This window comes from Amphiura filiformis, chromosome 20 (assembly GCF_039555335.1).
Source record: "Amphiura filiformis chromosome 20, Afil_fr2py, whole genome shotgun sequence".
Lineage (NCBI taxonomy): Eukaryota > Metazoa > Echinodermata > Ophiuroidea > Amphilepidida > Amphiuridae > Amphiura > Amphiura filiformis.
In genome coordinates this window covers 30,162,739-30,234,827 of record NC_092647.1, presented here as the reverse complement: position 1 = coordinate 30,234,827, position 72,089 = coordinate 30,162,739, and the positions used below count along the sequence as shown (strand labels likewise).

Here is a 72,089-nt window from a genome sequence, read left to right as displayed (position 1 = left end):
CTGTGTCACCAAAAGTGGGTCAATAGTCCACAAGGTCATTAGTCTGAGCACTCAATAACTTATAGCTATAACCCTAAAACTAAACCACATCCTAACTTTAATCTATAACCATAGCCCTAATCTATGAACGTAACCATAAATAGAACCCCAACCATAATCCAAAACATGATCATATAAGCCCAATAATAATAATAATGATTCGTTTCGAGTCCGCCTTTCTCTTCACTCTCTGGGATAATTACATGAAAAAATCATATTGAATTTAAATTTTTCCACAAAAACGCTTGAAAGTGATTCCTAATAACTAATAACTTCAGAATTGTCATTTCACTTAAGTGTTAAAGGATAGCAACGTTTGCACAGTATTTTTGTGGGACATGAGAGCACATCAGACACATCAAATTGCATTCTGAATACGAGGAATGTTCTTCTGATATTAAATGATTTTTTTTTTAATTCGCGATATAATACAAATTTTATGTCATATTATTAAAAAATTATTGACATTTTTGACATTTAATAGTCCTCGGAGTAAACTTTATCTAATGATATGTACTTATAATGTATGCAGCTGGGAGGAAAAACACCCCCCACAAAACATCTAGAAATTTTAGGTCTTTGAGGGAAAATATCTTCAATATACGTAGGCCTATGGTCAACATTTTCAAATGATTGACGGCTTTTCCTTCCAACTACATACATTTTAAGTACATATCATTAGCTTTATAGGGGACTGTTAAATATCAAAAATATAAAAAAAATAACAATTTTTTAAAAACTATCGCGAATTTAAATTAAAAAATCAAAATTATTTGTAATCATCAGGACATTCCTCGTATTCTGAATGAAATTTGGTATGTCTGGTGTGCTCTAATATTATTAGTAGAGTTGTCTAATCTGTCTCAGATGTTTCTTTAATTAAGTTTTCAAATGTGTTTAATATCATTTTACCATGCCTGCGTATGTATAAGCATTCTTACAGAATACGTGACTATAATAATGATAAAAACACGCATTGCTAATATTATTAGTATACCGTAGTGTTGTCTCATCTGCCTCGGTGGTGCCTTTAAAACCCTCAACCTACTGAGCAAAATGAACATCCTGGATTTTACTGTAGAAAATTATAGTGGGCTTTAGCAAACTCTCCCCTCTGTGACCCATTTTTGATAGTCGGGTAAGGTGCTAGGGTAACAATATGAATCTAGCGCATAAAATGAATCTACGATACACGTTTTGACGCAAACAAGTAGGAGGTAAGATGGTTTATTTAACACTTCTATTTAGGTGAGAAATATTATGTGGGGGTGGGGTGGGTGGGGTGTTAGGGGGGTTAGGGTGTACGTCTGTATTACGCACACCCGTATGTGTGGGTGTTACTCAGTTACGATGTGATAAAAAATAAAGAAATGCATAACAATATAATTATTAAAACATTTTCGAAGGTTAATCTCCATGTTTAAGTCAATTTAACTGTTTTGATGTTGTTGTCTTGATTGTTTGTTTTTGTCTTGTCTTGTTTTGTTTTGTTTTTGTTTTGTTTTTCCTCTCAAATCCAGTTGGTTGATACAAAAATAATTGAGTTGTGTTTTTATAACAATTAATAATTTAATAATAATTAATTTAAAACTCAAAATTAATTTCACTTTAAAACATCCCGGTACAAACGTGTAATAAAGCAGTTTCGATAGGTAGCGCAATAATTAGATAAAATAAAGTGACTGGGCCCGTATTAAATATGACTAGTGATGATCTATTGCCCTTGTGTAATTCAGACACCCGATACCCATTCAAACATCTGTGATGTACGCATATTATAATAATTATGCAGCACACGGGTAACAGCTCATCATTAGATATTAATTCGCTATCGCAAAGCGTGCATAAATTTCATCTGCCATTAATTATGTATGCTCAAATACGAGCACGGGCCCTTGTGTAAGTGACTAGTGTTAGATGAGGACAAAGCGCTGAGCTGAGCACAGGGCGAGCTACATTAAATCATCCCGTAGTCTTTGTGTCTCAGGGCATTTTACGCATCTCGTCATCCATTTTTGTGTCAGTAATTCTCATCTTTTATGGCTAGCAAGCCCAGAACTTGAATTCGGAACAGCATATTTATTTACAGAAACTCGTTTTCTATTATAATGCTATAACTTCGATGAAAAATAAGCACTAAAATATGGTAAAAATAATAATTTTAGAATCATGAAATGTTTACCTGAACAGTTTTTATTTGATAACTAATCTGAATTTGTATAATAAAATATATTGTTTTATTGAGAGTATTATGAATATAATTTACAAGCATAAAATAAAAACAAGTATGTTTCTGAAGCATAATTGACTATTTAAAAAATAAATAAACAAAAAAGATGATTCTTTACGACTGACTGCAAAATTAGTTTTGATTAAGCAATGCAACAAAGGCGTGGTACGCTCATTTGCATGAGATATAATTTATGCGAGACATTATGAGACAGAGATATGCTAGTCTTTTACCGCAGCCGCATCAATTCACACAAAAGGAAATATTAATAGTAATCTTGTGGTCATAGTATTCATGAATTAAGTGCTAATGTCTATTTTACTTAAAAAATATCATAAAATAAAAAGAAATCCGAGTTCATTATTTTGGACTATACGGTATTTAAATAATATTTTTGGGCTATTTTTAGGGCAAAATTTGGCCTCAAACTGGTTAAAATATGCAAGTTTCCAACATGTTCTACCATTTTATGATGTGTAAATGGTAGTTATATTTGAAAAAAAAAGTATTTTTGTTGATAGAGAAGTGATAAATTATCAAAACTGTTAAAAAAATAAGACCTTATTTGTTTGAATATTTTTTACATGCATATCAAGCCATTCCGTGCCATATGGGGGGGGATAATAGAGTAGGGTTAACATGCTTCCTGTTATTGAAGCTCTCATTCTTGGCTCTGAAGTTGTTTCCAAATTGTACTTTTTAGCATTGTGCACTAATCCATGTTATGCACATTTCATGTTTTTAAAATGTTTACTTGTTTGTCTTTACTTTGGAACATATTTATTTGAGCCTCACGTATGTTTATTTTTTGCTGCAGAAATCAATATTTACACTTTTATCATATTTTTGAAATCGATTTTTAAACATGTTTAACTTCGTAACATATTTAGAAATAAATTCGATTACTTCTGTTTATGATTTTAATACCTGTCTTGAAATAAAGAACAACACATACTACACACTGCGGAAACAATTGTAACACCTTTTCGACATTTTATTAATACATAATTCCGTTGAAATTATAACATAATACACGTTTGTGAACATATTAAAGTGTTAAAATAATCAAACGTAAATGTACACAGTTTAACGGAAATGTTAAAATTATAGCAGGTGAACACAATACAAATAGTATGAAAACTGTATAACACGAGTGTTAACACTATATCATTTTTATATATTAAAATTATAGTGGTATAAAGTGTTAAGGTGGCACTACACCCCCTGACAAAATTTGTGACCATATTTTTGCATTGCTCTCAAAACTAACTACACACCGGTAACAAAAGTTATGTATATCATAGGGGCGAGGAATCCAATTACTTCACTGAAATTTCAGTGATTCAAGATGAGTGGTTCATTATATATGTTAAGAAAATGAGGTACATTCTAGCGGTACCTCATTTCTTATCATAAATAACGTACCGCGTGTCTTGAGTCACTGAAATTCCAGTGTAGTAACTGGATTTCTTGCCCCTATAATATACATAACTTTTGTTACCAGTGTGTTATTATATTTTGAGAAAAATGCAAAAAATAGTTACAGATTTAGGGGTGTAGTGCCACCTTAATAAAAGTGTTAATTGTAATTAAAAGTACATGTATTAAGCTTTACAAAAGAGTTGCTCAAATAGGGATTGGACGAACTATCTGATATCGGTATAGCGATATAATTACATATTCGTTAATAACAGAAAGAAGAAATACATACGTATTTAAGATCCCTATAAAAACATCATACAGCATCATCATTGTACAAATACTTTGGTATCCCTATTCTTGAAAATATTAAAACATTAAGAACAATATTAGGCACGATGATTTTGAAGATGTTAAAAACGGTTTTTAATTGCTTTGTTATATACAACTATTATAAACCTCTGCAAATATACAAATTCATCTTATACTATAACATGTTTTATGTATTAAAATAATAAATCAATGTTATGTTTTTGATACAAAATTAGAGATGTATACAAAAATAAATTAGACTTGCACGAGAAATTGTTAAATTAAATTTTACCTCTATGAGATAACTATTTCGATTTGTTTCACACACAAACAAAATTATGTAAGCAGTCAAATAAAACTTATATGGTATATGCAATGACGATGTATGAAATATATAGTTAGTAAATAACGGGGGTATAAAATACAATAAGCGTGTGTCTCAAATAATGTTATAAAATCTAAAGAAAAAAATATATCAGAGCTGTCTTTGTTGACTTGACTCATAATATGTCTGTAGAAAGTAGAATAATTAATTAACACAATGCCTTTATATTTTAGTATATGTACTGTAAGAATACTGGTAAACTGTTATGGAGGAAAATCTGGTTGGGTAAACTTTGCCCAAATTTGGGTAAATATCCGCGGGTTGGGTAAAAGTGACGTTACCCAGTGGTTAGGTAAACATTTGTCTCTCGGTTTACCTATTAGTTGGGTAAACAGTGTAACACCACCTAATGTACATGTATATACATATATCGAAACGACGCCACATGGAAGTATTGAATGTTGAATAAAGGGCAAAGGCAATATATTACATAACAAAAGGCTAAAATTTACTCTATAATGTAGTAAGATAATTACCCAATACCAGCAGGAAATTCCCCAATATCTTTTGGTAAAGGCAATATATTACCCATCAAATAGACCAAATCTGCCCAATGATGTGATAAAATAATTACCCAACACCATTACAAAAATTACAAAATACCTTTTGGTAAAGGCAATATATTACCATCAAATGGACGAAAAGTACACAATAATGTAGTAAAATAATACCATTTGGTAAAATTATATAACCCAACAAATTGAATTAAGTTCTTTTTACAATAATTCTGGGTAACCTTTACCCAAACTAGGCTGGGTAACACGCTTACCCAGAAAAAGGGTTGTTATAATAGCACCCAGCGGTTGGTTAAAACTTTACCCAACCGTTCCAACAGTGTGGTGCCTAAACTAGGGAAAATCTTTGTTGGTCCACTTTTTGGTGTGTTTTTTTAAATACACTCTCCAGTAATTAAGCAATAGCGGTATAAACTGACATGCTGCCCAATATTTCCCTTCAGTGTACGATTATCAGACCCATTCCTACATTGAAACATTTTTGATTCATAATAATATATTTAATCACAAGCTGATATATTTTACTGCTAATAATATATCTATTGAAGATTGAGGTATATTTCCCTTATAATATATGACGTTGATGGTGGTGGCTAAATGTCAATATTTTCAAACATTCAAACTTGGGATATGTGTGTGGGGAGGGGGTCTTGGGGTTGTGCGATCCGTATCCATGACAACGGACTTATTTCGGTTATCACTTTTGAGGTCGATAGAAACCTCACAGAGTTTAATGTTGCTTACATTATGTGTAGTTTCCTCACTCTTCCTCTAACATCGTCTCTAGATCGTGCATCATATTAAGTAAACTGCTAACTGAAAATAAAAAATAGAAAATGTTGATAGTACATAATCAGCAATAATAAATGCTTGTTATACAATTCTGAATGTACATTCAGTAATCCCAGATATTACAGCGTCATGTGAAATGTTATTTCGGTTGAACCACTTAGAGTGAACTATGTTAACACTAAAAGTCAGTGCAAAGAACTGAATTTTGATGATTTTTACGAATTTTCCCTAATAAGCAAATCGCTGAATAGGCCTTTCCCAGCAAACACAAAAACGTTTTAAAAACATTTTAAATAAGTTATATTTTGGCTTTTGGTTTAGGTAAAAACGTTTTAATAACATTAAAATGTCGGGTTATATAAAGGTCATGATAACGTTTTAAAACGTTTTGTATGAAAACACACGACCACAATATTTTTAAATGTTTTCAAGAAATGTTATTGTAAACTATTTTTGCAAACATTTTTTGCCAAATATTGTGTCAATACTTAAATAACATTATGTTAAAATATTTGAACCCAGCAAACACAGAAATGTTCTGAAAATGTTTTTTTTAAAACCTTTTAATAACATTTAAATGTCGGGTTATATAAAGGTCATGAAAACGTTTTTAAAACGTTATTGAAAATATTTTGGGCAAACATTTTTCGCAAAATATTTATTCAACCCGAAAATAACATTCTGTTTAGAATGTTTTGTATCAAGTTTTCAAGAATGTTTTTGGAATGTTATTAAAACGTTTTTATACCCTTTATATAACCCGACATTTAAACGTTTTCTGTAAAACATTTTTGTTTACTGAGCAGTAGATTATCAAAAAATGTTTTTTAAGGGTATGAAAACGTTTTATACTCTCAATATACCCTTTATATAACCGGACATTTAAACGTTTTCTGACAACCTTTTATAACCTTTTGCGAATGATGTCGAAAACGTTTTGTGTTTGCTGGGTTAAGGTTGATCTGAACCCTGGAATTATGGAAACTTTCGGGCCTCATAACTGCTAAATTGTTGGTCTAAAGTATATATTAGAATAGTATATTTAGAATGGAAAAGACTTGATAAGTTCATCTGTGAGGTCAAATTTGGGCCAAAATGCTCATTTTTGGCCCAAAATCCCAAAAAACTGTTAAAGTTTATTTTTTTATTAATTTTTAAAGATAAAAATATCTAGGAGCTGTTTTTTTTTTTTTTTTGATTTTTAATTTTGACCAAAAATATTTGAAATTTGGGCGAAAATCGGGCTCTTTTATGATTTTTTTTTTAAAATTCAGCTTTTTTGACCATTTTGGTGCAAATTTCGAAACAGTTTTTTTTGTTTGGTATTTTGTGCCAAAAATAAGCATTTTTGCCCAAATTTGACCTCACAGATGAATTTATCAAGTCTTTGCCATTCTAACTATGTATACTTTTATATACTTTAGACCAACAATTTAGCAGTTATGAGGCCCGAAAGTTTCCAAATTTCCAGGGTTCAGACCAACCTTAATGGATTAATTAACACACATCGTGTATTTTTAACCGGGTATAATCATGAAAGAATTTTATTTTAAATAGTTATAATACAAATTTGATAAGATTCTTAGTAAAATAAGATCTCACTAGATTTGTCATCAAATTTGAGCAGAAAATCTTGTCAAATTTTCCCCGAGTTGTGTACACATTTATCACGGATTTAGTCTAATTTGGTTTGACACGATTTCAAATTTGACTAGAAATCTAGTAAGGTCTTCTTTTAGAATCGAGTCAAATTAAATTAGACTTTTTCAATAGTTTACCAGTAAATAATTTCACATAATTTTAATTTACTTAAGCCACGAGCATATATTAGGTGTAGGTACATATTTAACAAAATTAGAAGTGAAAGTATTTTGACGTGTATACACAATGTCTTAGTTTCCACCATACAAACATTAACGAAGGAAGACAAATATAATCACACTCTGTTATATGTTAATAACCCAAAACTAAGTAAACACAACTTTAATGCAAAACTATTAATACACACATAAGGAATGTTATATCTTTCACTTTCATCGTACTATTTGATATTCGAAACAAAGTTTGTAGCACATGTAGACTACGTGCCAAAGGTAACTGAATATCGTCAAATATCATTTTTACACAGGCATAACTAATTAGGCATGTGCAAATTGTACATTGTTCCTTTTATGGGAACACCCAAACTCGTAAGTAAACTCATAATTGTTTGCGTCAAGGTGGTTAAACAGGTTTTTTTTAATTGTCTTTGTTAATGCTAAAATATGTTATTACAAAAACATTATAAATTCACATTAGGAGAACCTGGGAAAGTTGGTTTGCACAATGTAAAGGTCATGACGGTGGATATAAACCATTTTAGTCTTTAAGAGGGTTTTGCTAAAATGGGTAATGCGCAAATATGCAATTCTAGAAAGAATTTTGATTAAAAAAATATGATCCTGTTTGTTAAATGAAACATACCTAAATCTCAATCCTTTATTTAGTTCTAAATGTCAAATTTGAATATTTGGCCAATTTGAAGAAAAATGTGCCAAAACATGCGATGCTGTAGTCACAAAATTGTCACACTTTGCACAAATCTAAGCATCCAAAATCTTGTGTATAGCCTAGAAAATTGGCTCACAATTTAAATAAGTTATAATATTTTTGATAATTGGTTATAAAAAAGATTAGAAAATGTGTCTTTCAAAAATTAGAATGCATAACTTGAAATTAGTTCTTGTACACGTCTTTTGGCTTGATTGTCACGGCATATAAAAAAAATGACCAAATAGTAACATTTAAACTTTTGTTGCCAGTTAGAACTAACTAAAGGGTTAGGATTTAGCTATGCTTTATTTGGCAGAACAAGACAATGTTAATTTTTAATTCCAAAAAATAGTGCTGTATTCTTCTGGAACGGGGAGTAGTCAAGGTCATACAATAAGCCCCAAAAGTTGAAACTTTTTGAACTTGTGTTTTTGTTTTTTCAAACTTGGTTTCATTTTCGAAAATCGCACATAGGCAAAAATAGGGGATTTGCATCGTTAAGGGATCTAAAATGAGCGTTTATTGCGTTTCGACAGTATTTTTTGTGGGACATGAGAGCACCTCAGACCTATCGAATTGCATTCTGAATACGAAGCATGTCTTTCTGATATCAAATAATTTTCATTTTGGAAAATCACAATATAATACAAATTTTATGACAAATTATAAAATTTGATATTTTTCAAATTTTGATATATAACAGTCCTCAAAGTAATTATGTAAATCTAATGATATATTCTCAAAGTGTATGTAGCAGGGAGGAAAAGCCGACGGTCAATTGAAAATTTTGACTTTTCATATTGAAGATATGGATTTTTTCCCAAAAGACCAATTTTTTGTTGGTGTTTTTGGAAAAAATCCATATCTTCAATACGAAAGGTCAAAATTTTCAATTGATCGTCGGCTTTTCATCCCACCTACATACACTTTAAGTATAAATCATCAGATTTATAAAGTTTACTTCAAGTACTGTTAAATATCAAAAATATCAATTTTAATGATTTGCCATAAAATGTGTATTAAATTGCGAATTTCAAAAATCAAAATTATTTGATATCAGAATGACATTCTTCGTATTCAGAATGCAATTCGATATGTCTGATGTGCTCTAATGTCCCAAAATAAATACTGTCCAAACGTTCATACCCACCCCTTAATGGAGCTCTTGAATAAATTACAAAGAGTCCTTTATATTGCCCCGTTTCACGAACTTTGTGCTCAAATGTCTTAAGTTGGTCTGAACCCTGGAATTATGGAAACTTTCGGGCCTCATAACTTCTAATTTGTTGGTCTAAAGTATATAAAAGTATACATATTTAGAATGGCAAAGACTTGATAAGTTCATCTGAGAGGTCAAATTTGGGCCAAAATGGCACTTTTGGCCCAAAATCCCCAAAATAATGGTTTTTGGCCCACTTCTTTTTTGTGCACCGTAACAAAAAAATTCTTGGGCCAAAATTTTTTTGAAACTAATTTTTAAAAACTAGATCAAAATATCTGGGACCCGTTTTTTCATTTTTTTGAATTTCGACTAACTTTGAGAAATTTGCGCCAAAAAATGGTCAAAAAATGCTGTTTTTTCAAAAAAATCATAAAAAAGCCCGATTTTGGCACAAATTTCAAATATTTTTGGTGAAATTGGTCAAAATTCAAAAAATGAAAAACGGGTCCTAGATATTTTGATCTAGTTTTTAAAAATTAGTTTCAAAAAACTTTTGGCCCAAGAATTTTTTTGTTACGGTGCACAAAAAAGAAGTGGGCCAAAAACCGTTATTTTTGGGATTTTGGGCCAAAAGTGCCATTTTGGCCCAAATTTGACCTCACAGATGAACTTATCAAGTCTTTGCCATTCTAAATATGTATACTTTTATATACTTTAGACCAACAATTTAGAAGTTATGAGGCCCGAAAGTTTCCATAATTCCAGGGTTCAGATCAACTTATAGGTACTACACCCCTGATAAATGTTAGACTCATTTTGCATTTTTCTCAACAAAAATAAATACACACTGGTACCAAAAGTTATGTATATTATAGGGGCAAGGAATCCAATTAATCACTGAAATGTCAGTGATTCAAGACAAGTGGTTCATTATGTATGTTACGAAATGAGGTGCATTCTAGCGTACCTCTTTTCTTATCATAAATAACGTACCGGTTGTCTTGAGTCACCATGGTCACTGAAATTCCAGTATAGTAACTGAATTCCTTGCCCCTATATTATATAACTTTTGTTACCAGTGTGTTATTATTTTTTGAATAAAAATACAAAAATAGTCACATATTTATCAAGGGGTGTAGTACAACCTTAAACGTATCTGGTTTATTTCAAATATCTTCAAATGACTAAACTAATACCGTACCTTGAAATTGGCAGAAATTGCCTGCCCATCCAGGATTACAACGGCAGAAGGCTCCCATAGCATCTATACTACAATACCCATTATTTCCAGTACACTGGTTAGATTGCATGTATAGCTGGGAACATCTAACATCCACAACGGCATTGTCGTTTTCTACTATTGGTTTTGCTACTGGTGTATCTACATCATTGGCGCCATCGTCAACTGAAGGTCTTTCGTCAGTTTCTGCAGGAATGCTAGGCTTGTCATTTCCATTCTGTGGCCGAGAAACTACTGGAAAAATATGAAACAAACATCAATATCATCTGATTGCAGACGTTATTTTACATAGATCAAGTCTCCATCAACTAAAACATGATGTTTGCATACCTAAAATTTATTAACAATTAGGCTACTCATTATGAAAGGTGAGATTTTCTTCATGCTGATTTTATTTCATTAATATGTATTCTTATTCTGTTAATCGGTGGAGTGAACTTTCCATCATAGTGTACACAAGGGTATTTCAATAAGTAGTGTTTGCCCCGGTGTTCAAATAACGCCTTCGACCAACTTATTTCTTTCTAAAACAATCTGGTACACAGTCGTGACCAGATAAAAACACTTGGTTTGGCGTATTGATGTATGTCATCACGTGACATATACAAATTTTGACTACAAAAACAATTCTCTTATAAATGCATCTACGTACAGTTTCCACCTCGATACACCCGAATACACAGATATTTCCAAGCACAGCGAGTCTAGCCTTTACACAGACTGTGTTTATACTACACGGTTGAGTGCATAGCATCATAAGAGCTGTGTGAGATCTAAACCTCAAGTGTTCCCTTCATATAATCGGATTTTTTTATATAGAACAAAAGCTAGCACTTCCCCCTAAAAACACTTTTTTCATTACGTCTACAGATAACGCAATTCAATGTTTATAGCAAAGCGATTGTGGTAAATCTATTGAAAACGAGCTATCCAAGCACAATTTGTGACCCAAATATAGGTTTTAAAAGTCAAAACCTCAAGTGTTCCTTACAATATTTTTCAAATTTTATGTCATTAAATTAAAGAGCACACTTATATTAGGCATATCACCTCAAAAATAATCGCAGCAGAAACACGTTATTTAATGTTCCTACATTATTGAGCTTTATTAAAGCATCAAAAATCAAAAAACAGAATTGAAATCGGTCAATACATTGTGATGTAGTGTCAATTTAAAGATGCTCGTAGATGGAATGAAATCCTGCCACAAATGGCTGTAATGACAAAATTGGCACATTTCGAGATTTTGAAGGTATATTTGGACGCTTGCTTGAAAAAGCAGCGTTAATTTAAATATCACATGTTAAATGCCTATCTTTCCTGACTTCGTTACAGAAAACAAAATTAAAAAATCTATCATTGAATAATCATAATAAATTAACCAAATATACTATTTTAGCAATTTCGGCCAATCTGCAGACAAATTAAATCTCAAAAATGACTAAGTTCAGCTAATTAATATGCAAAATTGATGCCAATAGAAAACCGTACATGATATAAAGGTGCGGGTTTTTTTGCACATATATGTATACAACGTTCTTTCAATTGATAACAAAACATACACAAAAAGTAATTAATTATGCAAATTAGGTAATTACAGCTAATTATGTATTTATGATATTATTATGCAAATTAGGCATGAGTAATTTTAGTTTTTTTTTCAATATTTAATGAACGTCTGTTCATTCATCATAATTGTTTTAAGTATGATCCTGTTATGAGGTTGAATAAATGAACTGCAGTTAATTATTTAAAACAATACAAAAAAATAAAAAGTTTGACATTTTGACGGTGTCTAGAATATAATTTTCATTTTTACTGTAAACATGGTATGTGTCACCATTACTCAAAGCCAAGTCCGAGTCCAAGTAAAAATTAAAATTCAGTTGCAATGAGACTTTAAATTAACATTTTGTCATCTGGATTAACATGGGAGGACAATCGGTAAAGTGAACAGCAATTTTACTGTACCGCGTATACAAAAATAGTATGGCCTTGGACACACACAATGGCTTAGAGCTATTGTGGTTTGGAAAATTACTCCCTAAAAAACATTGATTAATGTTTTGCTTCAACTGGTTTTAGGAAGTGTTTCATTTGTTGTCGACGGAATTAATTTACATGCTAAGAAAGATTAGTATTTCAGCTAAATGGTGGTAGTTCCTTTACTTCAATAGGCCTATATTTACTGAGTTAAGAGCGATCTTCTAAAATCCTTAAAAACAGGCTGTAGCTCTTAAACAAAACAATTTTAATTTTTGAGGACCCGATGTTAGCCTCGGAAAGGCTTCACACATCATATATTATAAATTTAAACAATTTGGATAAATGAAGCATATGAAGAAATTCATTTATCGACATGGATGTTTTCTAAAATTGGCCAAATTTGAAGCGCGCCCTTTTCAATTCACTGTTATGCTTGCATGCACAGTGTAGCAGAATTATTGTGCAGCCACTGTGACATACCTACTTATATTGTTGTCCATATACTAACTTCATTTCAATGAGCAATGGCCAATTCTCTTTAAATTGCAAATCTTGTGCAAAAAGTTACTATTTTCGCCTGTTTTGTCATACGGTTGTAGATTCAATGAACTATGACTTTGCTAAAGAGCGCTTACAAATTGATATGACAGCACCACTTACCTGTATTTTGACAGAATCCTCCTGCCCATCCGTCGAAGCATTTACAGAAAGCGCCCATATTATCCACGCGGCAATATCCATTACCGTTGCACCTTTTAGACTGCATGTAAAGCTGTGCACATAAGACATCGCGATCAAAATCAGTTAATGTACCATCATTTTCCACAGGTTTGTCTGTGGTGAAGTCGTTATCATCGTTTGTATTGTCATTGCCATTGTTAAGTACTGGTGAAATCCAAACAAAGTATGAAAGCTCATTATGGCAAATACAGTAAAGAGACAACATTAGTAGACTTGTTAAGAGGTTGAACGCTGCATTTTTTAGTACAAAGGTCCCACTTGGCATGGATGTTCCTTGAGGCAAGAGAAAAAGATTCATCCAAAGAGACACTCTGTCTCTATGCATAAAACCCCCTAATTAGCATAAATTATGCTAATTAGCACCCAAAATATGGTATTTTCTAATTTTTAGCCCATTTCACTTAAAAGCAGGTGAAAACAGTTGAATTTGGATTAATTTAGGATAAGGAATTAATTTTGGGGGTTGTTTTGGAATATGTGTCCATTCTGACCCCCAAATCCAAGATGGCCGCTGGCCGCCATCTTTAAAATATACGTTTTTACAACTTTTGAATCATACTGGCTACCAACTTGTGTGATATATCAATTTATACTAATTTGGGGCTGTAGAGCTCATTTCCGGCATTAATTTGATTAAAGGAGTTAATTTTAAGGTGTAATTATTTGCTATACAGGGTGAGTCAGAAAAAAAATCTGCTCTCAATCATTCCTGATTTTGTACCTTCAAAACATGCGTGGTAAATGACACACTGGTTTATGGTATTACATTAAACAGATTGAACTAGTATCATATCAGTATGACTTTGTGGTCATGGTAGGAGCATCCGAACCAATAGTTTACGCGGCCCTGGATAACCAACCAATCCTGCCGCCACCAAGGGCAACTTATCATCTAGAAGCTTTCCATCATGCCCAGAATCGCCAAAGGAAATCCAAGCAGACCTTTTCTAAGGCCTGCTTTGACAGTTAAATCACTGAATGTCGAAGGATTCTCTACCTCCAAGCAAAATATCATCAGCGGATTGTGCAACAATCTCCACTGTGATGTCCTGTGCCTACAGGAAACCCATAGAGGAGTGACTAACCACCGCACAACCATACCAGGTATGGTCCTTGCCATTGAGAGACCACATCGTCAATACGGGAGTGCGATATTTGTGAATGAAGTTATTGTGATTGAAGCCACTATGATGTCTGATGACAACAACATTGAAGTCCTCACTGTTGAGCTCAGTAATGTAACAATAACATCAGTCTACAAGCCACCAGCAGAAGACTTCAAGCTCCCTCTCTTCACTTCTAACACTGACACCAAGCCATGTATCTTCATCGGCGATTTCAACAGCCACAGCACTCAATGGGGTTACAAAGAAACCAACAAAGATGGAGCTGCAGTTGAGGAATGGATAGACAAACACCAGCTGAGCCTTATTCATGATTCCAAACTTCCTCCTTCGTTCCATAGTACCCGTTGGAAGAGAAGATACAACCCTGATCTAGCTATTGTCACTAACAACATCTCTGACATGTGTAAGAAGATTGTATTGGATCCAGTTCCCCAAACACAACACCGGCCAATTGATAATCTCACCAAACATAGTGCCTTTTCAGCGACGCTTCAATTACAAGAAAGCAGACTGGAACGGATTCACAAAAGAGCTAGACCAGAAGGTGAAGAGAATTACTCCAACTCTAGACAACTATGACACCTTTGCCCAACTAGTTTCCAAGACTGCTCGTAGACATATACCAAGAGGCTGCAGGGTGGAATACATACCAGGCCTTTCAAGGAATGTGCAGAAGAATACCAAGAGTATGTAACCATGTTTGAAGCTGACCCTTTCGCCGAGGAAACAACAGCAAAGGGTGCGACAGTTTTGGAATCCATCTCCAAAGAGCGTAATAAGACCTGGCATACCCTCATAGAGTCAGCAGACATGAACCGCAACAGCAAGAAGGCATGGTCCACCATCCGAAAAATTCAAGGTGACCCTACAACAGCCCCACTGCAGCCCAAAGGCACACCCAACCAGGTTGCCCACCAACTGCTCCTGAATGGAAGAAGTGGCAAGAAACATAAGACCAAATTAGACCGCAAGAAATACAGCGGAGACCCCGGCTTCACCAAGCCCTTTACTATGCAGGAGCTGGAAGCAGGAATCGCCAAACTCTAACCAGGGAAAGCAATTGGCCTTGACAACATCGCAACTGAGCAGCTGAAGAACTTTGGTCCAGAGGCAAAGAAATGGCTCTTACAGCTCTACAGCACCTGTCGTCGCAGCCACAGACTCCCTAAGATCTGGAAGAAGTCTCACATCATCGGTCTGCTGAAGCCAGGGAAAGATCCATCCATCCCAAAGAGTTATCGACCAATATCGCTTCTCAGCCATACCTACAAGCTATTCGAACGCCTCCTGCTCAACAGACTGGCACCCGTGGTAGACGAGCAACTCATCCCAGAACAAATCAACAACAAGCCAAGTTCTCAACCTTACCCAGCACATTGAGGATGGATTTGAGGATGGATTGGTAACCGGAGTTGTTTTCGTCGACCTCTCAGCAGCTTACGATACCGTCAATCATAAATATCTCCTCAGCAAAAGCCTGGATCTAACCAAAGATATCCACCTGACGGAGCTCATCGAATGCATGCTTGACAACAGGATGTTCTTTGTTCAGCTTGGAGACAAGAAGAGCCGGTGGCGAAGACCCAGGAACGGACTACCCCAAGGCAGTGTTCTCGCACCTCTCCTGTTCTATATATACACCAATGATCAACCGAGAAGTGAAGACACCCAACGCTTCATATATGCAGACGATCTTGGCATCAGTGCACAACACACCGACTTCACTGTTGTGGAACAGAGACTCTCCAAAGCCCTGGATGAGCTCACGCCACACTATGAGGAAAACTACTTCCGTGCCAACCCATCCAAGACACAGGTGTGTGCTTTCCACCTCCGCAACCGTGAAGCTAAACGTCAACTGAAGGTGACCTGGTCTAGAACCACACTAGAGCACTGTGAAACACCCGTATATCTGGGAGTCACTCTCGACCGTACACTCTCATACAAGAGCCACATTGAGAAGACAAGGAGCAAAGTTTGTTCACGAAACAAAATTTTGAACAAGCTCACTGGATCCAGATGAGGAGCCCGGTCAGACACTCTCAGATCAGCAGCCTTGGCTTTATGCTACTCTAGTGCTGAATATGCCTGCCCAGTGTGGGGAAGATCAACTCATGCCAAGAAGGTGGACCCAGCACTCAACCCATGCTGTCGACTTATCACTGGATACCTCCGATCAACACCAACGGAGAGTCTCTACACCTTAGCTGCTATAGCCCCTCCAGATGTACGCAGACAAGTGACCAGCATGCAAGAGCGTGAGCGTCAGACCACTGATATGAACACCCCATGTTCAACCAGACTGCTGCACCCAAACGCCTTAGATCCAGAGGAAGCTTCCTAAGCAAAGTTCATCCTCTTGGGACAGTCTCCAAGGAAGCGGAAAGACTCACCCTATGGAAAGAGAGATCTCCCAATTCACCAGCTATGGGACTACAACCCAGTGAGCAGCTACCACCTGGAGCTGATTCCACATGGCCTGAGTGGCGGTGTCTCAACAGACTAAGATCAGGGGTCGGAAGGTGCAAGGTCGCTTTGCAGAAATGGGGATACCTACCAGAAGGACAAAACACTACCTGTGAGTGTGGAACGGTTCCACAGACTATGGAACAGCTGTTGGTCTGTCCACAGATGGGGAAACATTGCACACATGAGGACCTAGCTGAATTCAACGATTCTGCTCGTCACTGCGTCAGCTATTGGCTTGGGCGCATTTGACCCTGCGCTTGGACACGCTAAGAAGAAGTATGACTGCACAGTCCAATAAAAAGTAACTATTTCAGGTTCAAAGGTCCACTTTTAGGAACTGAACATGACTGCGTGTGTGCAGATTAACCGGCCATTTTGGATTGTCAAAATGGCCGCCATATTGGTATTTAAAAAATGGTAAACATTGGTTTTCATTACAAGTGAATCCTAGACTTCAAAAAAGCAAAATATAGAAAATCCCCACAATTGCCAACGACCAAAATGTTGGTGACGCACTGAACCAAACTATATATTCAAATATAAGTTTGATGTTCAACCATCTACAATATTGTCAAAGACTTGTACATTCGAATTTACATTTAAAAAACCACTGTGCCCTTTTCAAATGACTTCTTATCTTATAAACAGTGCCAGAAATGAGTTTCCCACCCCCATGTTAGTATTAATTGATATGCCACACAAGTCTGTAGCTCGATTGGTTCAAAAGTTGTAAAAACGCATATTTTAAAGATGGCGACCAGCGGCCATCTTGGATTTGGGGGTCAGAATGGACACATATTCCCAAAATTATCCCTAAAATTTATTCTTTATCCTAAATTAATCCAAATTCAACTGTTTACATATGTTTTAAAGTGAAATGGGCTAAAAGTTAGAAAATACCATATTTTGGGTGCTAATTAGCATAATTTATGCAAATTAGGGGGTTTTATGCATAGATACATAGTGTCTCTTTGGATGAATCTTTTCCTTTTGCCCCAAGGAACATTCATGCCAAGTGGGACATTTGTACTAAAAAATGCAGCGTTCGCCCCATTTTCACCCCTTAACAAGTCTACTACATGTGCAAAGAGGCAAAGACTCATCAACTGAGTGGTATTGAGTTAATTTGGCGTAGAATGCAAGTATGTCTTATCCCAGCAAACACAACAATGTTTTAAAAACTTTTTAAAATTAAACAAGTTATATTTTGGGTTTTGGTTTAGGTAAAATAAAAACGTTTTGTAACATTCAATGTCGGGTTATATAATGGTCATGAAAACGTTTTAAAACCTTTTGTATGAAAACACATTACAACAATATTACTAAAATGTTTTCAAAATGTTATTGCAAACTACTTTTTGTAAACATTTTTCGAGAAATATTTTGTCAACATTTAAATAAAATTATGTTTAAGATATATGCAGTAGGTTATCAAAAATGTTTTTAAATGTTAGGAAAACGTTTTATGCCCTTTATATAACCCGACATTTAAACGTTTACTAACAACCTTTTATAAACTTTTGCAAATGATGTCAGAGAAAATGTATTTTCTTACGGAGCTATCAGCTGTTGAACAAAAGTTGTTCAGCGATTGTATAATAATATCGCATTGATCGATTGGTTATTCAGGCGTTTCATTGAAGAATGAAAGTGATTACTTTTGATTCACTTTACGCTTGGCGGTCGCCCTGGACAGACCTGTTGTGCTTTTATCTAGATTTGCATCTAGATTTCGCGGATTTCTTAGTTCTAAAAAATAGTTCATGCCCTTTGTATTCTATATAGCATGTGCCCACTTCATAATCTAATTCACTATGGTAGCAGTTTCCACGCTTTTGGATGAGTTTATATCAACAGAATTCTTCTAGCTGGCTGGAAATTACAGCACATTGGCATTGCTCAAGAGAAGAGTAGGCCTAAACGCAAGTGGCGCTGACAGACAGACACGTGTTTTTGAAGCGGTTTCGCAGGTAAATGGTGGGATGACCATTAATAGTGGTAAGCTCACCAATGATACGTCTATGCAATGGCGATGGTAAGCAGGGAGGCAAGTTCTATCCTTTCTCCGGTTTTTCTTTCTCCATGTTGGACAGTTTTTTGTACGAGGAACTAGCCAGGTTAGTAAATTTTATGCATGTAGGCCTACAGCTTAAAATAATTCCGTCGGTGATCGGAATTTTGATTAATAATTCAAAGACGTGGATGTCATTTTATACACTGATAACCGAATGGAGAGTTCATTACAGGAGCGTATTAGTAGCTGCCTGAAGTCAAACTTAATGGCAATATTGCACCGATATCTGTATATGTCGGGTGAAATGAAGGAGCGTATCAATAGCTGCCTGAAGCCAAAATATGGCATCATTGTTGTCAGCATTCCGGGTTATACATTATTAATATGATTACAGGATATTCATTTCAAAGTAGAAGTCAAAATATACATTAGCGTTTTTGCAGTTTTTGTAGATTCTAGATTTGTTATCACTGATAATAACATTAATAATAATTTGGAAATGGCGTAATTTCAACCATCAGATTTTTATCACAGAATACCTCAACCTGGAGCAGTCGGAAGTCCCGGGGTTTTCGTTGTTACGAGGTAGAAATATTTGGTTTGTGTAGTTTGAGCGCAGTTATAATCAACCCCCGATAATAAAATGGTGGTTGAGATGAGTTGTTGATATTCAGATTTTGCCTAAAGATTTTGACTCCAATTTCGTGGTGTCAGAGTTTGAGTAAAACATGTTTAAGAGCAATAATCCCGCAATTACATGCAGATGCAGTTTTTAAGAAGATACATCTAAGCAAACTGATTTTGGTGAACAGAAGGATTGGTAAAAACAGGTTTAAAAGAGGAATCGTGCCAACATTCAGAGGTCATTAATTTTGATATTTTTTTTTTCATATTGAGGAACTCAATCATGAGTTTCCGATTGGATAGGGGAATAATGTCATCTGGCTATGATTGCCATTATATTGCAAAATGTATTGTTTTATTTCTAATGTTTCAGAGATCGAGCTAAAGAGCAAGATTTTAGCTTTCGATAAGTATTCAGATGTCGGTTCAAAATGTATAAAGAAACAAATAAGCGCAAGTGCGTGAAATGCCAAATCTTTTAAGATCGTTTACTTGATTCAATTCATTTTCTCGAGCTTAAAGTGGTCAATGTATTAGTATTGATTACAAGCAGGGTTGTCGTCTAGTCTTGCCAGCAAGACTTCAGGCTTTATCATAAACATAATGACATCTACGGACCCGATCAGATAATGTCATAAAGATAAATAAAGATTACTGAGTTACAGTTACTGGAAATAGGTTGTAGTCATTTTTTAGAATAAGCTTCCAAAATAGGCCTATGCAATTTGTTTTGTCGGGTTATCAGAATTCCGTCACATTGGCATAAAGTCTCAATATTAACAGTTATTGAGTTTTAATGAGAATCTTTAAGCTATAAGTTATGTATCATTCTTTTTATATTGATTTGATAAAATTGATAGCATTGCGAATATAATATCAGGCTTCTTTATGTTAACGGTTTTTGTTTGGGATCTCATATCTGCATAAATTACGTTTATCAAAGTTATCATCATTAGTTAAGTTTAGGAGAATTTAAGGATTGCTCCTCGAGTTTGGTGGAGCCCCGTATAGATTACTTCTCCACTGGAAAGAGTTCAAAATGTTGAGATTGTTAAGATTATATGTTTCTTTGTTTTTCTAAATTCCCCGCGAAGAGATTGCAGATGGATATAAACGAGATGTAGGATTTAGGTAATTGAGCATTGAACAGCTAGTGGTGAGTTTTCTTTCGCGTAAGGATTCTGATTTTGGTTTTCACAGGGTAGAGTAGATTCAATTTTCTTCTATGAAGATGAGAATTATGCTTGTCGTATTCTTTTACGTCAAGAGGGAGTAAGGCTGAGTTACATTCCTTCAGGTGTATTCCCTGGTTTCCAGAGCTGGTGAGGGTAGGCGATGCCTGCATAGCTATCTGGTAATCTGTTACAATTAGGCTTTTCAGTCTAGTTTGCATAGCATAGTCTAATATCTGTGCTTTGGGCTAAGTGCGGTCCCGTCATTAATGTCATACATAAGTTAAGGGCAATCTTGGTTAAGGGAGAAATGGTAGTTTTTTCTTTCAAGCGCAGTTACGCGGTGGCCCGTTTCCGTTTAGTATAGCACATAATGTAGTAGTTCGGATTAAGACAGAACGGACAATGATGCTGTTTTCACTGGATATAAATATCACGAATGTGTTTCTAAGAGGAAACATGAGCGCAAAATCAGAATTATTGAATAGGTGTTCATGTATGCCTTTCCAGGTATATTCGGTAATGGTTCTCTTTTGAGACTGCCTATATTAATATAATATGAATGAAACATCGGGTTTTCTGAAGTTAATTGAGTTCCAGAAAGGAGTTGGAGTGAAATGATGATTTTTTTAGGAAAATTCGGTAATTAGTTATTATGGAACGAGAAGCGTTGATAATGGTAACCAAGTTGAGGTCTTAAGAGGAGCCAGTGAAATGGGTCGGGCATACTTGATAATATGCAAGGGTAAAGTTAATTGTAAACGAAACAGGGAGATTAGCGGACAGTGTAATTATGTCCACTGAATTTAAATTTGAATTTAAATGCTATGAAGCTGAACCAGAGGGTAAAACATGATTCGAAAGCGGATTTAAAAGTTAATTGGCAGAATATTGGCTGTAAATGCCATGAGTGCGACCCAAAAGGAACCAGAGGGTATTATAGGAGTCTGAATGGACAGCGCGATTAATAGTCCATTGGCTGTACACGCCATGATTGTGTTCCTAAGAGGAACCAGAGCGTAATTATGAGTTATGGAAAGTACATTGGACTTATAAAAACTGGCACTGAACGCCACGTATAGTAGCGCCTAAGAGGAAATAGAGCGTAAATATGAGATTCTGACTGAACACGGTAGTTTCATCCACTGGCTGAGAATGCCCCGAATACGTGTGTTCCTAAGAGGAACCAGAGCGCAATGAGTACTTAAATGGAAAGAGGAATTTCCATTGCTGAGGTATGAATGAATGAGTTCCTAAGAGGAACCAGAGCTTAATCATGAGTAATGATTTTCTGATCAGACAGCATAATTAAGTTTATTGGCTACGAATGGCATGAATGTGTTCATGAGATGAACCAAAGCTTAATCGTGAGTTACTGATTGGTAAGCGCAATTATGTCTATTGGCTACGAAGGTCATGAACGAGTTCCTAAGAGGAACCACGGTGTAACGGTCTTTATAAATTCGTTACAAAATGGAAATAGTTATTGTTCGGGATGTTTTCTAAGAGACGTCTACAGAGCATGTATACTTATCGTAATCGATATAATAAGGAATAATGAAATTTATACTCCGAGTGAGAGTAGATAGAGCAAAGTAAAAGCCAGAAATATTTAAAATTTGCTTATGTTATAGCAAGCGTTTTTAATCAAAGACGTGTTCCAAAGAGGAGCCATAGCTTAACACAGGAATTTGATAATTAGTGATCATTCTGCGTTTTTTCTTTAAAAAGAAACAAGATATAAAAATATCATTTTGTAAGCGCACAAAGATGCCTAGTGTTGAGAAGATAATCATAAATATGCCTAATATCAGCTGAAGGCCGGTCATATTATAATAGGCCTATACATTATTAGCAAGTCAAGGCGCAATCCAAAATTGATATAGCAGCATGAGGTTTAAGATTGTCGGCCAGAAATCTAACGATTCAGAGATCAATAGATATTTAAAGACGAATATACTGGCATTCAGGCATCAATGTGCACGCTGTGTTTTCAACTAGTCAACAAATCCGCTATTAAGCTGTTCCCCATTTCGGTTTCGTATTCTGTTGCAACTATTCGCAATGACTTCACCTGTGCGAATTTCGAAAAAAATTTATTATTCTCTTGAGTAGACTGATCGTGTCTTTCCTTTTTTTGTCGTTACCGTTCCGGCCATCCGAGTCGTATTAATAACACTTCGAGAACTTAGGCCTAAATCATCAGTATTCTACGCATTAAAATATGGCAATTGGCATTATGATGTTGATATCTTTAATACTAAGCTTTAATAAGCCATGAGATTTCAAGCAGTGGTTTCTTCAGCGGAATTTAAGCTTTGAAGAGATGCGGGATATGCGGTATTCAGATTTTTAATGATGCTCTTCACAATTGCAGAGAGTAGCAAATAAGGTTTTAAGTAGGCAAGGATTTAATTCTTCAGATCAATTAAGCTTTTGCGGGTTATCATTCATAAATATATTTCTGAGGTAGTAATGTTATATAAAGGAACACACGTGTAGGCCTATTTAGAAAGCTATAGGCTAGTTGCTATATATATGCATTATTGCATGCTGCATGCCCACGCTGGAATTTTGAAGGATTTTTTCCTATAGTAGGCCTAATAGCTCAAGATCTGGAGGAATATGATTATGCGGCGGCCCAGTCAGGTTGTGAAGTAGCAAAGTGTTTGCGTTCACAATATGCCAAAGATACGGTTGTGTTGAAGATATTCTTCAAGCTCGTATACGTGATTAGGCCTACATGGATTAATGTCTTGTATCAGATCATGTAGAAGTTTTCTCTTTAAAATGAGAGCAGTTGCGATTTCACTATTTGCTTTAACATTTAGAGAATTGTTTAATCGGTTTCACGGTTCAAAGTAGGGCCTTTGCATATTTATAGTAAATTGAGCCCTTTTCTCGATAAGCCCGTTCTTTGGTCTTTACGGGAGGAGCTGCTGCGACAAGGCGTCATATCCCATGTGAATGTTGTTTTGTGTGTATTTATTATGTTTAGGAAACAGCGGCAGCGCGTATGAAAATGTTTTATTCGCGTTTAAGCGTAGCGCATTTAGCGAATAAATGTATTTTCTTACGGAGCTATCAGCTGTTGAACAAAAGTTGTTCAGCGATTGTATAATAATATCGCATTGATCGATTGGTTATTCAGGCGTTTCATTGAAGAATGAAAGTGATTACTTTTGATTCACTTTACGCTTGGCGGTCGCCCTGGACAGACCTGTAAATTGTCAAGATTTCAAGAGAAAAAGGTTAGATTTTGTTTTTTAAGAATGCTTTTTCCTAATTTGGAGTTTGTTGGTAAATTGATCTAATTTTTCTCTTGGTCTGGTAAGTAGGCTTAAGAGTAGGTTTTTTTTCCTGGAATTAGTACAGCCAGGACATACCGGTAGATTTTCCAGATCCCAACAGAACGAGGTTCGGTTTTGTTTTTTAACATGTTTAAGAACGCGTTTCTCAATGTCGTGTTCGTCGGTTAAGCTAGCCTAATTTTATCTTTGGTCCGGCACCGTACGCAGGCCTAAGGATAGGCTTTTAGCATGTATCACGTAATTCAGCACAACACCAAGTCCAGAGCTGCTGCGACAAGGCGTCATATCCCATGTGAATGTTGTTTTTGTGTGTATTTATTATGTTTAGGGAAACAGCGGCAGCGCGTATGAAAATGTTTTATTCGCGTTTAAGCGTAGCGCATTTAGCGAATAACGTTTTATGTTTCCTGGGTACGTCGACGCACGGGCCTTGTTATACGTATTATGAGATCGAACATTTTTCCACGCAAATTATATCGATATTTTATGACATAATTCCGGAACACCAAGATATAAATAATTAATAAAAAAAAATAATTCTAACCCTAAAGCTAACATTCTTAACCCGAAAAAACAACCTAAAACCAAAAATAGGGTTTGAAATTTACATGTATTCTATAGACATACCTTTGTTTTGACAGACATTTCCAGACCATCCATCGTTACATCTACAGAAAGCTCCCGTATCGTCCACTCTACAGTATCCATGTCTACTACATCTGTTAGATTGCATGTATAGCTGTGCGCATAAGGCATCAGTGTCCATGTCAGACAGAGGACCGTCGTTATTTACAGGCTGTCGATCTGCTGGAGATCTCTCTGTTGTGAGGTCGTCTGTATTGTCATTGTTTTGCTCTAGTTGGAGTAAAATTTAAAGGATTATACGTATTATACATTTGAATTATATCAGTTGAATGTTGTCTGCTGACCTGACACATCTGTTAGATTGCATGTATAGCTGTGCGCATAAGACATCCGAGTCCATGTCGATCTGCTGGAGATCTGTCTGTTGTGAGGTCGTTCGTATTGTCATTATTTTGCGCTAGTTGGAGTAAAATGTAAAGGATTATACGCATTATACATTTGAATTATATCAGTTGAATGTTGTCTGCTGACCTGACAGTCTCGTATGTCTTGAAAAGACTAGAAAAGAGTCAGTGTCATAACAAAAATGTTCCTCCAAGCTACATGCACTATATCATTAGATTTATAAATTTTACTTCAAAGACTGCTAAATATGAAAATGAAAAAATATCAATTTTCAATAATATGCCATAAAATTTGTATTATATTGCCAATTTCAAAAAATCAAAATTATGTGATACCAGATGAACATTCCTCGTATCCTCGTATTCAGAATACAGTTCGATGTCTGATGTGCTCTTATGTCCCTCAAACATACTGTATAACCGTTGTTACCAGAGCTTTTAAGCTATTACTAATTGAATCAAATTACGAAACATACTATTTTGACAGAAGTTTCCAGCCCATCCATCTGTACATCTGCAGAAAGCACCCGTATCATCCACTCGACAGTATCCATGACCATTGCATCTTCTAGACTGCATGTATAACTGTGCGCATAAGGCATCAGTGTCCATATCGGATAGAGCATTGTCGTTATTTGCGGGCTGATCATTTGCAGGAGAACCGTCGTTCTCATTATTACCATTATTGATGTCGTCAATGATTTGCTCCGGTTGTTCTGCAAATGAAAGTAATGCAAATGGTGAAAATATTGACGATATCGAGTAGCTCAAAATAACCTGAAATGAAATACAAGTTCAAAGATATCTATCGATTTGTATGGGTATAGGATCTGTAGTGAGGGGTGGGTAGGGTGTGGTGTGTCTAGAGGTAGGGGTGTGGGTATCGGGAGTGGTATGTTGGGTGTGTGTTTGTGTGTATTTTAAGGGTATACGAGGTATTGTTGATCGAAGCAGCCAAAAAAAAAAAGATTTTCATTATCTGAATTAATAAATAACACTTTAGTGTTTTGCAAATGTTCATTCTACAAATCATATACTTTGAAAACTTACTTAATTTATTGTTGTTAATGAGTTATGTACGTTTTACAAAAGTGTTGTTGTTTCAGCCCTCTTTACAACATAACTCAAGAACCACGCTCGCTATGAATTAAGCATTGCAATTTTTGCTAAAGCTCACTTTGCAAGATGCTGTGAACTACATTTTTTTGGTGCTTCGACCAACAACACATCGTATACCCTTAAGAGGGTACTACACCCCTGTGGTAAATTTGTGACTATTTTTGCATTTTTCTCAAAAAATAATAACACACTGGTAACAAAAGTTATGTATATTATTGGGGCAAGGGATCCAATTACTACACTGAAATTTCAGTAACTCAAGACAAGCGGTTCAGCATATATGATAGGAAATGAGGTACATCCTAGCGGTACCTTATTTCTTATCATAAATAACGAACCGCTTGTCTTGGGTCACTGAAATTCCAGTGTAGTAATTGGATTCCTTGCCCCTATAATACACATAACTTTTTTACAAGTGTGTTATTAGTTTTGAGAAAATGCAAAAATAGACACGAATTTATCGAGGGGTGTAGTACCCCCTTAATACAAAGAGAACAGAATACTTGTATTCTGTTCAAGTATATAACCATTGTTAGCAGCGTGTAGACTGATTTTGGACTCTGTCATTATCTTTTCAAAGTCATGGTTGCGGTGACGTAGCTTGCAACATCATCAGGATGTCTTCATTGAGCGTAGTGTTTACAATTCTCCAGCCATATTACCACCGATAGGTGATCAAGTGTCAGCAGATCATCGTAAATGGCGGGCAGGTCGCATTCGACGTCCTTGTTGATTGTAGAATTAAGAAGCAAAAACCTACATTCAACAGGGACGTCGGGTACGACCTGCCCGCTATTTACGGTGATCTGTTGACACTTGACCATCTATCGGGTGGTAGTGTGATTGGAGAGTTGAAAACAATACCCTGAATGAAGGCAAGGTGATGGTAGCACAAGCTACGTCACTGCAAACCAAGACTCTGCAAAGGATAACTTTTTAAAGCAATAACCATTGTTCATTGATATATGGATAATATTCTACTGTAGGAGAAGTATCCAAGTGATTATCGTTTCAAAGTATACGTCGCAAACGTTCATTTTTCGAACATACTTTTTTTACATAATTATAAAGGTATAAATGATAGTGACACAAAAGATGTTAACAACACAACTTTTAAAATATATTAAAGCAGTCTTCATTCTAAGGGCTCAGTCTAACACCGCTTTAGGGATGGAATCAAAACTCGACCGGCAGTTAACAGCCGGTTCCGTCCGATTGTTATTGTTTTAAACAATGGCAACCGGTCGGAGCCGCCGGTCAGCCACTGGTCGAGTTTTGATTCCATCCCTTACCATCATTAGCTTCTCTGGGTAATGTTGTGTGTATGAATAACAGTATCCATGGGAACCCTCTATTAGGCTATTCCAGTTGAAATACACACACCCCATATGGATTACAAACCGTTATCACAGGTAAAGTGAATTTCAAATTGGTAATCCTAAATGGATACCTGCGTTTGAGATCTGCGTTGGGATATTAAGGTCATGTCATGCATGGATTTAAACTGGAATAGCCCAGTTTTGATCATTTCATACCTGCATTCTCGCAATGTGTTCCCGAAAATCCCGATCCACAAATACAAACGTAAGCATTTCTATCTGCAGCTCGGAAACACATGCCATCATTCATACACGGAGATCGGGCACACGGATTGTCGTCAACTAGAAGACAAAATAAAACAACACCATATTATTTTCTTTTTATACGTGAAAATAGTGATCTATATCTAAAACATGATTTCACTAGTATTACTATTATATTTCTAATCATTATGTACTAAAACAGAATATAACTGTCGGAAGAACTGCCATTATTGATAACTAGAGAGAACCACTATGCACAATCAGTGGGGATTGAACCATTTTATGCACGGCGTATAGAACTCATTAAATCGCACCACATGAAGCTACATAGGATTGCTGATGAATCTGTATGAATGACACTGTACATTGAGTGTTGGTGGGCTATTCCAGAAAATAGATGTACACCCCCTATAGAGGAGTTCGGATATCCGGAAAATCCGCCATTTGAGAGCTCATTTTTAACATTTCCGTGATTTTTCCTTAATTTGATTGGATTTCCAAGCTTTTTCCAGTAACATTGGCAACTGGAATTCCAGTCATTTTCAGAAAGCAGGCTTGGAAATCCGGACATTTCTTTGATTGAAAATTTACTCCTCTATAGGGGGTGTGCACCTATTTTTGGAATAGCCCATTATAGATCACTGTGATTTTTTGTCCCTTAGCAGATACGTTACCAAAACAAACAATTTATTTAAATTATTCAACAAATCCATTTAGGAATCATTTAGGATTGCTTTATTGCAATTAGACGGATCTTGTACAGATTAACATATTACGTAACTTTTTAATATCACCAATAATATTCCCACAAATTATAGGCTATCAAATTAATTAAAAAACGATGGCACATTAGTTGTTAAGCACAGCTTGAATTCATAAATTTGATAGTATGAATTATTATAGAAAGGTACAATATTTGCTATTTTGATAATGTTGTCATTAATGATGATAATGATCTTGTTGTTGTTGTTGTTATTGTTATTATTATTATTAATCTTATCAATATTATTACTAATATTATAATTGTTATTATGTTTTTAAACTTAAAAGTAGTGCATTACTAATAAATTAATTCAGAATTATATATTAAACTTAATCAAGATCAAAATGCAGGTCTGCAAATAAATATTATTTAAAATGAATAAATACATAAATAAATAAAGAATAAAAAACCATAAAAATGCAGTTTAATTCGCTTGTCGAATGAAAACACAATTATCCATGCGGCTGAAATCGCCTTCCGTAGTGAAGTCGTGATAGTTTCACTATTTTCCCGGTGGCTGGAATCGCCTTCCGTAGTGAAGTCACGTGATAGTTTCGCGGGCAGGACTTCAGCACGGGTTGTCGCTATTTGGATTCATTCTTTGTCGGTCAAGCATTCAGAGCGGGCGTAACAATTTTCTCTCTCTATTTATCATGGTTATTGGATAACGAAGAGTCCGTATTAAATCAGCAAGCTTATACAATACAGCTTTCTTCACATGGAATAAACTGTGACGGCAGCAGATAATCAAGATGTTGTTTGCATAAATTTGTGTAAATTACTCGATTCAAGTAGGCCTATATTGAGGAGGCCAGGCGTTACGAGACCTTTTTTATGCTGGAACATAATGGCAACGACCGATGACTAAGAACAGGGGATAAATCGGTGAGATATTTGCTTTCATCAATAAATTTGTTAAACTTTGCCGTTAATCAGTTTTATTAGCAGTGAATAATTGGGTTTTAGCTATGGAGAATAGATCCAGATAACTACTTTAGTACATACAGGTTGCATTTCAATCTAACGTTATAATCTTGCTGTATTTCAGCTCGGAGGCCATGGGTAGAAAACCTGGGTTAATTTTCTTATAACAATACAAATAGGCCTACGTAATCTATTCATGACTTCAGGGACGCGACCTCTATGGTTATCATGCTATGCACCATGTTCATTGAAGCACGATTGAAGTGACATAGAATTGAATAGATGCGTGTATATCACATCAGAAAGTAATACAATAGAAATTAGAACCTCATGAATGCGTAACCAATCTTTACACGCTACGTAATAAACTCGTAGCCGATGGAGCATGAACAGTGATCACTCTTATAATGTGTTATCACAATTATTGGTACTCATGAATACTAAAGATTGATGAATCATGCGGGTGGCCATTTCTATAACATATCATGATGGGTTGTCACAGTTATACGTATGGATGTTTATGAATCCCATACTGGTGAGGTTAAAAAATCATGTTCAAAATTTCGGTTCGGAATTGGAAACTTTCTCTGAGGATATAGGCCTAATGGCTATTTTATTTTTTTTAGCGAATTTTATTATCAATTTCAAACAGTTTAGCGCAAACTTTTTTATTGTGGAAGCCATGCGTGTTTCCGTCTTGGCGAAAAACAAAACTAAATAAAAATGTCATTTGCTATTCTTCGGCATCAACTAGAATTTGTTTTCATCACAGTTTTGGCAGGTTAAAGGTTGTCTGAAAGTGAAAGTGGTATAAATTAATAAAGGAGTTGGAGTGTAGAATATATATGAGGCTCATAATATACATACATGTATATGACATACAGTATTCGGTGTGGGCTATAAAGTTGCATACAGGATTTGCTTCCCTTTCTTCTGTCTTTTAATTGCAGGTCGTATGGATTCTACGAGACGGGGATAGAAGGAAGGACGATAGAAGAAAGAACGGAACTTCTATATGGGGAGAATTATAGTATGTAGGCCTACAACAAGCTAACTATATTTAGTACAGGCAAAGATAACCAAAGGATCTACTACATCTTCATTAAAATACAGTGTTTTCCTCAAATTGAGTATTATTGCATCTCGAATATTAACATATTATACAGTGCTTCGTGCAAGTAAAAATAGCATCAGCAATTATGGAACTGAATTCTAACATGGCTATGGATGGGTATTGGCAGTGAGCAATAGACGAAGATCAGCTCATCGTAGCTTGATGGAAAGGTCAACACTTTAATATCAAGTTGGTATCAGTGGAAGGAGCTTATACAATTCTTTGGCAATCTATCCAGGTTAAACAATTCAGGAAGCATAGTAAGGATACAGTTGGAGGGAATGGAAGAATAATTTTGGTGCCATCAATGGATCATTCGATTAATAAAATTCCATACATTAAGCGCTCGACTGACCCGAAAGCAAGTAGGTGAAATTAGCGAGTTTTATCTCGGTAGCAACTAACCAAATATGTTATTGCATGAATTATCTTTGATATATTGGTACAAACAAGGGTCATTCCACATCGAACAACTTGACTTTGGCGAGTTGGACAAATAGCGACAAGCGTTATGGCAGAAAACAATGGGATTGAAATATTACTCATCAAATCAGACGTTATGCGCAAATATTGATGCCTTGCCATTTGTGTATTTTGGATCTGTGTATCCATAAAGGGTGAAGTACTAGCAACCTCTCCCCTTCTTTATCGCATCGTCATTTTTAATAATAGCGTGCAATGTGGCCTCTTTGTGACGGGCCACGGATGTTTCTTCTGCTTTTTTCGAAAAACTCGGTGGTTTTCTTTTTAACTCTATGGCATATGTTCATGTACATTGATTTTATGATGATATTGCTATAATTTTGTTTCAATATTACCTGCTTTATATAGTTTTGGTGTGCTTATCATGCTTTCTGTACTTTGATGTTATTTTGATATGTAAATTTGAATTTGAATTATCATGTTTGATGTATTTATAATTTGTTGTATAATTTGGTATTTAGGGCATGCCTTGGAAGCGCTTAGCGACTTCTGTTTTAGCGCTTCATAAATGTTTCTTTATTATTACTATATATTATTGACGGGGTTCAGATGAATAAAACAAAAAAGATGAATTATGTTTACCTTTTGGGAAATTTAACAAATTTGAGGCAAATATTTTCTTACCTGTATCTACCAAACGAAGACCAGATCTCTTCATGGTCATTATTAATATTAAGTTAAACAATTTTATAGTATTACAGCTATCAAAAAGGGCTATTATATATAGACTTAGGTATTCACTTAGAGGCAGCATAAAAGTCATAGTAACATATTACATATATATAGTTAATGGCTAAATGTAGTAGAGCGATTTTTACACAACAAATGGAAGGTAAATAGTTTGCTTAGGTGGATCTATCAAATTAAGTCCAGAATTCATCCTTATTATCAAGTTATGGTATTTTATGCTCTTATTGTACAAACAAAGAACAGAAATCTTCACCGCAAGTTGGTAAGACAGAGTTGTGGTTTTAAATTGTGTCTATTAAACATGTTAAATGAAGACAAATTAATTTTTTTGCATAATGCATATTGCATGGCTTCTTGCTTTTTGATCTCGAAATTACTGTTGCATTTATGTTGTGCAATATGTACTGTGTGCATTGTTTGCTATTTTTGCGTGGTTTATAATGTATATTTCACAGTTAATTGCATCTTGATCAATCATGTCCATTTAGGCTTACGCGGTGCAATATTTTGATTGTCTTTTTAAACTGGCTTTAATATATTTGCTCGAACTCTTTGTATGTTCTAAATATTGTAAACTCAAATATTCTTCTCATTTTTTACAAATGTATGTGGATTTAATACCATGTTTTGTAAAGCGCCTTGAGTTCTTTTGATGCAATTGCGCTATATAAGAAATAAATATTATTTGTGACCGTACACCACGAATGAGCCGTAAATGTCCTCAATTGTATTCTGAGTTACAGTGTAAAATGGGCATGAAGGTCATATTCATAGGTATTTCAATTTGGTGCTACATGTATCTCATTAAATGAGGTACACGTAGCACCAAATTGAGGTACCCATGAATACGACCTTCATGCCCATTTTACACTGTAACTCAGAATACATTTGAGGACATTTACGGCTCATTCGTGGTGTACGGTCACATTTATTAATCAAATTACGGTATGATCTTCTACGGTGTATGTCCCGGGTGTATGTACGTCAGAATGTTAAATAGGGTCACCTAGTTGTTACACCCAGAGACAAAAGGAAATTCACCTTAGTGGGCAGGAAACATGTATGGGCATTTGTCAAAAGATGTGAAGTCGACAGTGGCATATAGGGCCTACATTTGAACATCACATGTAGGCCTTGAGGGATGAAAATTCAAATAATTCCAATAATGAAGTAGGCTAATAATCATGGGGCATGTTTGCTTTGTTTGGCATTGGGTTTTCTCATACGTAAATCTACCCAAAAGATAGGAAGAATTAGCCAATAACAAATTATTCAGATATTCTTTTGTTGGGTTATTCCAATCTAGGCAAATATAACAATGGCTATGAGAAGTCGACAGTGACATATGTAGGGCCTACATGTGAACATCACATGTAGGCTCTGAGGGATGAAAATTCCAACAATTCCAATAATGAAGTAATTATCATGGGGTTGTTTGCTTTGTTTGGCATTGGGTTTTCGCATACGTAAATCTACCCAAAAGATAGGAAGAATTAGCCAATAAACAAATTATTCAGGTATTCCTTTCCAACAGTACGAATGCTCATGTCGGTTGATCCAGTGTCATGTCGTCAACCTAGTTAAAGCCTAAACCTTTTATCACCTAGTAGTATTTATTGCACTTACTTGTCAGACTTTTGGGTATTCCAAATTATAACATGGCTAATGCATTGGTTGAATGAACCGTCAATCATTTTCTTCACCGCAAAGCACGGCGGAGGAGTAGATGGCATGTAAAGCATAAAGTGCAAACAGAGGGGGCGGGGAGTCTGGCAAGTTCCTTGACTTGTCCAGGAACTTGGTTGGCAGTTTTTGGATCATTTTTCTAAAATGATCAATTTAATGTACATAATTATACATATATTACATTAATAAATTCTATTTAGTCTTTCCAATCTTCGGGGGTATTTGCCTACTAGAAGATTTGGCGTTGGTTTCTACTGATGCCCACCATGTAATCTAAATATGAATATAATATGAAAATGAGAAAGTGGTCAGCCATTTAATTTCTTTTGATATATGTAAGTCCGCGGCTTTTTATATTGTCATCGTTAGATGCAGTCTTTACATTCTATCCATTGTTAGATGGAGTCTTTATATTTTCTCGATCGTTAGATAGTGCATTCCCTGTTAAGGGAACTTTTGGTTTATAGGCGCAACTGGCTTTCGAAGTAATTGTTTGGGAGGCTCGGTCGGGTAATTACCGCGAGCGAAAAAGTTGACCATAAATCAATAAATATTAGCTGGCTGATTCCAATGAATTTTCTCAAAGCATTGCACGAATAAATTATGCGTTCTTTCTGAATGACTGACAAGAGGTCCAAAATTGGTGTGAGGGTTTCTTTATTTCAGTGTCGTGGATAATGCAGTTTAATTCGCTTGTCGAATGAAAACACAATTATCCATGCGGCTGAAATCGCCTTCCGTAGTGAAGTCGTGATAGTTTCACTATTTTCCCGGTGGCTGGAATCGCCTTCCGTAGTGAAGTCACGTGATAGTTTCGCGGGCAGGACTTCAGCACGGGTTGTCGCTATTTGGATTCATTCTTTGTCGGTCAAGCATTCAGAGCGGGCGTAACAATTTTCCCACCCACCACTCCCTTTATGTCAGGGTTGATCGGATTAAAATTGATCAAAATAGTGGATTGGGCGTCATAAATAAGTATCGCAAGAGTGAGAAAAATCACATAAAGGTTTCATCATTAAGTCAAAATGTAATTAAGAATGAAATGAAATCAGAATATGTTGGATGTCACGGGTCTTTTGTGTTGCATAATAGTGTGACTATATGGATGTACGTGTGTGAGTAGTTCACTTCAGCTTCAGTTTCTATCTCAGCAACATGTTCTATTCTGTGGCGCAGCTGTAATATTATTCTCAGTGAAATAGTGTGGTGAAGTTTGCTTCTGCCTCAGAAGCACTAGTAAAATTAATTTTAAATTGTACCATTTTGTGTCTGGAAGGAGAAAGGAAAACATAATTGGTTGTGAGCCCTCGGGTTAGAATATACTGATGTTCTTTCCGTGCGTAATAATATGACTAAGGTGTGAGAGTGCGCAAATAGATCATTTCAGGTTCAGTTCTAATTCAGCAACACGTTTTTATGCGGTGGCGCAGTTATAAATGTTCAAATATCGTTGTAAAATAGTGGTTAAGTTGCTTCTTCTTCAGAAGCATTAGTAAAATTGTTAAAATTTATGCCATTTCAGTCTTGGGCGGTATTTTGGTTGATGAATGTTGTGTATAGCGGGAAGGAAGGAATCAACACCAGGTTGGCATGGGGTAGCTAGACAGGGGCCAAGTACTATGCCCTCAGATTTTTCTTGTTCAACAAAATATAAAAAGGAAATATTGTGATCAAGTTTTTATGAGGTTGCGCAGCCGGCTAGTTATCGCGTTGAATTCTAGGGTAGGCTGTCCTATTGTATTTAGAGTAGGCATCATAACCGAGTGATGTATACGATATCATAAGCTTTCAAAGCATGGCAATGTGTATCAAGGAATCTGGGACAGTTTTTGGATCATTTTTCTAAAATGATCAATTTAATGTACATAATTATACATATATTACATTAATAAATTCTATTTAGTCTTTCCAATCTCGGGGGTATTTGCCTACTAGAAGATTTGGCGTTGGTTTCTACTGATGCCCACCATGTAATCTAAATATGAATATAATATGAAAATGAGAGAGGGTCAGCCATTTAATTTCTTTTGATATATGTAAGTCCGCGGCTTTTTATATTGTCATCGTTAGATGCAGTCTTTACATTCTATCCATTGTTAGATGGAGTCTTTATATTTTCTCGATCGTTAGATAGTGCATTCCCTGTTAAGGGAACTTTTGGTTTATAGGCGCAACTGGCTTTCGAAGTAATTGTTTGGGAGGCTCGGTCGGGTAATTACCGCGAGCGAAAAAGTTGACCATAAATCAATAAATATTAGCTGGCTGATTCAATGAATTTTCTCAAAGCATTGCACGAATAAATTATGCGTTCTTTCTGAATGACTGACAAGAGGTCCAAAATTGGTGTGAGGGTTTCTTTATTTCAGTGTCGTGGATAATAATAAAAATAAATAAACAAATAAATGAATAATTAATTAATTAATTAATAAAAGTAATAAAAATAAATAAATAAATAAATAAATAAATAAATAAATAAATAAATAAATAATTAAGCAACCATTACCTGGAGCTGCTGGTGCAATCGCACAGAAAGCACCTGTCCATCCATCACGACACACACAATGTGCTCCAACATCATCCATTCTACATTCACCGTGACCGTAACAGTTATTGCTTGCTGCCATCCATTGCATGCAGCTGTCACGCTTGTGACGAATATGACGTTCAGATTTGGTCAATTTATGTAAAATGCCAGGTTCTGAAATAATTTCGATATACAAACGCTATACATTAAGAATATAGTACTGGCAAACATTTGTATTGAACACTAGGATTATTTTGAAGTGTACTTGAAACAATGCAGAACTCATTAACATAATTACACCTGCTACGCTACCAGATTCCTAATACTGTTGACATCAGGGGAGCACTGTTGCCCAGCTACTTCCTGGGTACTTTGGACTACCATTGCAGTACCAAATCCAGTGCCAGTACAGTGAGTATACGGTACGTGTGATTCTAATGCTTTAACTCAAGAGTTGTTGGACAGCAGTAGTGTATCTCTGAGCATGCTGAGGGCGGCATCAATAAAAGCAAACAAAAATGCTATTTATAAGTATTCTAAAAGTTATACTTAAAACATACAAAGGCATGTTTAGAATTCTAAGACATCGTGCCATGCCATGCCTTCCTCGCTTTCACTTACCATTTTGTACCATCAGGGTATCCATAAGAGCAGTATTGTAAGATTTCCCACAAAATGTTAAAATGTCATTTCAAATTTTGCCCTTTAAATTTGGAGCCACACTAATGACAGCAATAAACGAAAATCACTATTTCTTTCCAGTGCCTAGGCTATGAATGCATTCATAATTAGCCGTTAGCTATAATCTCGTAGATTAAATCGCACAACGAGATATTACAGTCATACGCAAGTTTGATGAAAATTTCGATTGAATAAATTATATTAAATTAAACGCATGTTTAACTATCACAATAACTTACCCATTTTAAGATTGTTGCCTTTCAAGCTCCTACCTTTCGCAGCAAACGCATTTACTGTCGCAAATGCCACGAACGTCAAAACCAACATTACATGCATTCTAGAATCCATAATCCCAGATGTTACAGAGTACTCATTAATACGATCTTATTGGTATGAATGATTCGCGCGGTAATGATCATGTGAAATAGTGCAATGCTGTTTTTATAAATATCCTATTATCCAGCCCATTGCATACACAAACATTATAAAGTAAACAGTATTTAAGTATCAATGGGTCCTTAGGGGTCATGAGGTAAGATTTAGCTTTAAGTATAATTTCAAAATGTAAATAATATCGCCTAACATGTACATACCAGGCCGATAACGTATGGTTGCCTCGAATGAAATGCACGATGAACAATAGCAATACGAAAGCAATGACATTCTTCTCGTTATTTATCTCCTTCAATTTCTTCTCCTCGTCCTTCGTTTCTTTCTTCATCTTCTTCTTCTTCTTCCTTCCTCTTCTTCCTCTTCTTCCTCTTCTTCCTCTTCTTCCTCTTCCTCTTCTTCTTCTTCTTCTTCTTCTTCTTCTTCTTCTTCTTCTTCTTCTTCTTCTTCTTCTTCTTCTTCTTCTTCTTCTTCTTCTTCTTCTTCTTCTTCTTCTTCTTCTTCTTCTTCTTCTTCTTCTTCTTCTTCTTCTTCTTCTTCTTCTTCTTCTTCTTCTTCTTCTTCTTCTTCTTCTTCTTCTTCTTCTTCTTCTTCTTCTTCTTCTTCTTCTTCTTCTTCTTCTTCTTCTTCTTCTTCTTCTTCTTCTTCTTCTTCTTCTTCTTCTTCTTTTCTTTTCTTTTCTTTTTTCTTTTCTTCTTCTTCTTCTTCTTCTTCTTCTTCTTCTTCTTCTTCTTCTTCTACTTCTTCTTCTTCTTCTTCTTCTTCTTCTTCTTCTTCTTCTTTTTCTTTTCTTCCTCCTCCTCCTTTACCTGGGAACCACGGAAACCAAGGGAGAACAGTGCTAGTGCATTGATTCGTCACCCCAGGTTAAATAAGAAATAAATAAATAAGATTCTTCTTCTTCTTCTTCTTAATTCTTCGTCTTCTTCTTCTTCTTCTTTTTGCTCTATCACATTGTTTTCTTTCTAAACCAAAGGTATTTCGACTAAAAATAATCAAGATCACTACGTCGTAGATCTACACAGGGCAGCTATCTGCACTCACCTGATGCATAGGTATCTCATGGCATCGACTGTAGAGTCTATACTCATAGCCTTCAATAATATGAATATTTCGCATTTCAAAAGACGTGGGCCCTTATATTTACAGAGCCCAACAGCAAACTTTCTTTGGTATTTTGACGTCAGACAAAGTGGGCTTCTTTGGGAATTAATTGAAATGTATAATTTCATGTTACCTCTTAACATACGAGATTTTTATAGCCATAATCAGTGCAGTACTTTTGTGATTACAACTAGAGGAAACAAAGGAAAACAAATATGATATATGGCTCTAAAATGTTTCAGCAGATTTCTTGATTGGTCTATAATAACGTAAGGAAAAATGCGCACATTTCACGTTTTAATTAATAAAAAGGGATCCTGCAAATTTTCTCGCCAGTGTACGCATGCAAAATATTTCACTTTACAAACGAAATTATAGGTTTTATATTGTTTGATTTGAAACGGGGCAAACTGTTGAATTCTTAATCCTAATGAGTTTTAATGTGTTGGTACAATGATTAGAAGCATTGCAAAAATATAATACGGTATTGCCTTTGTTATTACCATGGTAACGGTGTAGGCTAACAGTGTATAGTACAAACAGTTTCTCAACCATTAGAAGTCTGTTATGCTTTATTCTGACTATCTGCTAGTAAAATTGTCCTATGAGGTTTTGTTTATTCCCATTTCATTCATAACTGTAAAATTGACAATTATATTCAAAGCTTTGTTTTTGTCTTTCAATGTTTATTGGCGTTTGTTTTTGTTTGTTTGTTTGTTGACAATTGTTTTCTCATAATTCTATATTCAAAACTTGATGATGGTATTGTATATCATTATAACTTATATATTATTCTACACTACACATAAACTCCTCAACAAAAGTTTGGCAAGTTTCAAAAGTGAATCAATCACGTTTTTCACGGCTGGGTACACGCCTTGTGAATGTAATGGGGTCTCAAACAGAATTTGCCCAATTGACCATTATTCTGTGCAGCAATCTGCAATCCCATATCTTCACAATCTGGGACCTAATGCAATCCTCCAAGATGACACCGCTCGCCCCACACAGCCACGGTAGTCAACGACTACCTACAGAATATGGGAGTAGAGCCAAAATGGCCTGCCATCAGGTCAGACCCGGGGGCCAGACCTCAACCGAATCAACACTTGTGGGTACAGCTTGATCGTGTTGTGCGTGCCCGAGAAGCCCATAGGCAGCCACATTGAATGACCTACGACGAATCCTTGAAGAATGGAATGCCATCTTTGGCCAAATTTTTTTTCTTATTAATTTTTAAAAACTAGATAAAAATATCTAGGAGCCGTTTTTTTTTTTTTTTTTTTTTTGATTTTGACCAACTTCACAAAAATATTTGAAATTTAGGAGAAAATCAGTTGGAAAACTTTCGGGCATTTTGAATTCCATATAATTTGTCTCCTAGTAACCCAAATGTGACCTCACAGATGAACTTATCAAGTCTTTGCCATTCTAAATATGTATACTTACACCAACAATTGACCAGTTATGAGGCACAAAATTTTTCATAATTCCAGGGTTCAGACCAACCTTAACATAAAACTTGTTTGTCGAACTTATATACTGCCCTGGATGAACCAAAACAATATTCGTTCAGTGCCCATTTGTACTTGTTTGTGGTTTATGTGAGGTGGGATGATGTCCTGATATATTACAGCGAGTGGAAGAACAATTTACCTGTCACACGGATGTATTGATCTTGATACGATCTCTGTGCAAAATTGTTTCCTGTTCATTCTGGATCATAATGATTGTGAAAGCTTGTGGCTGACTGTTGACACCCGTGTTGACAGGATATATTTTACTTTTAAATCTTCCCCTGGTTTAAATGCTGCACGTAGTCCTATCCTATTATACCCTACATACGTTTCAAGACAAATGGGCAACTAACAATTCTTCGGTAAACGGTTCTCAACAATCTGTGATGTGCTTTTTCCCTTTTGGTCTGTTCTAAGTTTGATCCCATGTGATCACGAGAATCACACATTTTCGTGTGCTTCGTTCTCATTTGACCCACTAAAATCATTCAGTGAAATTTGGGCCTGTAGGCCTACCCCACTGAAAACTATTGAAGGGTGTGTCACTACATGACATTCTGAAGAATACTAGTCGATGAAATCGGGTTTTTTTTGTCGGTACATTCACATGTTAGAGATCCCCTCATTCCAAAAACCTGGCTACGCCACTGATATTTGTAATCTGCTTTATTAAGTCAAATTGGTCAATGCTAAACCTAACCATGCCAAATCTAATAAAGTAACACCACTGCAAATGCATGCTTCCCATGTGATGAGATGACGCAATCACCTTAAAGTCATATATGCACGGTTTCGTTGGCCGGGCCAGCGAACATCCGTGGTTACCGGTTGGCAATGCACACATTAAGGGTTCTGGGTCCAAACTCGGGAGTATCAAGTAACCATTTTGTTAATTTTCTCACCTTTTTCGTTCCTTCTTTCCTTTCCGATAGCCCAAAACAACTTTAGGATTAAATAAGCAGTGATGATGAAAAATGAAACAGTATAGATCAGGATGATTTTGAACATTAGGGAGCTGATAAAACCAGTTTTTGTTGACGACCTGTTCTGGGTGGGTGCCCGCGGGTGGCCCTTCGGTATCAGAAAAGTTGGTAACAAATATGTCAAAACGGCCATTTTTTCGGTATCTGCTCACAATATTAATTACTGTTTCGAATCCCTAGCGTAATCATGGTAATAAGTAAGACCCAATAAAAGCAGTGATCGTTATATCATATATGTTTGTCCAATCATATTAGGCGTATACTTTGCATTATAGTAATCATTTGTTGTCAATCATACATCACTGTATTTGTTGTATTGTTGTGTATTTGCGTGAACTTGGAAGACAGGGATGAGGTGATTTCGGCATTGGGTATTTCCCACTCGTAACACTATATGATCATCGTATGTTTTGGTCTTATATTTCATTACATGAGATGCAGGTTTAAAGATAATGCAGGTTGACTGTCGCTGACAATAAAAATGGAAAACCAGATAGCTACATGTAGACCGTCTGCCTCGTCAGGAGTGCTTGTATCAATTCTTGTTATATTATTGCATTCCTATCTGTCGCATGGCCTCGAATTGCCAGATTATCAGACGTTATCATTCTCAAATCCAAACCAGAATCTTGAATTCACGAGACTGGCCGTTCACAATCAAACTGGCAGTATTTACATCGGAGGAGGAGATAGATTATACAGATTATCAGCAGATTTTGAGAGACAAGAAACTGTTGACACTGCTGTATCCTGCGGGGAAGATTCTTGTCCTTTAAATTATAATAAAATTTTACTTGTGGATAATCGCTGTAGCATGTTAGTAACATGCGGTAGTGAAAGCATTGGAGCAAACTCTGGTGCAAAAGGAACATGTCAGATAAGATCGCTAAACAGTATTGCAACGCCGTTGAGAGATGATCATGATGATGACTCGGCAGTTGTTGCATCAGGAAAGCAATCTACAGAGGCTGTTATTGCCCCGGACCGGAGAATGGCGGTGTTGACACACTCTATGTAGCCGCGAATGACAGGATTAGGTATGTTACACCTTTATCCAGGAGGTCATATGCAGCGTCTTTGACAAGTGATACTATTTTCAACACGGAAAGAGATGCTGAGATTTTGGTGGACATATGGAGGTACTCTGTTACACCTTTGATTAATTATGTGTATGGTTTTGTTAATGAACATAAAGCTAGCGCAACAAATTACACATATTTCGTGACGACGCAGGAACCAGACTACACCACAACACGTGAAGACAACATCTTTGTCTCAAGAATCAATAGAGTGTGTCAAAATTCTGACTTTCGGTCGTATGCAGAAATAACTCTAGAGTGCCAAGGTGCCTCCCCAACCAACAAGTATAACCTAGTACAAGCTGCTTATGTTGGTCCAGCTGGATCTGATCTTGCTGCATCCTTAGGTCTTAATGCTGGTGATGATGTCATGTATGGAGTGTTTGCTAAGAATGAAGGTGAAGATGGTAATATACCAAGTAACCAGTCAGCTTTGTGCGTTTTTAAGTTGGAGGACATAGAGAAAAAGTTCATTGATGGTATCCATAAATGTCTACGAAAAGGAGGGGACTATGGTTTGGACTATCTGTTGGGTACTACCTGCCTTGGAAATAATGTAAGTAAATACCACCATCATTTACTTCAACTGCAGTAAAATTAAGTATTTCTTGGCCAAACTAGAACATGTGCGTTGCGTCCATGTAACGTACTAATGGTGTACGCAATGTAAGGCGCGTGTATGCTTTCATCTATTATTTTTTTATTATATTCATCTGGCAATTAACAACAAAATTGAGACAAAACAACAAATTGGGTCTACTGAGCTGCCGGGGAACACTGAAAGCACAAAAGAGCACTGTCACCACAAGGCGCAGCGCTCCCAACTCAGCAGACCACACACATACAAATCATATTGGAACAAAATACAAAAAGGCATCAATACAAATTAACCATCATGCTCCATATAGTGAGATTTGAGTTGAGATTTAAAAGTAGACTTGTTACAATGAGTCTCTGATATCGGATGGAATTGAAGACCATAACACTGGGAAATTGACTAAAAGACAGTTTTTGTAAGCATCTGTTTTAAGAGTGATTGATTGTTTAAAAATTAAAGGGTCATGTCTCGTATTAACACACCACCTGGAAAAAAGAAAGGGATTGGCATTAGTAAGACATGAACAAGCGTTGTGAGATTTAGAGTTCCGAGTCTGTCCTCATATGATTGATCCTCCCTACGTTGACAAAGAATTGACCTAGTAGCACGATGCTGTATTTGTTCCAATTTATCAATATTACATTTCTTGTAAACATTCCAAACAGGCGAGCAGTAATCTAATATTGGCAAAATGAGCGACTGGTAAAGTTTGAGTAGAACATAGGAGTTCTTACTTTCCGTGACAATTCTGGTAAAACCAAGTAATTTATTGCACTTTTTGACAATGTTGTTGACATGACAATTCCAGGAAAGATCACTGGAGAATGTTACACCCAGGAGACGAAGGTTATCTGTACCGTGCTATGTTCGCGTGTGTTTATCGCGGAGCCCCTAGCGTTTATAGTGTTCCAGTTTGGCCAAGAAATACTTCATTTTACTGTATGTAGTGTTTTCGTTGTTAGTCTCTTTGTTTATATGTGTTTACTTGGTTTGCTGGGGGTGGTGTGTATTTATAAAGGCGATTGTTTCTCACAAAGAAATTAATCACACACACCCCACACTAATTTGTACATAAATTATATGCATTATTTCCGAGGGTCTGACATTGCAAACGTCTTTGTTAGCAATGGTTAGTTGGTGTGTTGTCATGCCAAGACTTTCAAACATCGGTAATACCAAAAAAAAAAAAAAAAAAATTCTACATTAGGTCAAAGCTTTAGACGTTAGCTATCAAGGAGGTAGTAGGGTATACAGGGTGATTTAAAATGAACTGTACCCAACTTCACCCAATTTTATATATATATTTGCGGAGATTGTACATATCAAAAAAACTATCATAGAAAGCAGTGATAAGTGTTCTGTAGTAGAAATTTTGAATTTTGATAATAAGTGGTTTTAGTCTGAAGATATCGCATTTTCAAGTTATCATCCCATTTTTAGACCAACACACGGAACTAAGTTTATCCGTGTTCTCTACCGCAGTAACAAAATGCAACTACCATGACTACGTACATGTACAGCAAAATTAAGACAAATGTTATTTCGCATTATTAAATCAATAATATTGATATTCAATTACAATGTCAGGTTTGCAAAGATTGATTCCCAGCATGCATCAGCGGTAGCAAGACGTGTTCTGGAGACGTCCGGTCTTATTTTTCGTCTTTTTTAATGGAATACGGTGGAAATGTAGTCTAATTGTTGGATATATATCTGCATAAGTGTCTCGAGCTTCTAAAGAAACTATAAAACATGTCGAACGGGCGAAAATCCGGAAAGAAACACAAAGACATTCATCAAGTCGATCCAGCACAGGTGAAGAGTTTGCCGAATTCGGAAACCGTAACAGTAACGAGTCTCCGGTGTGCAGTGAAAGATACGGCATGGCGACTACGAAAGAACAACTCGATATAATTATGAAAAAACTTGAGAAGCTCGAGATACTTGACACAATCAATAAGCGGCTAATGGATATGGAGAAGGATATTCACGAAGTTAAGTCCAAGGTGGCGGATTTAGAAGAAGGATTAGAAGAAGCTGATGCTTCTATTAAGGACTTGAGTGATGGAAAGGTAGACAAGAAAGACTATGACAAGCTGGAATCACAACTCGAGGATTTGGCTAACAGAGCAAGGAGGAACAATCTGGTATTCATAAATGTGCCTGAAGGCGTTGAACAAGGTAATAATAAATGTGCTGAACTTATTAAGACGATTATTGCTACGCACCTTGAACTTGACCTGGATGATAATGATATAGAAAGAGCTCATAGAACCCCAACGCATCTTACGGCCCCAGAGCCAATCCCAGGCCAATTCATGTGGCATTCCACGCCTTTACTGTGAGACAGAAAGTGATTAAGGCTGCTAATCTGTTAAAAACTAATCCTTATCCCGATGGCGAGGCTCAGCGTAAACTTGTGATTACGGAAGACGTCACCCCAAGCTGCAAATTGAGCGTGCCAAGTTGTGGAAACTTCGCAGAAAACTTTTGGAGGAGAATCCAGCTAGAAAGGCCTTTGTAAATTACCCATCGTCGCTCAAAGTAATAGAACCAGATGGATCCGTAAGGCGGATAAATGCAAAGAACATTGAGTAATTGTTTCCAATATGATTCGGACTATCCGGATAAATACTGCATGCATGCAGAAAGGTAAACTTTAGGAAAACACAGGATTTGACTTTGTTTACAAACAGTTAACTGTGGTTTCGCGGGTGTTTTTACCATCTTAAGCCTGCATTTATTTGTTTTTTTGTTTGGTATGTTTTGCAAACTTCTGTTTAAGAATCCTTATCTGTGTGTTTTTTGTTTTTTTGTCAACCCAAAAAATTCCAAGATTAAAAATCGTTACCTGATATATGTTTATTTAAAAATATTTTCTGAATTTTTTTCATGATTAATCTAAGATTTTGTACATACAATGCCAAAGGCTTAAGAGATGGTAAGAAACGTTCCACTGTGTTTTCGTGGCTGAAGAACAAAAAACTTAATGTTTACTTTTTGCAAGAAACGCATAGCACTCGTTTTGATGTTAATGCGTGGAGTGCACAATGGAAAGGCACATCAATATGGAGTCATGGAACTTCAAATAGCAGAGGTACTGCCATTTTATTTGATGAAAATTATGACTGTGACATTATAAAAAACTTGTCGACCAAGATGGGCGTTATATAATTGTGGATGTTAAAATTTTTGATGTTATATATACATTGGTCACTGTTTATGGGCCAAATAGAGACTTGCCGCTTTTTTGCAGAGAAGTGGACAATGAACTTGATAATTTTTGTTGTGACAATATAATTTATGCCGGTGATTTTAATCTTGTTTTAAATGTGGCTTTTGATAAGAAAGGTGGTCGCAAACAAACAAATTTTAAATCTCAAGAAGAGATTCACAAGTGTATGGCCAAAAGGGATCTGGTTGATATCTGGCGTTTAAATAACCCTGGTAAGATGATGTTTACTTGGAAATCAAATCACCAACCACCTATCATGTGTAGATTGGATTTTTTCCTGATTAGTACAGGTTTAAAGAATAAAGTTAAAGAGTCTGGGATTCAACATGGTCTAAGATCAGATCATTCTTTGGTTACGCTTTCTTTATATGGTAACGAAAGCAATCATGGTAAAGGAATGTGGAAGTTTAACACCTCCCTCTTACAGGACACTGAGTATACTAATTTGATACATGACGTAATTAAGGATATTTGTTCAAACAATTCAGAGGCATGTCCTGATATTCTATGGGAAACTATGAAATGTGTTATTAGAGGTGAAACAATTAAATATGCAAGTCAGAAGTACAAAAATATGAATCAAGCTGAAAAAAGTCTTGAAGGTGAAATAAATGATCTTGAGCATGCATATGTTAATAATCCAAGTGTTGATCTTAGAAATAAAATTGAGACCAAGAAACATAACCTGGAATTCATCTACGAAGAAAGAGTTAAAGGTGCAATGGTCAGAAGTAAAGCAGATTGTATTGAATATGGTGAGAAAAGTTCGAAGTTCTTTTTCAATCTTGAAAAATCACGTGTTAAGAGGAAATCTGTCGAAAAAATTGTGTTGGATGATGGTTCCATTATTATGGATGATAAAAACATTCTTGATGAATTAAAAATTTTTATTCAAACCTGTTCTCGACAGAGTGTGAGGATGAAAACTATATTGATACAGGTATCTTAGAGTTGGGAATACAGCCTGAGGACATTCCTAAAATCAGTGATGACCAGTGTAATTTATGTGAAGGTATTCTTTCTCTGCATGAATGTTCTGAAGTGTTGAATGATATGCAGAATGGTAAGAGCCCAGGCTCTGATGGTTTTTCAATTGAATTCTTTAAGTATTTTTGGAATGACATCGGCCAAATTGTCGTTAACTGTTTCAATTACTGTTTTGAAAAGGGATGTATGACTGATGAGCAGTGTAGAGGAGTCATCTCATTAATTCCTAAAGAGGGTAAAAATCATGATCAGTTGAAAAATTGGAGGCCGATTAGTCTTCTCAATGTAGACTATAAAATAGCAACCAAAACAATTGCAAATAGGTTGAAGAAAGTACTTCCTTCTGTAATCTCTAATGATCAGACAGGCTTTTTAGCAAATAGGTACATAGGTGAGAATATCAGGCTGGTGTTAGATATTATTGATTATGCTGATATTAAAAATATTCCAGGCCTACTCTTATTTTTAGATTTTGAAAAGGCATATGATAAGTTGGAGTGGAATTTTGTTGAAAAATGTATTAACATGTTTGGGTTTGGTGAGAGTTTGAAAAAATGGATTTCTCTTTTTTATAAAAATATTCAAAGCTGTGTTATTAATAAGGGTTTTGTTTCACCATATTTTGAATTAACACGTGGTCTGCGTCAAGGATGTCCCTTGAGTTGTTATGTTTTTATTCTTTGTGCAGAAATTCTTGCAATTGCCATTCGTAAAATGATAATATAAAAGGGATTGAAGTTAAGGATTCTATTTCTGTCAAATTAACCCAATTCGCAGATGATACTACCTTAATTTTGGACGGATCTGAAAACCCCTTCTGAGTTCAGTGGAGACCATCAAAAAATTTGGCAAAATTTCCGGTTTGGTTGTTAATTATTCAAAATCGTCCATTTTAAAATTGGTTCTTCAAAGAATGAAGACGATATCTTGATTCCTGGCACAAAATTTACTTGGACCAAAGGCCCAATAAAATTTCTTGGTGTGAATATTTCTTTGGATAAACAAGAGATGTTTAATTTAAACTATGAAAGTCAATTGCATAAAATGAACACAGTTTTGAATATTTGGTCACAAAGGCGTCTCACCCCAATTGGCAAAGTTGCCATTATTAAGTCGCTTGCAATGTCCCAGCTTACTTACCTTCTTTCAGTGTTATCTAACCCCCTGATGCTTTTCTTAAGAGAGTCGAGAAACTATTTTTTTTTTTTTTTTCTAATGGTAAACAAGCTAAGATTAAAAGAGAAACAATGTATAATAAAATTGAAGATGGTGGTTTGAACATGACTAATATATTTCTTTTTAAAGAGGCAGTTAAAATATCTTGGGTTAAAGGTTCATGAACCCAGATAATAATGGCAAGTGGAAATTACTTTTTGCTAGAGAACTTGACAAAATTGGTGGGTCCGGAACAAGTAACTGGTTATGGCAGTGCGAGCCATCTAAGATTTCTGATTTTAAATGTCACACAAGTAATGACTTTTTGAAAAATATTTTGGAAGGCTGGTTTAAATTGCGTGCAGAATATGATGTTACAAACAAAGTTATTTGGTTTAATTCTAAATTTAAGGTGAACCGGAAGTGTGTTTATTACCGTAGTTGGAGTTTAGATGGTGTGAACTTGTTATCAGATTTAATTGAAAATAATCAATTTATGACTTTTGAGGGTTTTAAAAAAGCATCCCAATGTGAAGTGTAACTTTATTCAGTATTATGGTATAATTAGGAGCATCCAGAATGCACAGTGCAAGGTTTTTCAATGAATGATAATGAGATGAGTGACTGTCTGTTGACTGAACTTTGGAATACACAAAGAGTTTGCAAATTTGCATATGAAAAGCTAAGACAGCAGGCATGCCCCACATCACAGGCATACTGGAATGCCAGGGTAAATGATTTTGTTGTACCAGTACCTATTGAAAATTGGAATGAGATATATACTATGGCTTTTACTAGCAGTATCGACACATACACAAGATATTTTCAATTTAGATTTATTCATAATATTTTAGCGACAAACAATTTTCTTTACAAGATAGGATTAAAAGAAACAAATTTGTGCAGTTTTTGCAAGACAAGTATTGAAACCACTAAACATCTGATGTGGGATTGCAATTTCTCCAACCTTTTCTGGAAGGAAATTATTTCCTGGATAAAAATGATCTTCATCTTTTCATAAACCTTACTTTCAAAATAGTTTGTTTTGGTTTGCTTAACGAGGAATTTGATTGTTTCAAAAATTTAATTATTCTTTTGGCCAAGCGCTACATTTATAGGTGCCGGGTCGAGGAAAAGCCTTTGAGCATTTTTGTGTTTACATCGTGGGTCAAAACTTTTGAGAAGTCAGAGGTTTATTGCTGTTAGAAATAATAAGTTTGCTAAGCACACAAAAAATGGGAGCCTTTGATAATTTGATTTTGGAGCTGTAACCCTTTATTTTATTAATTCAGGAACTGTACATTTAAAAAAAAAAAATATTTTTGGGCTTTTTGTCATGTGTTGTGTTATTTTGTTGCAAGGTACATGTACATTGTATGTTGTATGAATTATGAAACTCTTGATTTGTAATTACATTTTATGAATACAGTCTATAGTTAAAGTTTGTTTCCTTTATATTATAAAGTGCTTTACTGATTACATGTATGTATCTTGCTTGTTTATGTGTGTAGGGTTTGATGGTTTATTTTGTATGTTTTTTCCCCCCATCAAACCCAAGTACAGGGAATAAAATACGAAAGAAAGAAAAAAGGTTTGCAAAGATTACATGTTAAATAATAGCCTACATGTAGAGCAAAGGACCCGTTGACTTGAAATTGTAGAGGGAAAGTTGAATTAAAATAGAAATTGTTTCTGGTGCAATATCCATACACTCGTAATTGAGACCTTATTTTTTCACCAATAATAGGAAACATAGCCTACTACCATATTACAGATTGCAATATAAAATTATTTAAATGTCTGTAAGTATTTAATTTTAATTCTATTTATTTATCAATGCATCTTATTTTTTTCATTTAAAAAAAACATGTGCAATTTATGTTGAACTGAAAGTGTCTGAGGGCAGTTGAGTGAGCAAGATGCTGTAGAACAGCAATACTCATCCGTGTGCAACATCGTTTTTGCTGTGTTTTCTAAGAATGTACTTTTCTTCAAAACCGTTAGAAGTAAAGACGTGATTTTTTCACCAATAATAGGAAACATACTATCCTGTTACAGCATTCAAACACAAATTATTTAAATGTCGGTATTCATTTTAATTTTTGAAATTGGGTACAGTTCATTTTAAATCACCCTGTATGTATTATAAACGGGACACCCTAAAGAAATTTTGGTATAATCCAAAAACGGCTTGATAAATTTTCTTGTTTTAAAGTTTGGAACATAGACTGATTAGTTACACATCAAGTGAGCGGGTTTTTGTTGCTACTTTTTATCATCTTCATTGCAAAATGCAACCATTTATGATATTCTTGGCCAAAAAAGTTGCATTTTTCTACATAGGCTTTTTATGCTTCAATTTGTGTTTGAAAATGTTTTACCTTTAAGTGGGTAATTTAATCAAAAAAAGAAGCATATTTAATTCAATTTAACCAAATTTAAGCTTTTCCTGATTTAGGTGTCACACATTAAAAAACATTTTGTATGGTTCAGTGAATAAATTGAAATGAATGCTGCAGCTTTATCAATGTCTTTCAATAATGAATTTATAGGCCTGCCGTCATGTGAGATGGCTTCCAAGTACCGTTCTTTTCTACTGTTGGTCATGCTGCATGGTTATTTAAGGTGCTGTTGTCCCTCACTTGTCCGCTTGTAACAAGTTGAGTCTTGAAAACGGCCACCCATATAAATGTTTTTGAACCATTCAAGGAATGACCAATGAAACAAGTGTATTGGGATCCAGCATAAAAGATTTAACCAAGAATCTGTTGGTCCATTGGTTAAATTAATCAATGAACACAATATTTATTATTGAAGTTACAGTTGTTCCTTCCTAATAAATTTAATTAGAATGAAAAAAAATACTCATTTTAATGCATACAAAAAGCCAATTTAGAAAAGTACAACTTTTGTTTTTGTATAAAATTTCATAAAATTTCATAAATGGCTATATGATTTTTCACTGAACCATAAAGCATGTTTGAAATGTGTAAAAATTAATTTATGAACACCTTAACTTAAGTTATTTTGATAAAAAAATAGAAACATTCCTTTTTGATTAATTTGCTTTAAGTGAAAGAGTGAGGAATAAAAGGCCAATGTAGAAAAGTGCAACTTTTTTTTTGGCCGAAAATTTTATGAAGTGAAGATGATAAAAGATAAAACCCCGTTCACTTGATGCATAACTAATCAGTCTATGTTCCAAATTTTAAAACAAGAGAATTGATCAAGCCGTTTTTGGATTATACCAAAATGTCTTAAGGGGGGGGGGGACATACTTTTTTTTGGAACCGTTTATAAAGATCATGAAACGTTTTTAAACCGTTATTGCAAATATTTTGTGGAAACATTTTTGAAAAATATTGTTTTCTGACAACATTTTATAACCTTTATTAATAATTATTATATTAATAATAACACAAACACTTGGATGCTCACGTACTTTATTTTACTTTTAACAAAGGAGGTTACTCGTAAGCAAGCTACCGCACAGCAATGTACTGCTACGAACTGGGCAAATGCTGATGAATTCAACCCATTAGAATCTACCGCTGTTATTGAATGGTCAGACATCATACCGTCTTCCATCATTACAACTACACATAGAAATCACACTATAGCATTTGTAGGAACAACGGATGGGCAACTTGTAAAGGTAAACACGGATATTTTCCAATATTTCCATCCCAAAATGATTGAAGTAGCTATCTGTCATGTATGTTGCAGAACAAATAAATGTATTAAGTGTTATACACATGAACAACGTTTTTCGTTCAAATGACATTAATGCTGTTTTCAGAAGTATATTTGAACTTAAGTCAGCGCTTGTCATTAAGACCCTTCTTTATTGTATTTTTCGTATTTTTTATTTGATGCAATACTGAATAATCTGTGTACTTCTGTGCTTGTTCAAAATATCCGCACAATAACTCACAACTTGCAATGTGCGATACCTCACATAGTATTTTTTGAAAATTCTATAATATTAAAACCTTCCGTGCACAATACCCGGCAACGTTCTTTGTAATATTTGTTCACAGGCAAATCGAATGTCTCTAAAAATCATGTGTCTCATAATTATGCAATTTGTGTGTTTGTGTAGCCGGCCGTCCATGCATATTTTGAAATGTATGAATTTCACAGTTTTTATATAATGGGTATAACCCGTGTCTTTTGAATCTCAGACTCACATTGTTAAAGCAGATGAAGGCAGAGAGTATGAACAATTCTCTTTAAGTAGTCCTTCAAGTCCAGCCGGGCAAGTTTTAAGAGATGCACATCTTGATGGTGACCAAGAACATGTTACTCTACTGACGGAACAAAAGGTTCGTATTTGAATTTCTAATACTCAGCTCCGTAACACCGATTGTGTTCAAACCACAGAGGAGTAAGATAAAACAGAGCGCGTACCACCAGTCAAAGTCTCCGCATCAGCCGCTAATGAGGGCCGATTGTTCCATGAAATGCGACAGGCGAGACTGCTACGCAATTACCGCGTATTTTCATGGTCTATTGCGTAATCGCACGCAACGCTCTATCGCGTATATGCGTAGGCACGCAGCGCTGGCGTGATTGTTTGACACGACACGATCGAACAATCGGCCCTCATGAATATGCGAGAACTGGTAGCATAAAATACACGGGAATTTGACTGGTGGTACGCGCTCTGTTTTATCTTACTCCTCTGTGGTTCAAACAGAACTTTAATTAAAGGGGCATTCACATTTCACAGCAGTGACGAAGATTTCTTTTGATAGGGGGGGGGGGGGACATTTCTTTGCCATTGACGCAAAATCGCGTGAAAACAATTTGCCATATTGAAGCTAAAATGGTATAATATAGTGCAAAAGTGGAACCAATCCAAACATTTGAGGTTAATTTGGTCAGAAACCCACATACAGGCGTTAACCTGGGCGGCCCTGGTTTGGTAAAATGATCTAACTTGAAATTAAAATCGCTGTTTCGAGAAAAAGAGCTTTAAAGTTTGAACCCTTGACGTTTTTCTTTTTGAATAAAATAAATTATTAAACAGATCTAATGTCTTAGAAAATATAAAAATCTCATTATTTGAACACTTGACGTTTTTCTTTTTGTTAAAATAAATTATTAAACAGATCTAATGTCTTAGAAAATATAAAAATCTCACTATTTGGTGGCATGGTGGTGATTTTAGGATGTCACCAATGGAAAGAACGCCCTCACATTACCCATGATATGGATTAATCTCAAAATGTCCAAATTTCAAGTTAGATCGTTTTACCAAATCAGGGCCGTGGGGGATGATTGTATGGACCAACATATTCTCAACATTGCAATTGAACTAGTGCAATACTTATTTTCAATGTCTTATTTTTTACAAAGGTGATCAAACTAAATGTGTCTAATTGTGACGCGTACAAAACCTGTGATGAATGTGTACTACTGAATGGAGACCCGTACTGTGGATGGTGTGTGCAAAAAAACAGGTACTTTAAAGATGGCACATTTGTATAAACTCTTCGTGAGAAATTTTAATGACTAATCAGGATGTCACTGGAAAAAACAATCGTATATAGAAAGCAACATTAAATTTCTACGCTACTTAAATTTGGTACACTCACCGGAGCGCTTTCACCGGGTCAAGCGGCATCTTCAGCGTATTCATGTTATTGCTGTGAAGATTTTTTGCAGATGTTGTTGCAATGAAATCCGCTGAAGACGCCGGTTGATCCGGTGAAAGCGCCCTGGTGAGTATACCAATCTAGTAGTGTAGAAGTCTAATTTAGCTTTCTATTTACGTTTACCGCTACGTATGAATTATCATCATTATACCATAAACTTTGTTCATACTACGCCATCTTTTATTTAGACGACGAGCTCTGTTTTAGTGAGACCCACCATTGACCAAAATGACATAAACATACATTTTAAAAACCTTATACATTTTGCCCATATTTCTTATGAAATTAGTGTTAACAGTGGTTAAAATGTGTTAATGCAATTCTGAGAAATAACGCAGTTAATTTAATCTATTTTTGTGGAAACATTTCGCAAATGCTAACTCAAACCCGTGTTGATCGATAGAAAATCAAAATTATGATTAAGAAGATCGTTTCCATATTATAGTACACAAATATACAATGGTAAGAATATTTTCATGAGGTTAAACATGGACTGTTCCATTGCCGAATGCCGAGTTGAATGGAACAGTTCATATTTCACCGAATGAAAATATTCTTTCCGTTGAACGAATAAAAATATTCAATTTTATTTTTATTATATAACTCATATATAAATTCCCTTTCTTCCCCTTAATTTTATAAATCACCAGGAAAACAAAATAAATTAAAAAATATATGAAGTGCATTTATTTTAGAAACGACACCCACACCTATAATCGGCGACACCCACACCTATAATCGGCGAGTCTAGGTGGTCACCGTGCGCGCTATACGCCCGCGTTTGTCAGTGTTGCCAAGGTAGATGCGAGTTAGTCCAATGGAAAATGGACTATTGCACTCGCGCGGAATGTCTTTTTCTAAAAATGGCCAAATATAATCAATAGTAATTGACCAATCAAATGATAAGAATCTATGTATGACTTATAAACTCCTCAACAAAAGATTGGAAAGTTCTTTCAAGCATCTATATCTTAGATTATTTGTGACAGGTTCATATCGTGTTGCATATCAATGGATAGCTACGTTATTTCGCTTAACACTGAAACCACATTTGAAACAATCGCCTTTTTATCGGGTGAGTACACGTCTTGTGAATGTAGTGGGTCTCAAATAGAATATGCCAAATTGACCATATTCTGTGCTGAAACAACACTAATCACTAATCTCCATAGCTGGTGGAAAACCATACGCAGCCACACGTTGCTGTGGAATGGCATTCCAATCTTCAACCAGGATTCGTCGTAGGTGATTCAATGTGGTTGCACTGGTTACTCTGGCACGCACAACACGACTAAGCTGGTCTCACTCTCACAAGTGTTCATTCAGTCCGATTGAGGTCTGGGCTGATGACAGGCCATTCCATTCTCTCTACTCCCATATTCTGTAGAGAGTCGTTGACTACCCTGGCTCTGTGGGAGCGAGCATTGTCATCTTGGATGATTGCATTAGGTCCCAGATTGTGCAGATATGGGATTGCAGCTTACTGCACAGAATAATGGGCAATTTGGCACATTCAGACTCCACTACATTCACAAGACGTGTACTCAGAAGTGAATAGGGTGATTGTTTCAAGTGTGGTGTCATTGTAAAGGGGAATTACGTATAGCTATCCATTAATATGCAACACGATATGGACATGTCACAAATAATCTGAGATACAGATGCTTGAAAAAACTTCCAAACTTTCATTGAGGAGTTTATAACTCGCAATGTTAAATATAGATATGTTCCCAACAAACAATTTATCTTTTTAAAATGATTTAAAAAATATTTTTAAAAAAGTTGTGAAACTTTTAAAGGACTTTAAAATGCCGGATTATTAAAAAGATTATTAAAATGTCAAAATGTTATTCTACAATTATTCTTTTGTTAACGTTGTATCTGTTGTCAACACTTAAGTAACATTATGTTATTATGGTTACTATGATTTGAGCGAAATTTTAAAACCCGGAACTTTTGGGTGCCTTTTTCAAAATATTTCGAGCACTTTTGTGTTTTCTGGATTGCGCGTTTTACTTCAGAGTATCATTTCGAGAACTTAATATCGAGGGCTTAAAGCCAGAACCACTTGTGTCCATTTGTTTTCTCAATTACATGTTACTCATTTCGGCAACAAATGGACGGTTTATTATGCCCTCCATAATAAATGCAAGGGACTTTGGGGTATATGCATGGTCACTTGAACAGTTAGTTAGACGCAAGTGACCATGCATATATCCCAAAGTCACCTCTCTTTTCGTATGGAGGGCAGGATTAACCGTCCATTTGTTACCGAAATAAGTAACATGTAATTGAGAACATAAATGTACATAGATGGTACTGGCTTTAAGCCCTCGATATAAAATGTAACTGTCACTGTATGTTTGCCTTTCTTTGTTTTTCACCTTTCTTCTTTCTTATTTTCATCTTCTTCTTTACAGGTGCACTCGTTTTGATGAGTGTGGAATGGGTGATGAAGGATGGTCGCCACATCAATGTATCGAACCAACCCCCGAACCCGAACCAACCACGCTTGCAAGTGATTCCCCAGCAGCCAACGTTCTGAAACCCATCGGTACGTAGTACACCCGATTGGAGGCTTTTACATTATATTCGATGAAGTGAAACGAAGTGAAACAGGGTGAAATGCAAAATATCATTTAAGGGCCGCTACAGACGCTGCCGGATGTAGAATATTCGATGTAACATGTTTTCGTTATTTAATCTATTCCCATTCTAATTCTATATAGTGACGTTTAACTTCTAACGAAAGTTTAATGATGTAAATCTATATTATATTTCCACCAAACATTCGACATTATAATATTAAAACATTATAATTGATTTTCTGTCAATACAAATTCGTAAGAAAACAAATTTTCTACGTCGAATATCCGGAGTATGTATGGATGTTCACCAGCAAACACAAAACGTTTTCGACATCATTCGCAAAAAGTTATAAAAGGTTGTCAGAAAACATTTAAATATTGGATTGTATAAATGGTATATAAAGGGTATAAAACATTTTCATAACATTCAAAAACATTTTTGATAACACAATGCAAAAATTTTAACAAAATGTTATTTCAGTGTAGACAAAATATTTGCCAAAAAATGTTTGCAAAAAATAGTTTAAAATAACATTTTTGAAAACATTTTAAAAATATTGTTGTAGTGTGTTTTCAGACAATAATTTTTAAAACGTTTTCATTACCTTTATATAAAACGACATTTAATGTTATTACCTAAACCAAAACCCACAGTATAACTTATTTAAAACGTTTTTAAAATATTTTTGTGTTTGCTGGGCAGTGACCCTGTTTTGTCGCAATATACTTCACTCACTTATTTAGACTGGGATCATGATAAACACCTCGATATCGCTTATCGTCAGACGGTGCATATGTGATATGTCCACCCAACTAGGACACCAAAACATTTGTCGTCAATTTGGCGTCTAGTTATCAACCAACATTTCCAATAAATGTCACTCATGTGCATGAATCTGAAGCTTACTAAAGTTGACTAAAATTTATCGAAATCTAGATGCCTATTATAATACCTGATAATAACAAAATGGTACTTGATCACTTTTCCAGTTGTATATGATACAGTTCACTTAAATGTAAGCACGACGCCTTTGCAGCTGAAGCAGGCTTTCCCTTTGAGAGGGTTTTTTTTCTTTAAATTAAAATAGATCTTTGTAAAACATGTCCTATGTTCCGAGTGACGTGGTTGAAAATTTGAGAATACATATGACTGAATTTAAATTTTGTATCATGTTTATTTCGTCGTTACAATTGTGTTTTGCTTTAACACATACAGGTATAATTGTAGGAATTACTTTAGGTATAGCAGTGTTCATTTCTTAGCAGTTGTGATATATTTCATCATCGGTAAGTGTCATGATGGTTAATTGAAATAAAAATATACCGTAAAAACACAGGCGTATATTTTTTATACAATTTTCAAGTATTCTATTTGATAAAAGTTAATAGATTCAACATATTTTGAATTCTAAATCTATCATAATGCTATCAACCTGGCAAATCACAGATTACACTATTAAGGGGGTACTACACCCCTGGCCAATTTTGTGCCTATTTTTGCATTTTTCTCAAAAATTATAGCGCATTGGTGACAAGTAAGATATGTATATTATAGGGGCATGGACTACAACTACTGCACTGAAAATTCAGCAACCCAAGGCAAGTAGTTATTGATTTATTGATTAAATATTGGTTTTCCCTCATTTTGGACTGTAACTCCACAACTGTTGTCTATGTTGAAATAACATTTCCAGTGCAGTAGTTGTAGTCCTTGCCCCTATAATGTACATATCTTACTTGTCACCAATGCGCTGTAATTTTTGAGAAAAATGCAAAAATAGGCACAAAATTAAGCAGGGGTGTAGTATCCCCTTAACCGCCAATACAATTGTGTTTATATACGACCTGTATTCAAAGGTGCTATTAGAATGGCCTTTCTCTGGTAAAATACGATAATGTTCCCTATGTTTTTGTAGTCTTTGGGCATTAGAGGGTGGTTTATAGTAATCAGTGTTTCATCACTATGAGAAACCATGACGACAATAACAATAGAGTTACATTAACATCCTTCTGCAACAGACAAAAATAGTGATTAGTCTATGATCAATTAGACTATGCCATAGTCGATTTTTGATAAATAAAAATGTTATTAATCATGATGAACGCATTCAGTTGAACTCGAAATTATACTGATATTTAGTACATCAAAATACTAGTATAAAATGGTTATCAAAAAGTTTAGACTATATAATTATATTTGTGACAGTAAAAGTAAAGTATAGGCCCTACGTAGGCTTATATTATCGAATGCAACATATCATAATGGCATAATTATAATGACACTTCAATACTGAACAATTCTAATTTTAGAATCTGCCAGTTTATTATCCGAAAAACCGACTATGGACGTTCACTTTTAAGCAGAACTTTACCCCAGGACTCACACACTGTCAAGCATACTTGTTTATCAATAAAATCTAACCACAAGACTAAGCATGGTGGTACAATACGCGCTAGATGCATACGTTCATCCACCAGCACAAAAGCGCCGCATTCCCTAGATAGTTGTGTACCATGTATAGGTATAATGGTACCAGTACGCGTCGGGAGGATTTAAACAATAACGAGATCTGGGCGACTAATCACAAGCCAGATTCATTTTTAAAGATGCATTACATCATCACCAATTTTAGTTAGGCCAGAAATTGGCCTAACTCTCAAGGCAAAGTCAGTAGTCCACTTGGGAAGCTAACAAACAGAGGGTGTACGGTGACTGAAAAGATCACTAGGTTGTGAAAATCTATCAATTGTGCACTCATTAATTAAATCAGAGTTTTAAGCTTAAATGTAATAGCCAGAGTAGTGCACAATTGGCAAGTGGACTACGGAGAAGTCTAATGATCAATTAAAATGATACAACAAGTAAAACATGTATTTGAATGAACACAGCATGACGAATGCCCGCTTACAATAGTGCCACGGAAGTGAATTCAACTCGCTTCTGATTGGCTGGTATTTCCGATAATGTCTTTTGATTGCTTTGATCAATATTTTCGGCCCGCCCACCTTTTTTCCTTTAGAATACGATCGCTGTGTTTATTTAAATGAATATTTTGCTACATAAATCTTAATGATAGTGAAATCATGGAATTTTGTCGAAGAGACGTCGAAAACCTATTTTCCACTATAGTTTAGACTTCTCCGTAGTGCACTTGCCAATTGTGCACTACTCTGGCTATTACATTTAAGCTTAAAACTCTGATTTAATTAATGAGTGCACAATTGATAGATTTTCACAACTCAGTGATCTTTTCAGTCACCGTACACCCTCTGTTTGTTAGCTTCCCAAGTGGACTACTGACTTTGCCTTGAGAGTTAGGCCAATTTCTGGCCTAACTAAAATTGGTGATGATGTAATGCATCTTTAAAAATGAATCTGGCTTGTGATTGGTCGCCCAGATCTCGTTATTGTTTAAATCCTCCCGACGCGTACTGGTACCATTATACCTATACATGGTACACAACTATCTAGGGAATGCGGCGCTTTTGTGCTGGTGGATGAACGTATGCATCTAGCGCGTATTGTACCACCATGCTTAGTCTTGTGGTTAGATTTTATTGATAAACAAGTATGATTGACAGTGTGTGAGTCCCGGGGTAAGTTCTGCTTAAAAGTGAAAGTCCATAGTCGGTTTTTCGGATAATAAACTGGCAGATTCTAAAATTAGAATTGTTCAGTATTGAAGTGTCATTATAATTATGCCATTATGATATGTTGCATTCAATAATATAAGCCTACGTAGGGCCTATACTTTACTTTTACTGTCACAAATATAATTATATAGTCTAAACTTTTTGATAACCATTTTATACTAGTATTTTGATGTACTAAATATCAGTATAATTTCGAGTTCAACTGAATGCGTTCATCATGATTAATAACATTTTTATTTATCAAAAATCGACTATGGCATAGTGTAACTATAGTTAGGCATGAATTAAAATCATAAAATAGTTTTTTCCATAAACCATATTATTGGTCCCGACTTATTTCATCAACCATTCACATGTTTCTTTTCCATTTTGTCTCAGGTGTAAACTCAACACAACGCTTCAAGTTGATCATGAGTATGCAACAACTCATCATCATGGGCAATTCCAGTTGAAATTCATGCACTCCCTATAGAAGACAAGACATGACCTTAATCTTCAAAATGGGGTTACTTGAATGGGTGATTCCATTTGAAATCTATACGCCTGTGTGGGAGATTAAGGTCACATGTTCCATAATCGTAACCCAAACAAACGCAAAAAAACATCATAAACGTTTTATAAATGCGTTTGGTTTCATTCAAAACGTTGTAAATCAGAACACAGATAAGTTGTCATTAGCGAATCAAATTTAGCTAGCGAAAATCACTGAAAAGACGAGGGATCGACTAAAATGTGACACAGCCCATACTCATGGTGATGATGAAATTAATGATCCAGAAGGTTGGATGGAAAATACTGTATACCATGTATACGCGGGAAATTAAAACATACATCTAGCATTGTCTATAGTCTACATTTAAGCTATCAGAAGGGGCGTCAATCCGTTCTGAACATTGTATAGCTTTCTCAATATAGTTATACGGATTTGGGATGCAGTACATGATAGATCCCGTCATGGAATTTTAATCCAATATTGAAAATGAAAAGAGGGTCAGGGCTAACTGTTGAGAAGGAAACCGTTTAAAAGCCCACTTTTTAGGGGAAATTAGTACAACAGGCCTCTATGGAAATATCGAAATTGTCGACACATTGTTGATAATAACAAAAACTCTAGACTTACAATTTTGCTGAATTTGTAATATAATGTTCACATTGCTATGATGTACCAAATACTCTGCTTTAAATTACAAATCACCTGGCTATAGTTTTGCCACAATTTGAGCAAATATTACAAAAATGTATGGTTCAAAACATCAGTAATACATCTAATACCGCGTCACCCGCGCGAAAAGGGAGCAGCACATACAGGCTAAATTGCGCACTTTTTTAGATGATATCACAAGCACCCGTAACATGTGCACGAAGGTATAAGGTAAGGCCAAAAAAAGGTTTGTCTCAAAGCTCACGAGTGGTTTGAAAACAAATGCGAAATGCGATTTTTTTTTTTTTATTCCGACTTTTTTATGGTATTTTGAGAAAAAATCTGATTTTCGCTCAATTTTTCTGGAAAAAACTAAAAAAAAACCTTTTTTTTGGAATAAAAAAAATTTCCGCATTTCTTTTTTGTCAAATCGCGTGATTTTACAATGCGCGCGCGAACTTTGAGACAAACCTTTTTTTTTTTTTTTTTTTGCCTAATGACCCTTGTGATTCCAAAGCATCAGTTAAATGTGTTACATATAATGAACTGATGAGTCCAGTGCATTAGTCAAGATAATTATCGCATTTTGGTAGTGAGCCGTTAGAATCGAGACCTAAATGTAATACTCCATGAAAAGTGCGATTATCTTGACAAATGTACGAGGTTATTATCCATCATATACTGCTGAGTGAGTGCATCAGTACTAATAAAACAATAGGAAAATTTATGTATTGATTATTTTAGTTTTATATATTATAGTGGCAACGGAATAAATGTAAAGCGCTTTGGACAAAATGAAAAGGCACTATACGAGTATAAATGCCGACATATATATAATTTACAAATGATGCTAAATAAAACTAATCAATTGGATTCACTTTTATCTTGAGAGGCTACGGTGTCGTACCTTAACTGTCAGCGTTGCCATGGTAGCTGCGAGCCAGTGCAATGGAAAATGGACTATTGCACTGACGAGGAGTGCAATATATAGTCTTTTTCTGAAAATAGCAAAAATATTAAATTGTAATTGACCAATCAAACGATAAGAATCTTTGTATGAGTTGTATAATGTATAGTATACTTCCCCCACCCCGATATTTCAAAGTTAGTCTTGCAAGTAGTCTGTCACACAGCCCCGATTCCGCCTCTAGGTAACGGAAAAATAAATAGGCCTATAATAAAAGACAGATATAAAAAGATTTTATCGCGTCTGACGTCATCTGTCAATCAAAAGCACGGTTTGTTTACAAGTGTCGTGATGATGACTTGCTGAACGCGGCGGTATAAGCGGGCGCCTTATTGTTAAATTTGCATCTTCAAACATACAAACCATCTCAAAAGTTAGGTCTTTATAGTAGGAAACCTTCTTTCGCGAAGGCACCATGTCAACAATACCTGGAAAAAATTGCTTTTTGTCTTTTTGCTTTTTCGCCATTTTCTGCTATTTCTTTTCTCCGACCGGCACCAGATAAATCGGCCTTCCTTTTACGCGCTATTCACCTTTGTAAACCAATCAAGGATCGTAATTGACAGTGACATCAGACGCGATAATTTTTTTTTTATCTCTGTCTTTCATTATACTACAAACCCTGAAGTAATGCGACCCCTCACTTTTCTCCAGAATCCACTTGTAAATACGTGACCAGAACACCAATGCGTCTGGATAACTGTGTGTTGACGATGACAATAGAACCCTTATTGCGCCCTCTTTTCTCATATTTCTAAAAAATTGATCAAAATTAAATCAAATTGATATTTTGGTATGTAAAGAAACCTGCAAATGTTAGCATTAATAAACCAAAAAAAAATTAAATTATCGGCTCACAACCTTTGAAGATACGCCCTTTTAAAGAAATGTACCTGTTTCTCACTCTGTCCATGGTTGAGGTTTGGTTGATTTTGTTTCTTTGGGGCAAAATCCAAAGCGACGTCTGTTAGCGAGGACCATCAGCTAGCTTCGAAGAGCTTGTCAACCGTATTACTGCTGCATTCACAAGTATCCGGCGCACAAGGATGCAACGAGGACAAGGGATGAAACATATAGCCTATTCATTAGGGAGGCAACCAGGTAGAGGGCAGCAGAGCAGCACAGTAAACTCATTTCAGAAGAACCAAGGACAAATCAGAAAACCTTTACAGGGCTACCTTTTATCCCAAAAAGGGAAATGACTTCTGTTGTAAATCAGTCAAGATTAATAGGTAAATTTTCACGGGAAAATTTTCTGGACACGTGACCAATGCGTATCAATGTGAGTGTAACCTCGAGCCTGATCTCTGACCCGCGGCGGTGACTTCGCTATTCAAGTCTTAGTAATTTTGAATTGGAATAGTATTTTTGACCGCAATTTTGATAGGAATTAGTGCATTGCAAATTTATTAAATATTATGTGATCTTAATTTCTTCACAATATCATCAAAACGTAATTTCAAGAATATCTATCTACGGAAAAAAATATTTATCTACGGAAACTCTTACCATAACATTATTAACTTGCGACAAGTAACTTATTTTGCATCAAATGAGAAATTCGTCCTATTCAAATACATTGGAAGAACACCCGCTGTGCTCGGGGTCACATTCCATAATGCTAATATGTCTGCGCCCATGGGTGTCACGTGTCCAGAAAATTTTCCCGTGAAAATTTACCTATTAATTCTGACTGTAAATTAAAAGAAAGCAAGAAACAACAAAATATGATAGTAAGAAACAAACAAAAACAAACAACATAAATAACCAAGAACAAATAAAGTAATTGCAAGTATACTGCGCCAAAAATATCCTTACACTTGAAAAAAAAGCCTTATTTTAAAATTAAACCATATTTGGGTACATTTATTTTTAAAGATGCATAATGACACCTCATTGAATCCAATGTGACCTCAAGAAATAAACTTACAAGCATTTGATTAGACGAAGCTCCAGTTTAAAAAAGTGACAAACTGGCCTATTTTAAAATCCACGGACTAGACTTCTGGTTTGAGAGTAATGGATGGTTAATTTATGCGCGCCTTTGTTTTATTTAAATTTAAAACAAAGGAACAAAAGAAAACTGAAACAAAAGAACTGAAAAATAAGATAAACAACAAAGACATCCACACCCATGCCCACGACACCCATTTTTCAAATGACCTTCATGTAAGGAAAGCTGAAAATACACTTATGATTCTGGTAAGGGTGCGCTGTTTTGGAACTCTCTCGATCAATCCTTGAAATAGTCTCCACATATTTTCAAACATAAACGTAAAGACTATTTAATCGCCTCTTTTTGAGGGTATTTTCAAACTGTCTATTTTACTTAGGTCTGTTCTGTCCTGCCTTGAACTGTCCTGGTCTTGTTAATTATATGTTAGTGATGGAATCATACGCTCATTTTAGTCCAGCTTTATCAAAATATGTATTTATTATAAATTTTGTTCATTAATGTACATTTGATTATTGTATTATTATCTGGTTTAATGATTCCATATGATTATATTTCTTTTCATTCTTATTTCGGTCAGATGAAATAATAATCATTGTACACATTTTATATTGTAGTGAAGTTAAATTTTCGTCTTGTTCAGATTGGGTTCCACAAGCTTCACGCTTTGCGTCTTTGAGGCATCCGTATCTATTCACTCTTCCTAATAATGTGAATTGAGATGAAACAAATAAACTTATTCTTATTGGCATAAGAACTTGAATTTGAACTTGAACATATTTTATTCGGTATAATATGACCATATAAAACAAAAAAGTGCATTTTGAACCAAATTGGAAAATATTCACTTGCTCCCATATCAAGAATAATATTCATCATAATTATCACACTCTACAATATCTGTGCCAAATTTGGTGCTTTTTGTAAATTAACAAAATAAGTAGAATACATTCACAACTCTATTCAGTTGATTATATGTTTTCAGAATGTGTTTCAAACACGGCTCAGATCATTCTGGGACACCCTGTATATTCATGTCTTCTAGGTTAATAATAAATCCTACGTAGGTGGGGTGTACGTACTCAAGCATAGTTCACTTGGTCGAGAGGTATCAACAACAAAACCATTATACGCAAAAAAAACTGTTTCCAATAAACTTGGTAAAATTGAAAGTATAAACATTTCCATGAATTGGTTTTCTTGAACTTTCTGGAAACACGCTAACGTAACAGAATCCCCAAAGTTGAAAATATTTATTTGTGTCTCATCCTTTTTCAAACATGGTTCCAAATATGAAAACTATTTGTATAAAAAAAAAAAAACTATTTCATTGATGTTTTCGCTCTGTTGTTTGTTTTCTAATATATAAAAGTTATATAGTTTCTTAATTCTAATGTAATATTATGAATATAAAATTACGTGCGGCAGTGGTTTGATGTGTTAATTTGCCTACTGACCTTACCATCGAAATTCTATGAAAGTAGATTCCCTATTTTTGCATTAAAATGAATGAGGTTCCCAAAATTGGGCAAAGTTTTAAAAAGTATGAAGATATATATACTATTTTTCAATTTCAAGACTTCTTTTTACGTTTATAACGGGCAATTTTGGTATATTTTCTTACGGAATTCTAAGGTTGCCATTTTTTTTTTTTTTAAGTGCATAATGACCGCCAAATAATCTGGGTTTGGCTTCTGTCTTCCACACGTCAAAAATAATCTTACCAAGAAACAATGAATGGCTTTTCATTCTTTACTCGTTCCTGCATTTTTGAAGCAATAAACACAGATAAAGTATTATACATAAACACATTATAAAGATTGCATTGCCAAGGATCAGTCAAAACTGGAAGCATTTTCTGATTACAGAAGTACAGTATTTTGTCATGCTAGCATGCTCTTTTAATGGTATGTGTGAGAAGATATCTATGGAAAAAAATGATTTAAAAAAAAAAAGATTTGATTCTGATTTTGCGTTTGCGTTTGCGAGTTACGCATGATTTTGTGTTCCCCATAGGTCACTGTGCTGATATTTTTGTTCCATTAACAGAACAGAACTACAACTTTGATGATAATATATTATTCTAAGCGAATGAATCTGCGAGTTTTCGGTGGTATATAAAAATCTCAACTTAAAAAAAAAGTGGGGGATGAGGCTATTTAGCACGAAATAGCCCTTTAATACTACTACTACTGATACTACTACTAATAATAATAATCATAATATTGTGAACTATTATTACTATTCTGTGTAAACATAATGGAAGTAATCATGTGTATACGTGCGTCATCAATTCAAACAATAATGTTTAAGAATCTGTTAAGTTCAATTCTAGTTCAACTAAGCAATTCACAAAATATCTACCTGCCAATTCAAAACGAAGTATCTGGTGTATATTGTTATACATGTATATGCATACAGCATTATTACTAAATTGAGAGAATAATTCTTATTCAACTTCAAGATACATTTGTAAATTTTGTTGGGTGGTCGAGTGCAATATTTAGAATATTAAAAACACAATTATATCTTCATGTATATTTATGTCTTCGAATTAGTTTCAAATATATTTTATGCAGCTCTAACAGCGCACACCCTAGACATTCCAGAACTAACCATCGCAACCAGGATCAGCTCCCTGAGTTTCGTACGGGTTACAACAAGACAATTAGCAGTAAGTTCCTTGTCTAGGGGAATTACAAGCTAACTCAATTTTCCACGAGAGCATAATAGGCACCGACGTGGTTCGAACCCGCAACCTCTCGCACCATAATCGAACGCCTTAACGATTGAGCTAACTTGACTCTACTCAAAGGTGGTTTAATGTAACAAAACGAAAGCATACTTCCGCAACAAATTGTTTCCAATAATTCGGCAAAATTGAAAGTATCAACACTTCCATGAACTGGCTCACTTGCGCTTTCTTGAAAGGCATTCGTTTAATTCATTGTTATTATCCCTGAATATCACGGGAGACCCTATTAAAGTAAAAATTAATATAAAGATTGAGAGATTCCCTAGAAATAATTTATTTTGACTTCCCTGACTATGCATATTGCATAAAATTAAAAATCTCTAAACTGATGTTGGCTATGGCTGTATTGGTAAGGTACAGCAACACTTCATAATACACATGATGACCATATTATATGTTAGGTAATAACAATTATATGCACTAAGCATGGCATATCAATATTCCTTCGACACTGCCAGTTTAGAGCCTTCTTTTCTTCCTCATATCTTTCCTTCTTTTGTTTTATGTAACCTCTTTTCTTACAACAACAACAACAACAACAACAACAACAACAATACTACTATTACTACTACTACTACTATTACTACTACTACTACTACTACTACTACTACTACTACTACTACTACTACTACTACTACTACTACTACTACTACTACTACTACTACTACTACTACTACTACTACTACTACTACTACTACTACTACTACTACTACTACTACTACTACTACTACTACTACTACTACTACTACTACTACTACTACTACTACTACTACTACTACTACTACTACTACTACTACTACTAATAATAATAATAATAATAATATTAATATTAAAATTAATGATAATAATAAGAAGAAGAAAAGAAAACGAAGAACAAGAGTTGTATTATTGCTATGTAAAATGAAAGTAACATTTACACGTTCATTTCCAAGTAGTTTGCAACTCTCTTTAATTTGTAAGCATTCAACTGTTAATTCCGTACCAGCATATGGTACCAACAATTTGCTAAAAATATACTGGCGTCAATTCCTTTCATTTACACATGTACATTAGTTTTCTGCTTCTCATAATGTGCATAGCATGAGTGATCTGGGGTTCGACATCAAGGGTGAACATACAACTACAATACATTGAGAGGTAAGTTAAATATTTATTGGTTTACTAAAACTATACTTTAAGGACATACACTTTAGCACTTTTTAATTATTATTTATCCATGTACCTGGATATAAAGATTTTTATTGTCGAAAACATTGGACATGAATTTTCTCCTATAGTTATAATAGAATCCAACCAGGGTCAATAATATTTATGCTTGTGACGCTCAATAGCGTATGCGGTTAATGTTTTGGTCATGTCTTTACTGATTTTATTCTCTACTATAGTGTACTAGAAATATTCCCTCATACGTATCTCTTCAATTCAAAATTCGCGTTGTAATTGCCTAACAGTAGGCCTATACATCGGACTTTTGGGCTTAAAACTAAATTATAGGCTACATTTTACCCGATTGCCAATTGCCATAAGGCCGTATGCACACTTTTTATTAGACGTATTTAATGTAACATACATGTATCTACGTTATTTAATCTATTGCCATTCTATTTCCAGTATTATTTAAGTTCTAACGAATGTTTAATGAATTAAAATCGATAATATATTTCTACCAGATAGTATACGTAACATTTTATCGATTTTACGTCATCAAACATTCGTTAGAACTTACTGGAAATAGAATGGCAATAGATTAAATAACGTAGATATGTTACATCAAATATTATACGTCTAATACTCAGAGTCTACATAAGGCCTCATATAATTTGCAAATCAGTCTGATGATTACAAAAACGTGGCGTATGACACGTTTAACAATAACTGTCGATAACAAGACCTGTCTGTATTTTTTTCTTTTTAAATTTTGCGTGAATACATTATTATTTATTTTTGAAATTAATGTTTAAACATAAACACATTTTGGTTGTCATTTGGCATTCCCTTTGAAAAGGTAAGGAACTAAAAGACGATTTTCCAAAGGGAAGCAAATAATGTCAGCACAAATGTGTTTTTGTTAATTTAAAATATATGTATTTATGTGTTGTTGACAAGTAGTTAGAATGCTGGTAGTTTGTTTTTTGTGTGACTAAGTTGAGTGGGACATTTTTTTTTCGGTATTTTTTTTCGGTACCACCAAGCACATATTTCACGTTGAAAGCTGAATATACTTTAGAAATGTTTGCTAAATGCCAACAATAGAACCAACAATTTACGACAGTCCAACAGTCTATATTTTGTTGATTTATATAACCTTGCAATTTATACCGTGAACATTTTCGGCGTTCAACGGTGATAAATTCTACTAAGTTTGATGACAATCCGGCAATCTATACTCAGTTGACATCGGATGACCTTCACTTGACCATTTAAATTTCGGCGCTCAATAGTGATCACATACACTAAGTTTCAGGATATTCTGTCATCAATTCTCAGATAATGGGATCACGCACCCCTACACACAAACCAACTTCCTATAGATAACTTTTACCAATATTTAGTTTACAGCTACCGAAGCAAACACGTATAAATGTTCTAAAACACGTGTCCATTCTTTATGTATGTTGATGTTGTTGTTTGCTGTGTTTTTTGTATGCTTTTTGTTTGTTTTGTCTTTTGTTTCAGGTTTGTTGTTATTTTTTAAAATTCCGTTTTACATTTTCGCATTGAAACAGTAAACTGATAGTATAGTGAACTTACCGACTGCCAACTGTACTTTCCAACCACTTCTAGACAAACCATAAAAATAGCAGCAAGCATGGTAAGAATACACGTTTTCCCCACTTTTTCCTGTACTTTTCATTTTCTTGTCTACTCTTCTGTTTGTTTGTTTTTCCCTCGCTGGATATTAGAGCCCAGACCAGCCAACATGTAGTCTATAGGAGCTAGCTAAATCTCACATGGGCCTATTAAGGATTGAGTTCAACACCCATCACTGCAAGGGGGGTAGTGGACTCAAATTGTAGGGTACGTTTTTCGCTAGGTGGTCACGAAAGGTCACGCAGGGGTAAAACATTGAAAATGCTTCGATCTTGTTGAAAGATATATCAAATTACTCTGATGACAATGATTAAAAATATATAGTTTGTGATAGCTACGACCTATCGTTATTGAGTTATCCTACAAAACCCTTAATTTTAGGCAAAATGACATGTTTGTGGTTGCATGTACAGGTCAAAATTTCAACTTACTCCAATTTGGGCAAAAATGGTGGCAAATTGCTCATCTTGATAAAAGAATCAAGAAACGTATAACTTGCCTTCTAAACTGTTTACTTGTTATATGCAATGGAAGTCCGAGATCAACAGTGTCCTATGGCCACTCAATGGTCTTTGATCTTATTTGCACTATATCTCATTGTCATTTAGCCTAAAAATGTGGTTTTAGTAGGATCCCAGCAAACACAAAAACGTTTTAAAAACGTTTTAAATAAGTTATATTTTGGCTTTTGGTTTAGGTAAAAACGTTTTAATAACATTAAAATGTCGGGTTATATAAAGGTCATGATAACGTTTTAAAACGTTTTGTATGAAAACACACTACAACTTTTTTTTAAATGTTTTCAAAAATGTTATTGTATTTATTTTTGCAAACATTTTTGTCAAATATTGTGTCAATACTTAAATAACATTATGTTAACATATTTGAACCCAGGAAACACATAAATATTCTTAAAATGTTTTTTTCAAAACCTTTTAATAACATTTAAATGTCGTGTTATATAAAGGTCATGAAAACGTTTTTAAAACATTATTGAAAATATTTTGGGCAAACCTTTTTCGTAACATATTTGTTCAACCCCAAAATAACATTCTGTTTAGAATGTTTTGTATCAAGTTTTCAAGAATGTTTTTGGAATGTTATTAAAACGTTTTATACCCTTTATATAACCCGACATTTAAACGTTTTCTTTAAAACATTTTTGTTTGCTGAGCAGTAGATTATCAAAAAATGTTTTTTAAGGTTATGAAAACGTTTTATACTCTTAATATACCCTTTACATAACCCGACATTTAAACGTTTTCTGACAACCTTTTATAACCTTTTGCGAATGATGTCGAAAACGTTTTGTGTTTGCTGGGATAACTTTATAGCGATAGGTCTTAGATACATATTTCTTAATCCTTGTCATCAGACGAGTAATTTGATATAAGATCAAAGCATTTTCAGTTTTTTTACCCTGCGTGTCCTTTCGTCCACTACCCTCTAGTGGTGATTTAGTGGGTGTATACTAACACCCCATGGTATCAAAGATTGGTAGACATGCTCGTGAGGGGTGAATGGGATATTCCTTTTAAAATCCATACACCATCTATAGAACTATATAGCCTTAATCTCCTACACATGCGGTTGTTAGATTTCAAATGGAGTCAGCCATTCATGTAACCCCATTTGAAATTCACACTCACTGTGTAGAAGATTAAGGTTATGTCTTGTAAATTTTCCCGCTAGCCGGCTCCAAAAATAACACTCTATTACCATTCTTTTTATTCCATTTTCAGAGCCGTGGGACTAAAGCAAACATATATGACTTTATCGACGAGAAGAATGAGAAAAAGTAAGTGCTTTGTTATATTACATGTTCAACCATTTCAAGCATTTTCAATTTTTACCCCTGTGTGACCTTTCGTGACCTCCTAGCGAAAAACGTACCCTACGACTTGAGTCTACTACCCACTTGCAGTGATCCAGAGGGTCTATCTCAACACCTATTGGTATCAAATATTGAATAGACACGAGTGTTGAACTCAATCCTTAATTATTGCCCGTATGAGATTTACATTTATTTATATCTACCAAAACACGTTTCAAAACGTAAAAAGCGGCCAAAGTTTAAAAAATCTTTCCTGTGTGGCTTTTCACCCTTTTATAAACTTGGTCCCATTTAGTAAAGTAGTAATAACATGAAGAATGAGTCCTAATTTTTACATGCAACAATACAACATGCAACAACCTATACCGTATGTATTATCAAAAACATTTCAAGGTTTATGTTTTATTATATTGCGTGATCATAAAGAGTAGTAGAGTATTATTATATATATACTTAGCAAATTGACTGTGTGTCAACCTGCTACATATAGGCCCTACATCTGTACATAAGGCGCAGAATCGCACATGACGATGAAGAATTTAACAAAGTGAGTATTTGCTACAAAATATATTATAACGTCTATACGGAAAAAACTTCAATTACGCACGAACATTAATTCATTTGCTCTACAAAATAAACACTGACAACTAAGAAAACAAACAAGTAGCCTATAGATGACTTCGTATGGGTCTTTAGAAACTTTCATAAATGGGACCAAGTTTTAAAAAAGGTGAAAAGCCACACAGGAAAGATTTGTTAAACTTTGGCCGCTTTTTACGTTTTGAAACGTGTTTTGGTAGATATTAATTCTTTTTTTGAGGTAAAAAATTGCGCGCTAAGTGGTTCTTTGTAACCATGCGAGGTGAACTAGTTGGATATCCATATTTCGCGGTTAATGGTGCTTTGTAGCCCTGCGGGGCAAACTAGTTGGATATCCATATTTCGGTGTGAGTGGTTTTGATGCGGGGCAAACTAGTTGGATATCCATATTTCGCGGTTAGCGGTTCTTTGTAGCCCTGCGGGGCAAACTAGTTGGATATCCATATTTCGC

At 35.1% G+C, this 72,089-nt stretch overlaps 3 protein-coding genes across 4 annotated transcripts in view; 2 read left to right on the top strand and 1 right to left on the bottom strand.

Annotated features, from left to right (window-relative positions):
• Window positions 1-23,935: 23,935 nt before the first annotated feature.
• LOC140142261 (protein eyes shut homolog) lies at window positions 23,936-36,869 on the bottom strand. Its single transcript, XM_072164228.1, has 6 exons — window positions 36,866-36,869; window positions 35,925-36,119; window positions 27,714-27,839; window positions 25,536-25,775; window positions 24,698-24,925; window positions 23,936-23,979 (listed from the first exon to the last, which is right to left on the bottom strand). Exons 1-6 carry the CDS (start codon window positions 36,867-36,869, stop codon window positions 23,936-23,938), a joined length of 837 nt encoding a protein of 278 aa, XP_072020329.1.
• A 4,193-nt stretch (window positions 36,870-41,062) lies between these two features.
• On the top strand, window positions 41,063-61,027 carry LOC140141851 (plexin-A4-like). The gene is given in 8 exon segments (XM_072163720.1): window positions 41,063-41,581; window positions 41,584-42,255; window positions 51,138-51,329; window positions 51,859-51,999; window positions 53,036-53,139; window positions 55,755-55,888; window positions 57,139-57,209; window positions 59,955-61,027. Coding segments are annotated over 7 exon segments (1,770 nt in total). The 5' UTR covers window positions 41,063-41,101; the 3' UTR covers window positions 57,186-57,209; window positions 59,955-61,027.
• Window positions 61,028-67,378: 6,351 nt separating this feature from the next.
• LOC140141846 (transient receptor potential cation channel subfamily M member 2-like) overlaps window positions 67,379-72,089 on the top strand; it is a 17,816-nt gene continuing 13,105 nt past the window's right edge. Inside the window, exons 1-3 of one of the 2 annotated variants that reach the window (XM_072163714.1) lie at window positions 67,379-67,530; window positions 69,120-69,205; window positions 70,947-71,002. In XM_072163714.1, the coding sequence (XP_072019815.1) occupies window positions 69,203-69,205; window positions 70,947-71,002 (59 nt within the window). In that variant the 5' untranslated portion in view covers window positions 67,379-67,530; window positions 69,120-69,202. Of the gene's footprint in view, window positions 67,531-69,069; window positions 69,206-70,946; window positions 71,003-72,089 lie in introns of both variants that reach the window. The other variant, XM_072163715.1, reaches the window with a different exon arrangement.

Coding starts and splice junctions, on each gene's coding strand:
- LOC140142261 (XM_072164228.1), bottom strand. Junction 25,776..27,713: donor AACACATTGCGAGAATGCAG/GTATGAAATGAT, acceptor TTTCATTTGCAG/AACAACCGGAGCAAATCATT. Junction 24,926..25,535: donor TGGAAACTTCTGTCAAAATA/GTATGTTTCGTA, acceptor TACTCCAACTAG/AGCAAAACAATGACAATACA.